The sequence below is a fragment of the Leucoraja erinacea genome, chromosome 8 (assembly GCF_028641065.1).
Source record: "Leucoraja erinacea ecotype New England chromosome 8, Leri_hhj_1, whole genome shotgun sequence".
Lineage (NCBI taxonomy): Eukaryota > Metazoa > Chordata > Chondrichthyes > Rajiformes > Rajidae > Leucoraja > Leucoraja erinaceus.
Window position 1 is genome coordinate 53,799,089 of NC_073384.1, and position 72,089 is coordinate 53,871,177.

The 72,089-nt window shown below is 42.8% G+C and overlaps 2 protein-coding genes across 2 annotated transcripts; one reads left to right on the forward strand and one right to left on the reverse strand.

The window, feature by feature from the left end:
• Window positions 1–1,008: 1,008 nt before the first annotated feature.
• rrp15 (ribosomal RNA processing 15 homolog) lies at window positions 1,009–40,337 on the reverse strand. Its single transcript, XM_055639727.1, has 5 exons — window positions 40,179–40,337; window positions 36,192–36,430; window positions 32,985–33,082; window positions 29,078–29,279; window positions 1,009–1,278 (listed from the first exon to the last, which is right to left on the reverse strand). Exons 1-5 carry the CDS (start codon window positions 40,231–40,233, stop codon window positions 1,132–1,134), a joined length of 741 nt encoding a protein of 246 aa, XP_055495702.1. The 5' UTR covers window positions 40,234–40,337; the 3' UTR covers window positions 1,009–1,131.
• Window positions 40,308–45,531, forward strand: LOC129699880 (uncharacterized; the record flags this gene model as incomplete). The annotated part of the gene is made up of 3 exons (XM_055640019.1): window positions 40,308–40,698; window positions 43,035–43,147; window positions 44,082–45,531. Coding segments are annotated over 3 exons (507 nt in total), but the record flags the coding sequence as incomplete, so codon positions are not given.
• Window positions 45,532–72,089: the final 26,558 nt, after the last annotated feature.

Below are 72,089 nucleotides of genomic sequence, written 5' to 3' on the forward strand. Positions count from 1 at the left end.
CTCGGCAGCGCAATTGGAATTCTCCCATCCAAAAGTGTTGTAAAATACAGACACAGGTCACACAGAGTAAATGTCAGTTGCTCCAGCAACTCCCCACCTCCCCCACCAACTTAGATCGGCATTATCCTGTTGGAATTTTCAGCGAGCACCCGGTTCACCATAACTCACACGATGTACGTTATCTGTCATGCCGTTGTGCACACATTTTAAACACATAACGTCCATTGAGGCGTTTTAGAGATTGTTACTGGAGGTGTATAGGAAAGCATATTCTTCCAACAACAGTCAGTGTTAAACGGGTGCCGTATCTAGGCTAACACTTCTCTCATTGGACGCTACGCGGTCAGGGATAAGGTCTGAAGAAGGGTCTCGACCCGAAACGTCACCCATTCTTTCTCTCCAGAGATGCTGTCTGTCCCGCTGAGTTGTTCCAGCTTTTTGTGTCCATCGTCGGTTTAAATCAGCATCTGCAGTTCCTTCCTACACAGAACATAAAACATTACAGCACAGGAACAGGCCCTTCGGCGCACAATGTGTGCGCCGAACATGATGTCCAAAGCGACTTATCTGCCTGTACATAATCCATATCCCTCTATTCTTTGCATATCCAGGTGCCTATCCAAAAGCCCCTTAAATGCCACCAAGGTGGGCGCCACAAAAGCAAGGATGTGAAAAGCTGCCCGCTCTTGCAGGTGTAATGGCTGCTTTTCCCCAGCGACAAGATTCATTGCCCACTTGCCTTATTGCCGAACGCAAAACCCCTCCCTCCCCCTTATGAACTTCCAGAATGGGCTAAACTGCCTGAGGTGTCCAAACACCCCATCTCCTTGGCGCAACTCTGACGAAGATCAAAAGCAAAAATCATGCTGCATAATAAAGTTGGCCTAATGCTGCCTTCATTGACTCCATCTTTAGCACGATCTCAACAATGATCAGCGTCACGTTCATCTCTAAAGGAAGCGAAACAAGGTTAAATGCCTGGACTTGAGAAAGCAATAACAAAAATGATTGAAGAGAAATAGTTCACTTTATTTTTTATCAACAACTCCAAATGATACAATTTCTTGCATTCACAGAATGAACATCGGTATCAGTTTCCGTTTAAACCGAGGAGTGATTATGATCAGAGGCTCATCGGTCTGAAGCACTCTCCTCGCCAGCAACATCAGCACATTTCTCCTCATCACTCTCCTTATCCCAGTCTTTCATGGTAGCTCCCATCATGAAGTCATCGCGTAATATGTTCCATTCTGCAACTTCTTCTGATTTAACCACAACCTGAAAATAAACCAGTTGATTACCAAATATAATCAAAAGCACAAATTAACACAGGATCCCGGCAATATTCTCATCTGATGTAACTTTAACCCCACCCCACCCCCTAGTGCTGGCTCATTAGAATCTTGCTGGCACACCAATCTGATACAAATGTGGTCTTAATAAAAGTTTTGAAATGAGAAGCAATGTTTCTTTTGATCTTTGAACCAAATCCGCTTTATGTACCACATTAACATATGGCACATCGCTGACTTGCAGGAAATCTGACGACTACAGAATAGATCTGTCTTTGGACGCCTTCAAACGTTGTTATCGTGGCACTAATTCATTTTCTTGGTTAAAACGGAAGCAATCCTGTTCAACATTTCCTGCATTTGAGCTTAAAACTAGAGGCATCCGGCTCGGTAGTCGGAATCAGCCGCGATCTCCCCCTCAATTCTCTCTTTCAGGAGTTACTATTTACACTGGGCGAGCATCACGTCCATGCAGAATTTCACAACTGGCTGCTCCTTCAGGATCTCCGCGCCCACGCCTGTCCAATGGAGCAGGAGCGCCACTCCGCGGTGCTCTACAGCATTGCTAATCAAACGACGATTCCACCCTTGTCCCACAACTGGGTAAAATACTCAAGATTAAAACAAAGTAGCTCCGCGAGTCAGGCCGCATCTCTGGAGGGCAAGCGACGTTACCGGTCGGGATCCATCTTCAGATTCAACTACTTCAGCATTTGGAGGCAAAAGGAACTGTAGATGCTGGAATCTTGCGAAGAACACAAAGTGCTGGAGTAACTAAGCAGGTCAGGCAGCATCTATGCGAAACGCCGCTTATCCTTGTCTTCAGAGATGCCGCCTGATCCACAGAGATAATCCAGCATTTTGTGATTTAATCTGATCACCTGACCCACTTGTGGGATATGGGTGGATACTTTGTGTTTTACTCCAGCACTGTGTTATACTCAAGATTCCAGCATCTGCTGGTCCTTGTATCTCAAGGATAATCAGATCATCTGAAGAGTCCGACCTGGAACAATGTTGTCCATTCCTTCCACCAGTGATGGAAATAGGGTTCAGGAACTAGGGGTACTACAAGGTCCGTGAGGCTGAGGTTGGGGGGGGGGAGGGGATTTTTTATGTGCAGTCATACCCATGTAAGAGCACAGAATGCATAACTTGTCTATTGTGTATTTATAATATAGTTTATTGTGTATTATATGTCATAGCTGCTTTCTTGCATCTCTCTCTCTCTCTCTCTCTCTCTCTCAGACGGACAAAAGCAATGATCAGAGAGTGGAATAGATGACATTTTGGGTCAAGACCCTTCTTCAGACTGACAGTCAAGGGAAAGGGAAACGGGAGATATAGACATATCTTCCATTCATTTGTCCTTAGTACCGTCTATATCTCTTGTTCCTCTTTCCCCTGACTCAGTCTGAAGAAGGATTTCGACCCGAAATGTCATCTATTCTACTCTATGATCATTGCTTTCGCCCGACTGTCCGCACGTTCGCTCGACCTTGGATTAAGTACGCAGGATAAGGTGCAAATTCACGCCATTCCCCTCCCATTCCCAATCTGACCTTTCTGCCCTGGGCCTCCTCCATTGTTAGTGAGGCCCAGCGCAAATTGGAGGAACAGCACCTCATATTTTGCTTGTGTAGCTTACACCCCAGCGGTATGAACTTTGATTTCTCTAACTTCAAATAGCCCTTGCTTACCCTCTCTCTCCATCTCATCCCCCTTCCCAGTTCTCCCACCAGTCTTACTGACTCCGACTGCATTCCATCTCTGTCCCACTCACCCCTGACATCAGTATGAAAAAGGGGCTCGACCTGAAACGTCACCCATTCCTTCTCTCTAGAGATGCTGCCTGTTAATGGAACAGTTATTCCAGCATTTTACATAGATACATAGAAAATAGGTACACGAGTAGGCCATTCGGCCCTTCTAGCCATTCAATGTGATCATGGCTGATCATCCACAATCAGTATCCCATTCCTGCCTTCTCCCAATATCCCTTGATTCCACTAGCCATAACAGCTCAATCTAACTCTCTTTTGAATGCATCCAGTGAGTCCGCCTCCACTGCCTTCTGAGGCAGATAATTCCACAAAGTCACAATACTCTAGGTGAAAAGGTTTTTCCTCATCTCAGCTCTAAATGGCCTACCCCATATTCTTAAACTGTGGCCCAAGGTTCTGGACTCCTCCAACATTGGGAACATGTTTCCTGCATCTAACGTGTCCAATCCCTTAATCATTTTATGTTTCTATAAGATATCCTCTCATATTTCTAAATTCCAGTGGATACAAGCCCATTCTTTCATCATATGACATTTCTGCCATCCCAGGAATTAACCTCGTGAACCTACGATGCACTCCCTCAATAGCAAGAACGTCCTACCTCAAATTAGGAGACCAAAACTGCATACAATACTCCAGGTGTGTTCTCATCAGGGCCCTGTACAACTGCAGAAGGACCTCTTTGCTCCTATACTCAACTCCTATCATTATGAAGGCCAACGTGCCATTAGCTTTCTTCACTGCCTGCTGTTTCTTGCATGCTTACTTTCAGTGACTGATGTACAAGTACACCCAGGTCTCGTTAAACTTCCCCTTTTCCTAATCTGACACCATACAGAAGAAGGGTCTCGACCCGAAACGTCACCCATTCCATTGCTGCAGAGATGCTGCCTGACCCGCTGAGTTACTCCAGCATTTTGTGTCTACCTGCCATTCAGATGATAATCTGCCTCTTGTTCTTGCCACCAAAGTGAATAACCTCACATTTATCCACATTATACTGCGTCTGCCATGGATCTTCCCACTCACCCAACCTATCCAAGTCAGCCTGCATCCTCATAGCATCCTCTTCACAGTTCACACTGCCATCCAGCTTTGTGTCATCTGCAAATTTGCCAATGTTACTTTTAATTCCTTCATCTGAATCATTAATATATATTGTGAATAGCTGCGGTCCCAGCACCGCGCCTTGAGGCACCCCACTAGTCACTACCTGCCATTCTGAAAGGGAACCGTTAATTCCTACTCTTTGTTTCCTGTCTGCCAACCAATTTTCTATCCATGTCCATACCCTACCCCCAATACCATGTGCTCTGATTTTGCCCACTAATGTGTGCGACCTTATCAAAGGCTTTCTGAATGTCCAGGTACACTACATCCACTGGCTCTCCCTTATCCATGCTACTGTCTACCTGAATATAGTCGTCAGGGATAACATTCATTTATTTTCATTCATTTTTGAATGACAAATAATTTTAATTCAATTCAAAATGTACAGGTCTATTACCAAGAAGATCTTGGAACATTTCACATTGTTTGTCAATGCTCTGCATAGTCTACTCTTCTGCCTCACTTTCCCAAAGTTTACTTAAATTTAGAGCCTTGTTTTCTGACTCATCCTTCTCCCTCTTAACTAGTATATTGAATACCATTCAACAGTGACTGCTAGCCAAGCGTTACTGCACCATTAACTGATTGACTAACTCAGACTAATTAATCGTTATTTTTGTTAGCTGAAGGACAGATCGTTCCAGAAAAATTGAACACAATATTCTAACTATGGCACAACCAATAATTTATACGTTTTCTATTAGCTTCTTAAGCATTATTTCCCATTTGAAAATGTAGCATATCATTTGTTTTTGAAGGTTTGTATATCTGAACCCTGATTTTTAAAATGTGCACATTTTATGCATCTCCTTTCTCCAAAATACATCATCGCATTTTCGAGAGCGGAGGAGAGCAGAAGAGAGCGGCGAGAGGCAGGGAGGCAAATAAAATAAAGTGGAATAATAAATTAATGTGACTTTACCGTTAGCCCTGACAGTGAGTTTAAGAAATTCTCCCTTGAAATTTATTCAAAGGAACGCAGTGTTAAAACACAATTACATTTAGAATTAGAATTAGATCCTTTATTTGTCATTCAGACCTTTTGGTCTGAACGAAATGTCGTTACCTGCAGCCACATACAATAATAAACAACAGAACAGACAGTAAACACAAATTAACATCCACCACAGTGAGTCCACCAAGAGTCCACTGTGATGGAGGCAAAAATCTTAGGGCTGCTGTCTCTTCCCTCCACTTCTCCATCTGCGCTGAGGCGATACCCCACCGGGCAATGGTAAGTCAGTCCCACGGCTCACCGAGCTCCGCGAACGGGCCGGTTCAAACTCCGCGGCCCGGGGGTGGTCGAAGTTGCCGATGTCGTCCGCTGTCCCGCAGCCGAACCCCGGACTCAGGCCGCCGCTGCCAGAACGCCGTCTCAGCCACCGGAGCACCGTTCCAGCCCCGAGCCGGGTCGCCCTCACGTGAGCGCTGTTCCACCCTCGAGCCAGGCCGCCCTCACGGGAGCGTCTCAGCCCCACGCCAGGCCGCCCTCACGGAAGCGCCGTTACCCTCGAGCCAGGCCGCCCTCATGGGAACGTCTCAGCCCCTCACGGGATCGCCGTTACCCTCGAGCTGGGCCGCCCTCACGGGAGCGGGATCGCCGTTACCCTCGAGCTGGGCCGCCCTCACGGGAGCGCCATTACCCTCGAGCCAGGCCGCCCTCACGGGAGCGCCGTTACCCTTGAGCCGGGCCGCCCTCACGGGAGCGTCTCAGCCCCTCACGGGAGCGCCGTTCCAGCCCCAAGCCGGGCCGCCCTCACGGGTGCGAGCCCAGGGCGAGTCCTGACAGGCTCTGCCTCCGGAGCCTCGAGGTCGCCAGCTCCGCCATTAGGCCTCAGCGCAGACGGAGGCAGAGAAGGGGGATACGACAAGAAAGTCGCATTCTCCCGAAGGGAGAGACAGAAAGCCCTGTTTCAACCCCCCCCACCACACAAAACACAAAACTAAAAACCAAAAACTTAACTAAGCAAGATGAAAAAACATTTACTGAGGAATGTGGATCGATGTATTGACGACACATTGTATAACTACTGTTAACTACTGGCTGTTAACTACTGCTAACAGTGGCAGTTAACAAATCGTTTTGTCAGGATTTTGCTTTTTGCCCCCCCCCCTCTCCCCGACTACAGTTTTTTCTCATTACTAATTGGAATCCAAAGTAGCAGGAGATTAAATCTAAAAGGGATAATCTTGTTAGATGTTTCATGCATCACTAAACTAAAAGAAAATGCAGGCCTTTTTCATGGTGGCCTTCTTCACCATTCAGCAAGTTTGCAGTTGATGATACACAAGTGTCATTATCCTGAGGAGAGTTGTGAAGAGAACAGAGAACTACAAAGGGATATAAATAGTTTAAATGAATGAGTAAAAGAGAGGGAATGCAGGGGTTACTTGAAATGAGATAACTCAACGGTCATACCATTGGGTTGTAAGCTGCCCAAGCCAAATTCAAGGTGCTGTTCCTCCAATTTGTGTGTGGCCTCACTCTGACAATGGAGGAGGCCCAAGACAAAGAAGTCAGTATGGGTGTAGACCCAAAATGCTGGAGTAACTCAGTGGGGCAGGCAGCATCTTTGGAGAGAAGGAATGGGTGATGTTTTGGGTCGAGACCCTTCTTCAACGTTTCCCGTCAATATGGGAATGGGAATTAAAATGTTAAAAGGCGGACTGGGAAGTTATGGTTCAGTTGTGTGGGACACCGGATACACCACATCTGGTCTCCTTATTCAAGAAAGGGTATTGATGCAATGACAGCTCTTCCAAGATTTACTAGACTGATACCCAAAATACAGTTGTATTGTGGATAAGATAAGACAGAATAAGTATGTAACTGCTGAAGTTTAGAAGAACGTTAGGGGATTTTATTGAAATACAAGATCCCGAGGGGTTTTGACATGGTCAATATGGAGTGGACATTTCCTCCTGTGAGAGAGTCTAAACCCAAGTGTCATTGGTCAAAAATAAATTGATCCATTTAACATAAACAAGGGGGGAAAAAAAGATTCTCTTTCAGTGGGTTATAAGTTTTTGGATGCCTTTTCAAGGGATTGACAAAGTAGAGTATTTTCATATTTTTAAGTTGGGGGGGGGTGGGGGGGAGTAAGAGATTTCAAAAAGAACACAGGAATGCATAGTTGAAACAATCAGATCGGCTATGAACTTAATCAATAGTGGAGCAGGTTTATCTATACAAAAAGCACCTCATTGTATGCTTCCATTAGTGCAAATTAATAAAAAGTACCAGGGTCAGCAAGATCTGGCATTAAGCATAACCTGTGATACAAATTACAAATTATCAATGAGACAAGGACAAGAACAGTAATTTCCAGAGCTTTGGGCCTCAAATAATCTCCTCATTGCCTTCTCCCTTCTTATGCTATCCTCTACCTTCACTCTACTCCAAGTGAAAACTCGTATTTAAATGTGTGAAACTATATGAAGAAATTTCCAATTTTTAAGGCATTTACCATATTTTCCCTCGAGCATTTATGACATTACAAATAGTAATTTTATACACTGAACAGACCATAGGAAAGTAATGTCTCTATACAAAGAAGAAGCAAGGAAGGGTCTGAAGAAGGGTCTCGAACTGAAACATCACCCATTCCTTCTCTCCAGAGATGCTGTTACTCCAACTTTTTGTGTCTATCGAAAGGGCTTTGAACTGTTGTGTTTGGCAATTCCAGATTTCTTGGTTTGAGGGAAAAGTAACAACATAATTGTGTGGCTCCAAAGTGCATGCCTATTGGTAATTGAAAAATTCTTAAATGTCAAGTTAATCAATTTAGCTTTTGATCATCTCAGACATCCTATTAAATAAATGCAAATAAATCAACAGAATTAACTTTGGTGGCTACTCAAGCCAATTATTATACTTGGACTCCATTAAATTTATTAAATTTTCATTGACAAGAATACCAGCTTAATTCCATTTCCTTTCTGGTCTTCTACAGCTATTTTTCCATTTGCTGAGTTTGGTACATGGGTCTATACGTTTTTTTTTCCTTTTCATCAGGATCTGTGCCAAAATTTCATGAACAGATCAAATGTAAAGCACAAGAGTTAGAGTTGTTCAGATCAGAAGCCAGTAACAAGACTTTACTTTTCTCTTGCTGCTGATCGAAGGGGCCGACCACTAATACTCACATTGAAACCATGTGTAAAGCCCACAAGTTGGAAGAATTACTGTATGGCAATAAGAACACTATAAATCACACATACAATGAGCCACAAAGTTGTGCTGAATTAAACGTTTAGCATTTGAAATTTTAAGACCCAATTGTTAGTAGAGTGGTTGCTAAACGCTTATTCTAATTACAAATGTATTGATAGCATAAGGACTTGGCAGCAATCCCAAGTTTTTACATTTAGGAGCATTGCGTTCTCCTCAGATGACGGATAAACAATTGATGCCATCCCGACAATCAGCTTTCCTGTCCTTGCGTCCAACGAATGGTTCAACAGCACATGCCATCACTATTAATCAAGTAGAACTAATTCACCTTTGTTACTAACTCCCAATCTTTTCTCCCTTTTTTTGGATCTGTCTCCATCTCAGAAATCAAACTGCTCACCACTATCTACCATAAACCCACTGTTGTACAGCTACCTCAACTACACCCTCATCCACCTGCAGAATTGGTTCTTACCATGAACAATTTCTTTTTTGATTCATTTCACTTTCTACAAATCAAATATGTGGCTATGAGCCATAGCTACACCTACCTTTTTGTTGGCAATGTTGAACCATACTTGTTCCAAACCTCCTCTGGCACCCTTCTACATATCTTGCTCAACTGCACCAATAACCACACTGCTGCTTCCTACACTCATGTGAAACTTGTGTATTTTATCATCTTTGCTTCTAATTTCCAATCTGCCCTCAAATTCACATTTTTGACACCTCCCCCTTTTTCCAGATCTGTTTCCATCTCAGGAGACAAACTATCCACTGATATCTACTGTAAAACCACCAACTCCACCTCCTCTAACCTTGTCCCCTGCTAGAATACCGATCACCTAGGTTTCTTCTCCTTGGTCTACCTTTCCGATCCCCTTCCACATATGGTTCCATCTGTCCATTATCCCTCCCTAAACTGGTTCCACTTATCACCTTCCAGACTGTCTCTAACTTCCTCCATCTTCTCATCAGGCTCATCTTCCCATTTTGTTCTCCTCCTGTGTGTCTACCTACCATCCACCAGCCCCTGCCTAAAACACCACCCATATCCCTCACCCCACCTGAACATTGTTCCTCACATCATCCAATTCCACCTACCACTCCATCTTATCCATCCCTCTCATCTTTTTATACTGGCTATCTTCTCTTAACACTTTCAATCCTGATGCAGGGTCAGCTTGAAATGTAGACCATTCCTCTGCCTCCATAGATTATCCCTGGCCAGCTGAGATTCTGCAGCAGTTTGCAAACACTCCAACACTCAAGCAAACTGTAAATGCATTTGTTTTGTAAGTCTGTAAATGCATTTGTTTTTGTAAGTAATTCCACTTTTGTAAGTCCAGTTAAGACAATCATTTAATCTAGATTAATAACAATATTTACTAATTATGGTTATCAAAAGCTTAAAGAACTTAGCCTGCTGAATGGAAATAAATTTGGAATACAGTTTGGCACTGAAAGTCTTGCTTCTCAATATGTTCAAGAATTTTTAACAAATTACTCTATGACCTTTATTAGGCCACCGTTCTCTTGCACATGAGAGCATGGATATGTTTTGGTTTTGAATCAGTACAAGACTCCAAATTGGGTACACTTGTGCATTGACAACTGAATTTGAGGTACTTTCCTAATAAGGTGGTACAAAAGCCATATCTTAAATCTCAGAGTAAATCACATCCTCACCAATTATCTTGGTCACCTCCTCAAAAAACTTGATCAAGTTATTAAGACATGACCTGCTGCATACAAAGCCACGTTGACTGTCCCTAATTAATCCATTCTCTCACAAATGGGAGCAAATCCTATACTAGAGAATTCTCGCCAATATCTTCCATACCAGTAACATGAGGCTCACTGGCCTATAATTCCCTGGATACTCTCTACTTCCCTTATACAAAGGAACAACATTAGCTCCTCTCCAGTCCTCAGGGATCTTGCCTGCAGCTAGAGAAGATGCAAAGATTTTCGTCAAGGCTCCCACAATCTCATTGCTCAACAACCTGGAGTAGATCCCATCAGGTAATGAGGAATTATCATCTTTAACGCTCTTAAAAAATACCAACCCCCACCCCCCCTCTTCTTAGTCTCAAACAGCCCTTACATATTAGTATTCGCCACACTGATCTCACTGTCCTCCATGCCCTTCTCCTTAGTGGAAGCAGATGCAAAATACTAATTTAGTACCTCACCCACAAGCCCCGAGTCCAAGCACAAATTTACTCCATTATCCTTGAGCAGTCCTATCTACGACTTTGGTTACTCATCAACCTTTTTGGTTACTTCTTCAAAAGAACTTAAGACTCGCAAGACACGTTCTCCCATATACAAACCATGATGACTATTCCTGATCAGCCAGTCTATCCAAATGCATATAAATATTATCCCTCAGATAACTCTCCGGTACCTGCCTACCACAGATGTTTGGCAGATTAAGTTCCCAGGCTTTCCCTTGCAGCCCTTCTTAAATAGAGACAAAACATTAGCCAGCTTCTAGTCTTCTGGCACCTCACTTATGTAGAAACATAGAAACATAGAAATTAGGTGCAGGAGTAGGCCATTCGGCCCTTTGAGCCTGCACCGCCATTCAATATGATCATGGCTGATCATCCAACTCAGTATCCCGTACCTGCCTTCTCTCCATACCCCCTGATTCCCTTAGCCACAAGGGCCACATCTAACTCCCTCTTAAATATAGCCAATGAACTGGCCTCAACTACCCTCTGTGGCAGAGAGTTCCAGAGATTCACCACTCTCTGTGTGAAAAAAGTTCTTCTCATCTCCGTTTTAAAGGATTTCCCCCTTATCCTTAAGCTGTGACCCCTTGTCCTGGACTTCCCTAACATCAGGAACAATCTTCCTGCATCTAGCCTGTCCAACCCCTCAAGAATTTTGTAAGTTTCTATAAGATCCCCTCTCAATCTCCTAAATTCTAGAGAGTATAAACCAAGTCTATCCAGTCTTTCTTCATAAGACAGTCCTGCCATCCCAGGAATCAGTCTGGTGAACCGTCTCTGCACTCCCTCTATGTCTAATGATGATTCATATATCTCAGTCAGGGCTCTGAAATTTCTACTCTAGCTTCCCATAATATCCTCAAATCTATCTGATCAAGCCCAGGAGATTTATCTACCTTCATATACCTAAGGTCATTCAGCATCTCCTTGACCATAATACAGAATATCCTCAAGGCATGTCCACTAACTGCCCGACATTCCCCAGTCTTCGTGTCTTTCTCCATACTAAAAATGGAGGAGAAATACTCATTGAGAACCATGTCCATCTCCTGCAGCTCCACACAGAGATGAACAATTTTGGTTTCTAAGAGGTTTCTATTCCCTCTCTGGTTATACTCTTTCCCTTAATGTACTTATACAATCTCTTTGTTTTAACGGCATGACCTTTGTTTTAATGGCATAACCGAACGGATATACAGAGGGATCTTGGGCACCATGACCATAACCCCAAAAGTTGCATCTTTCCTGAACACATTGGTCAAATTGCACCCCTCTAAGCCCTTAGCACTATGATAGTCCCAGTCTATACTTGGAAAGTTAAAATCCCCAACTATGACAACCTTATTAGTTTTGCAGCTGCCTGCAATCTCCTGGCATATTTAATCTTCTAATTCCCATTGAAATTTGAGGGCCTATAGTGCACTACAAACTTTTTTCACAGTTCCACCCATATAGCCTCACAGGACGAACCATCAGTAATGTTCACTCGGACTACTGTTGTGACATTTTCCTTAATAAAGCAACAACCTGTCCTCTACCACATAGCACATGGCATCAGGAGATATCCAGAGATCACTACCCTGGGGATCTTGCTTTTTAACCTTTTACCCAACTCCCTATAATCTTTTGGCAGGACCTCATCTCTTTTCCTACCCATGTCACCTGTGCCAACATGCACAATGACGTGTCTGATTACCTTCCTATTTGAAAATGTCATGTTGCTCAGAGACATCCTGGACGCTGGCATCAGGAAAGCAATAAACCATCCTGGAGTCTTGATTGCTGCCAGAGAATCTCATACATGTCCCTGTAAATATCAAGTCACCTACCACTATGGCTCTGCCTGGCATTACCCTTTCGTGCTGGGTCTCAGGGCCAGGCTTAGTGTCACAGTCCCGACTGCTTCTGCTTTTCATCCTTGTCAGGTCATCTCCCCCAACAGTTTCCAAAAGGGTATACCTGGTTTGAAGGGGAATGGTCACAGTAGACTCACTGTCTACTCAAACTTTCCTCATGGGTACCCACTTCCCTCTTCCAGTACCTTGGGCATGACCATCTCACTGTAACTCCCATCTATGAAACTCTCATTCTCCCGAATCCCAAGGTCATCTAGCTGCAACCTCAGTTCCCTAATGCAGCCTGTAAGGAACTGCATCTAGACACAATTTCCACAGGTGTAGTCATCAGGGACACCGGCAATTGCCCTCACTTCCACCATCCTGTAGGAGGAACATTGCACCATTCTATCAACAATCACTACTACACTAAACCCAAGAGGGGGAAAAAAGCACAACAATCACACACAAAAAAACAGCAGACTGGATCTTTCCTGCCTGTCCCCCTATGTTCAGCATCCTTTCCAAAGCCTATTGACCCAAAGGCACAAACTTACCCTCAACACAGCACCGCCCCCTTCACACAGCCTCCGCTACAACATGCCTTTTTATTGGCTGCTCAATTAGCTAAAAAGAGCAATTGTATTTTTAAAATGATGCTATACAACACTCATGTTACTTGCTGTCCTGCATCACCATGAAACCATACAGATGACATTGAAGGAAAAAATAAAAGTAGTTTTGATTAATACTATTGACATGCTAATCAAAACTAGCCAATAGAGAAGCCAATTATTGGGAAGAGAACCCACCAAGATCCACTTACGCTCACCATCCACATGATCATTAGAATTATTTGTTTTAAATCAATTGTTAAGCACGTTTAAAATTACTCAGACATTCGCAAAGGCTAGGTTGCGTTGGAATAGGAGAAACATGGAATGGAAAGAAAATGAAAAGCCAAATTTGTCAAATGTTGCATTCATTAGTTTTAAAATAGTGCTAATTTAACAAAATGATACTGCATTGAAATAACAATCTGTTTTTTTTTCCAATGTGTTGACAAAATCACACAAGGACTAGCCCAGTAAAAGTATTGCACGTGCATTTATTCAATTATGTAATTTTGGTTAGGTAGCTGGCTAACTGAATTAACTGAAAAAAAACCTTAAAGCCAGCTGGATTTTGTTACTAATGAATAATACTATACACAACTCTGATTACCCATCATACAAACAAGCCTTCCACAATTGACTACATCCAGACTTCACGTTGCCAAGAGAACTCCACCAGCATAATCAAGAACCATTTTTACCTCGGTTATTCCCTCTTCTGCCCACTGGGCAGAAGATACAATAGCAAATAGCACCTGGTCCGGGAACAACTCTCCTTGTAATTAAACTACTGAATGGTCCTCCCTTAAGATAGGGTGATGTCCCAATCTTCCAAACCACCTCCTTGCAGACCTTTATCGGCACTTCTACTGTAACTGTAATTCTATACCATAGTGTTCTGTACGCTGGTAATTTTCTCTTTGCATTACCTGCTGTACCCATGTCTGACTTATTTATATTCCTGTATAGTATTTGATTGGATAGCGTGCAAACAAAGCCATTCACCGCATTCAAGGGCATGTGACAATAAAAAAGCCATACCAGTACACACTGCTTAACCCAAAATAATTGTTTAATATATCATGATTGAATACTTGATATAGGTTCCTACCAAAATCTTTTTAAAAAATGCTTGTTCAGCTATCTGCCCCCTGCCATATTCCTGAATAATTCTATTAGGTCCACAGTAATTATACACCTTTGTTAGAAGACATTACGAAATCAGAGTTAGTAGAGAATTAAGCCCATAGAAGAGTCTTTCATACAAAACGTTCCATTTAATAGACTTCTTATTATCACCATTGCTCTTCTATTTGCAAATCGTGATATTTGGACAGACTTTCATAATTAGGCATCAGTTTATCAAACAAAAACCTGGTAACCAAAGGTCTGCTGGGAACCTTGGCTGCCCACCTGCATCGCATTTCAGTCAGAGCCATCAGATCTATCCAAATACCTTGCACAAAATAGGAGAGAAACTGTTTGATTAAGCAAAGTCTGTTTGTTGTGTGTTGTGGTTGCATACTACTTAACAGTTCCATTTCTATAAGTCTACTATGTTGTCTTGAAAATGAAATGAAAAGCAAGTCTTATTTTCCCCAATTAGCCCAGGAGGTCTTTTGGTTCTTTTGTTATTCGTCAAATCAGCATCAAACCTCCATGTCATTACCAAACGTCACCCTCCCACCTTCCTGGGATTAGCATTTTCTAATGCCAAAAAGCAACAGGGTCTGTGCAATGATCTGGCAATAAGACTGGCTAACAGACTGTGTCCCCTCCCCATACATCATACACCAACACATCTAACCTCGCCCATACTTTGACAGCTAGGCACCTGTCAAAGCAAAGCCACTGTTCGGTCTGAATGGCTGTTTTTATTTCAATTTTTAGGCCTATTTTAGATATGTTAATTTTAAGTTTAAAGCTATATGTATTTATTCTGTTTTTATTAACTGCACTGACGGGAACTGATTGAGAAATTTTTTTTTCATTTCTTCTGTGTATGTAAATATTCAGTTAAAATGACATTAAAGTAAATACTGAAGACAGCTCCCCAACAAAATGTTAAAAATAAATAAAGTGCATCTGACTGCCGTGTTAGCCTGACTCGTTACCATTCAAATTTATAGATCTACCCTGGGATATCTAATGGGTCTGTCCCACTTGGGTGATTTTTCAAGCAACTGCTGGTGACTGTCATCAGCTCGTTATGCAGGCGGGGGACAGGGTAAGTGGGGGGAACGCTGTCCGAGTGAAATTCACATGGTGCAAAGTCAATGTGATACAGACACACACCGCGATGAACAGGCGCTGTAATTAAGACGATGAAAGCACAATGTACGGGAAGGGTCACGCAAGTCCTTTAAAAGAGGTGGGGAAGTGGGGGGGGGGGGGAAGAAGGATTGGAGACAACTTTTAAGAAGCCAGAGATAAACAGCAGTGAAGCTCGGCGAACATTAATATTCTTTATCGTTTGACATTAACATCGGTTATCCTTGGTTCTGAAAACTACTGCTTACGTTTTTTCCCCCCAATGAGCCAATGAAATTCACCGGTCAGCACATGTTGAAAATTTGTGATGACCATAATGAGGCCGCGACTAGTTCCCTGAATGCGGGAACTCCTCACGACCATGAAAGCAACTACCTGGCAACCAATCGTGAAGATGTGGCAACCACATAGTCTCATGTAGTCGCCTAAGTGGGACAGGCCCAATACTGTTTTATGAAGCCTTGCAAATTGTGAAGTGATCCAGGACATTATTTAAAACTGCTGCCTTAAAGCATTTTTTTTTATCATCTTTTGTTGATGGTAGTAAAGTAATATATTTGAAGCACTTGTGGTTCTAAAAGTGCAGAAATGTTGCCAACTTAATCCATCAAAATTAACTTTCTCTCTTTAAAACAATGTTCAAATTATGAGTTGTTTCAATACATTGTACAAGTTAAATTCAATTTCTCATCCTTAAAAATGGGTTTCTTCAGTTCACTGCAAATATGTACAAAAAAGAAGTAATCCAGCTGGTTTGCTTATTGTTTTTATTGTTCACTGTTCAAAGTATCCTTCTGCATTGGCTTAGGGCTAACAACACCACTCAGAAATGAGCTCAATGAAAACTCAGTCCCCTCATGTTGCTAGGCAACACATCAAATCTTTACAAATATTTCAGTATTAGTACACGTTAAGCTTTATAAGTTTGAAGCATTTACTTTCAACACCCAATCTTTGTTTGGGGACAATCCATCCACAATTCAGTATTTGAGACTCAAGTCCGCAAAAACAAAGTTATTAAAACGGAGAATAAGAAAAGTGAATACTAATTGGTTACATATTCATTTACAACTAAGTATTACTTTGAAACTACAAAATTAATCGTAAAATAGGATATCGAAATGCCAAGTGTAAGTCATTTACAGAGAAAAAGACACCTTAGGTTAGTTTTTAAAAAAATATCTGGCTTGCATTCAGAGGTAATCATTTCCATCTGGGCATACAGATTCTGCAAAAAGACTACAGTTTCAAGCCATGAAAGCAAATATTTGACTTCAGCCCACAGCTCTTTCAATCACAACTGCTACAAAATAAGCAGACATACCTCCAAATATTGAGGAGCGCTTCGATCTATAAATTCTAGAAAAACAAATACACAACCAAGGCAAGTATTCCTCCACCTCTACTGACATTTTAGCTGCTCCATTTTACAACAAGAAAACAAATTACATATTGCAGAAAAGAAACAATTTAATCAAATGCCAAGGCCCTTCAGTAAAAGGAATTAAGGTCTGAAACATAATTGCCCACTTGAGCTGCCAAGTCAATTTTAAATATAATTTCCCATATATCCGATTTCCCATGCATTGTGGTGCATCATATCTAACCAGAATAACATTCAACATTTCTGGTCAATAGTAATTAATATTCCCATGAACAGCTACGAATCAATTGCAGCCCAGAACCTCATCAGTTCAAATGGACCTGAGTGCCCTTATACACAAATCAGAACTAGGGTCAGCCATTCAAGGCTGAGAAGAAACTTCTTCTGAGAGAATGGTGAATCTATACACCAATCTAATCAACAAGACTACCGAGAGTCATCACAGAGTATATTCAGGGTAGAGATGAACATTTTGAGACATTAAGGAAATGTGTTAAGAGTATAGGCACTATGATAAAAGATTTGCCAAGATCTTATTGAATGGTGCAGCAGGCACATCGCACTCGATGGTCAGCACTTGTTTTTATTTCTTCTACAAAATTACTAAAGAGAGTTTTATTTCAGTTTATTTTTTCCCCCTTTGTCCCCATTCATAAAGATAATACAAAACCACTCAATTATAAAATTTGCTGCTAAACTAATAAATTAATCCAAATGGACCTGCCCAACACTTACATTAGCTAATTTAAGACGATTAATTTACGAATGGAATCCGTAGTACATTGTATTCTTAGGAAACACACAGATTTGCATAATCAATCAAGACACCCACATACCTTTGAAGTTTGATTACCAATATAGTAGGCCTCTTTGTATCTATTAACTTTGGTGAACACCAGCAGTGCATTGCAGGCAATTTGCTTGAAATATGACAATTACTTGATTTCTAGCACTGATTGTTGCTGTCAGCAGTAACTGAACAGGGGGAGCATCAGGGATTTAGAATTTTAGTCGAATACATTCTCAGGTTAAATAGACACAGCAAAACAATGCCCAAAACCAGAGGAACAAAAGTGTAATTGCAGCAATTTTCTGCTCTTGCTATAAAGATTAATATCTACTGTAATCATCAGTAACCTAGGCAACTTGGTATAAAATTGTACAAAAATAACTGGTCTTTAAATGGGAAAACCTATATTGCAAAATTTCTGGTCTGAAAGTAATTGACTGCATCGTTTTGTTTATAAAGCACATTAGTTCATTAAGTATAATTTATGAAGGTGATTGAAGTTTCTGACAATGATAAATTGGAGCACTCTTGATTTACACTGCTGGTAAACTTCAGACCAAGACCCTTTGGCTTGAAATGTTAACTTTCTCTTACCAGAGATGTTGTTCAATCTGCTGAGCTTTTCCAGCTTTTTCCAATTTTTCGTTCGGAACTACAGCATCTGCAGATTCTCTTCTCTGCCCCCACACACATTATTTTTAGACTTCTTATATCTGTCTGGTTACATTCTACCAGAAGAGGAATGTACTTATCTCTCTTGGATAAGATATTGGTTTTGTCAATTCTACTTTTGACTAATGCTTGATTCCCATGCAAAAATTTAAAAATGGAACTCATACTAAAGTAAGGCTGCTTTAGATCATTTTAGGGTTTGGGAGAGAAGACACGTTAGGTTTCATGATTAATGTCAAGCACGATCAATTTGATTTGAAGTTGTCCTTAAAGTATTTTAGCACCATGTCACAACCTGCTCTGAGTGGAATGCACATTATCTTCAATGTTGGACTCGGGTGTGGGTGCAGCCATTCCAGTCTTAAAAGGGAATTGCCAAGGAGTACAGAATCAAGGGTGACGTCATGACTCCAACCTAACTGAATGTACAAGTTTGGAGCGGGATTTAACTACTCAACCTCTTAAGCCAGCTCCGCCATTCTGTGATCATAGCTTCAAATCCACATTTAAGAGTGAAGAGTATTTTATTGACACATGTCCCAGACAGAGCAATGAAATTCTTACTTGCAAGAATACATATTTCACAGTACTCTGTAAACAATATAATCAGTGATGGTAATGGGTTTTAGGAACTAGTGGTTCTCAGGTTCGTGAGGCTGAGGTTGGGGAGGAGGGGGGGGGGGGGGGGGGGTTATGTGCGGTCATACCCGTGTAAGAGCACAGAATACATAACTTGTTTATTGTGTATTTATAATATAATTTATTGTGTATTATATGTCATAGCTGCTTTCTTGCATCTCTCTCTCTCTCTCTCTCTCTCTCTCTGACAGACGAAAGCAATGATCATAGAGTGGAATAGATGACATTTCGGGTCGAGACCCTTCTTCAGACTGACAGTCAAGGGAAAGGGAAACGGGAGATATAGGCATATCTTCCATTCATTTGTCCTTAGGATCGTCTATATCTCTTGTTCCTCTTTCCCCTGACTCAGTCTGAAGAAGGATCTCGACCCGAAATGTCATCTATTTCCCTCTATGATCATTGCTTTCGTCTGTCTGTCCGTCGTTCGCTCGCCCTTGGATTAAGTAGTGCGCTCGTTCGCTCGCCCTTGGATTAAGTAGTGCAGCATAAAGCTGCAAATTCACACCATTGCTTTCCCTCTCACTCCATCTCCTTCCCCTTCCCAGTTCTCCCACCAGTCTTACTGACTCCAACTACATTCTATCTCTGTCCCACTCACCCGACATCAGTATGAAAAAGGGTCTCAACCTGAAACGTCACCCATGCTTTCTCTCCAGAGATGCTGCCTGTTCCGTCGAGTTATTCCAGCATTTTACATAGATACATAGAAAATAGGTACAGGAGTAGGCCATTTGGCCCTTCGAGCCATTCAATGTGATCATAGCTGATCATCCACAATCAGTGCCCCATTCCCGCCTTCTCCCCATATCCCTTGATTCCACTAGCCCTAAGAGCTCTATCTAACTCTCTTTTGAATGAATCCAGTGAGTCGGCCTCCAGTGCCTCCTGAGGCAGAGAATTCCACAAATTCACAACACCCTGGGTAAAAAGGTTTTTCCTCATCTCAGTTCTAAATGGCCTACCGCATACTCTTAAACTGTGGCCTCTGGTTCTGGACTACTCCTACATCGGGAACATGTTTTCTGCATCTAGCGTGTCAAATCCCTTAATAATTTTTTTTTTTTTATAAGGTGCCCTCTCATCCTTCTAAATGTCAGTGGATACAAGCCCAGTTGTTCCATTCTTTCATCATATTACATTTCTGCCATCCCGGGAATTAACCTTGTGAACCTACATTGTACTCCCTCAATAGCAAGAATGTCCTTCCTCAAATTAGTAGACCACAACTGCATACAATACTCCAGGTGTGGTCTCACCAGGCCCCTGTACAACTGCAGAAGGACCTCTTTGCTCCTATACTCAAATCATATCATTATGAAGGCCAACATGCCATTAGCTTTCTTCACTGCCTGCTGTTTCTTGCATGCTTACTTTCAGTGACTGATCTACAAGTACACCCAGGTCTCGTTGCACTTCCCCTTTTCCTAATCTGACACCGTATAGAAGAAGGGTCTCGACCCGAAACGTTACCCATTCCATTGCTCCAGAGATGCTGCCTGATCCGCTGAGTTACTCCAGCATTTTGTGTCTACCTGCCATTCAGAGGATAATCTGCCTCTTGTTCTTGCCACTAAAGTGGATAGCCTCACATTTATCCACATTATACTGCATCTGCCATGCATCTTCCCACTCAACCAACCTATCCAAGTCACCCTGCATTCTCATAGCATCATCTTCACACTTCATACAGCCATCCAGCTTTGTCATCTGCAAATTTGCTAGGGGCAGGGGGCAGAGAGAGGCAGGGGGGCAGAGAGAGGCAGGGGGGCAGAGAGAGGCAGGGGGGCAGAGAGAGAGAGGGGGGGCAGAGAGAGGCAGGGGGGCAGAGAGAGGCAGGGGGGCAGAGAGAGGCAGGGGGGCAGAGAGAGGCAGGGGGGCAGAGAGAGGCAGGGGGGCAGAGAGAGGCAGGGGGGCAGAGAGAGGCAGGGGGGCAGAGAGAGGCAGGGGGGCAGAGAGAGGCAGGGGGGCAGAGAGAGGCAGGGGGGCAGAGAGAGGCAGGGGGGCAGAGAGAGGCAGGGGGCAGAGAGAGGCAGGGGGGCAGAGAGAGGCAGGGGGGCAGAGAGAGGCAGGGGGGGCAGAGAGAGGCAGGAGAGGCAGGGGGGCAGAGAGAGGCAGGGGGGCAGAGAGAGGCAGGGGGGCAGAGAGAGGCAGGGGGGCAGAGAGAGGCAGGGGGGCAGAGAGAGACAGGGGGGCAGAGAGAGGCAGGGGGGCAGAGAGATCTAGCACAGAGTAGGCTTGGGATAGGATTAGTTATGATCATATTGAATAGTTAGGCAGGATTGTGACAATAAATGAACCTTATGAACCTTAGCATTGAAGGGTAGGCCTACTCCTGCTCCAACTTTCTTGTGCAAATGGTATTTCATCAAAAGCTGTATCAGAGGTTATGCTGTGGAAAATATATGGGTTGGGGAAAAAAGGGGACAAGGGGAGAAAATATTCTATCCAGCATTGAAGAAAGGGGATTGAATTTTCTCGAGTACAAAGAGAATGTTCAGTGCATTTCATATATACCAATTAAATAAACATATTCCCTTTGTCTTCCTGGAGCTGTGGGAGAAAGATAAAAAATCTAAAGTAATTGAAATGTTATATACACAAAAGAATGTAGTTACAGTTTTCAAGTTCTCAATGCCATCATTTCTCAAGTCTTCTCTGACAAGAGCTAAAATGGCAAGAATTGCTGTCTAGCATGTCACTGAGAGTATTACCAGAATCCAAATGTTGCTGCAGGTTTAATGGATGTGAATGCGCAACTGCAGCAGCTTCTTAACAAGGAATGTAACAGTGAAATGTTTGCTTGAAGCAAACGAGAAAGAGTGGCCCATCTTAACAAATTAATTCTGCAAATCTGTAACTCAATGCATCACTCACTTCCCCTCAGTCAATTATGATCATTGAAAACCTTGGCTGGACACCAGTTTTTGCCTAAATGTGGTGCCACTTATGAGCAACAATGCACAAATTACAGAGAGCAACGTTAGCACATGCTGAAATATTTAGGCGCTTTAGTCTATTAAAAAAGGCACAAAAAGTGAATACCGGTAACAAAGTGCTAATTGTTACCGCAATGTTAACAGACCTCTGAGCCACTATGAGAACACATTGAAGTATTCTATCCATTCATTGAGATCTGGAATGTAACTGAGAGTTATAATAATGAATAGAAAGTCGGACCTGCCACCTCGATTTTCCTTCACTAACCAGCCATGCAGTAACTTTGGAATGCATCAAATGACAAAGACAAACAGAAACATCTAAAAAATAGTCAAGTGTGCTGATCTTTACACATTTTCTTCTAAACTCACTATTTACAATGTTTTGTTAGAAACGTAGCCACACACAGATGTTCAAATAATCACACTCTCAACAGAACACATACATTACCTTTAATTAAACAAAAATAGCCAGCAATCTTGGGGAATTAGGTAATATGGCTCAGAATGCCAATCGCCAGATATTGCTGGTTGACATGTGCCAAACTAGCATCATATCACCCATCACTTCCATTATTTGAGAACCAGGTCCTTTCACAATATTTGTCCATTATACACACCACTAAAGGTGTAGGCTTCTAATGAAGAACACAGCCACCATCTTAACAATGTGCTAATTGTTACTGCAATGTCAATAAACCTCCGATCTGGGAAAGATAAAAAATACTGGAGGAACTCAGTGGATCAGGCAGCATTCCTGGAGAAAAGCTTTTCACTGTACCTCGGTACGCGTGACAATAAACTAAACTGATCTAAGGTGGCGTTTCAGGTCAGGAAATTTCCGATCCATGTTCTCCATTGGTAATGCCTAGACACCGAGTTACTCCAGAATTTTGTCTCTTTCCTGGGTAAACCTGCATCTGCAATTCCTTGTTTCTAACCTCTGATCTACTATGGTAGCACACTGTCCCATTTATTACACTCTGGAATGTAGTGCCTGTGTGCTGGGAGCAGACTCCGTAATAAGTATTAGTGCTGATAATGGCAGAAATAATTGCATAGCTACAGGGAAGACAAAGAGAAAGGGGACTGATTTTTCAGATATTTCAAGGATCAGGCACATGCACAATTATCCAACTGGTTTTCCCCGATACACAACGTTTCTACAATTTTAAAATATAGTCAATTATTAGAGATTTAAAAAATAAAAATCTAAACATTTGCACTTTTTTAAATCCCATCTCTTCACACCTTTCATCCTGGACACTCTCTTCTCCCCTCTCCCAGCAGGCAAGAGGTACAGAAGTGTGAAAATGCATACTTCCAGAGTCAGGGATAGTTTCTACCCTGCTGTTATCAGGCAACTGAACAATACTTTCACCAACGAGAGGCAGTCCTTCCCTACCATCATTGGAGGCCTTCAGACTATCTTTAATCAAACTTTTCTGGACATGATCTTGCACTAAACGATATTCTCTTTATCCTGCACCTGTACACTATGGGTGGCTTGATTGCAATCATGTATGATAGACACAAAAAGCTTGAGTAACTCAGCGGGACAGGCAGCATCTCTGGAGAGGAGTGGGTAGCATTTTGGGTCTCGACACTTATTCAGTCTATCTTCGGTTTAAACCTGCATCGGCAATTCCTTCCTACACTTGTAAACACATATAGTCTTTCCGCTGACTGGATAGCATGCAACATAAAAGCTTTTCACTGTACCTTGGGACATGTGACAATAAACTAAACTTACTCACTGGCTTCACCATCCCCAGTTTAAAGTGCTTCCCATCCCACTTTCACATGCTTCATCACACTTTACTTTTTCACCACAATCTCAGTAGTTCTGGGTTCATTCTCAGTGATCACTGTTCACCGAGTTCCCGGATTTCACCTCCGCATAGTTACACTGCCACTAGCTCTAGAAGTTAAGGTAAAGATTAAAAGTTAACAAACCACTTCTGTCAGATCTGGCAACTATTTCTCATTTAATAAGCAAAAGGGCAGCCACAATGATTAACTTTTGCTTTTCCATTTCATTCTTGCCCCTTGTACGTTGGTGAATATATAGCAATAAGGGGAGAATAAAGTTGGATTAGTATAAAACTCTCACTTAACTTGTTTTCCCTGTTGCCAGCCGGGCAACCTTGACAGGTTTTTAGGTTGCCAAATGAGTTTAGATGGTCATTTAAGACGGTTTGCATGACGCGTGCGATAATGTGCTCGGACAAAGTGTGTAGTTACCAGTCAGAATTATGCTCAATGAAGCATTCACATATTATGTTCAAGAAGGAACTGCAGATGCTGGAAAATCGAAGGTAGACAAAAGTGCTGGAGAAATTCAGCGGGTGCGGCAGCATCTATGGAGCAAAGGAAATAGGCAATGTTTCAGGCCGAAACCCCATCAGTCTGAAGAAAGGTTTTGGCCCGAAACGTTGCCTATTTCCTTCGCTCAATAAATGCTGCCGCATCCGCTGTGTTTCTCCAGCACTTTTGTCTACGTTCACATATTATTTCTGCTTCAAATAACTCACAAACTAAACATCAATCAAGACATGATATATACCACAATGACATGCAGCTAAATTATAATACAATATCTCAACTCTTTTTACACATTGCAATTAATGCAATTTCTATTAGTTCGTTCCACTTCCAAACAAAAATGTGGTTGGATTATTCAGCGTATAACCATGTACAGCACAGAAACAGGCCATCTCGGCCCTACAAGTCCGTGCCGAACAATTATTTTCCCTTAGTCCCACCTGCCTGCACTCATACAGTAACCCTCCATTCCCTTCTCATCCATATGCCTATCCAATTTATTTTTAAATGATACCAACGAACCTGCCTCCACCACTTCCACTGGAAGCTCATTCCACACCGCTACCACTCTCTGAGTAAAGACGTTCCCCCTCATGTTACCCCTAAACTTCTGTCCCTTAATTCTGAAGTAATGTCCTCTTGTTTGAAACTTCCCTATTCTCAAAGGAAAAAGCTTGTCCACATCAACTCTGTCTAGCCCTCTCATCATTTTAAAGACCCCTATCAAGTCCCCTCTTAACCTTCTGCGCTCCAGAGAATAAAGACCTAACTTATTCAACCTTTCTCTGTAACTTAGTTGTTGAAACCTAGGCAACATTCTAGTAAATCTCCTCTGTACTCTCTCTATTTTGTTGACATCCTTCCTATAATTGGGCGACCAAAATTGTACACCATACTCCAGATTTGGTCTCACCAATGCCTTGTACAATTTTAACATTACATCCCAGCTTCTATACTCAATGCTCTGATTTATAAAGGCTAGCATACCAAAAGCTTTCTTTACCACCCTATCTATATGAGATTCCACCTTCAAGGAACTATGCACGGCTATTCCCAGATCATTCTTCAATTCCCTACCATTTACCATGTACGTCCTATTTTGATTTGTCCTGCCAAGGTGTAGGACCTCACATTTATCAGCATTAAACTCCATCTGCCATCTTTCAGCCCATTCTTCCAAATGGCCTAAATCACTCTGCAGACTTTGGAAATCCTCTTCATTATCCACAACACCCCCTATCTTGGTGTCATATGCTTACTTACTAATCCAATTTACCACACCTTCATCCAGATCATTGATGTACATGACAAACAACAAAGGACCCAACACAGATCCCCGAGGCACCCCACTAGTCACCAGCCTCCAACCCGACAAACAGCCATCCACCATTACCCTCTGGCGTCTCCCATTCAGCCACTGTTGAATCCACCTTGCTACTCCTGCATTTATACCCAACAGTTGAACCTTCTTAACCAACCTTCCATGAGGAACCTTGTCAAAGGCCTTACTAAAGTCCATATAGACAACATCCACTGCTTTACCCTCGTCAATTTCCCTAGTAACCTCTTCAAAAAATTCAAGAAGATTAATCAAACATGACCTTCAAGGCACAAATCCATGTGACTGTTCCTAATCAGACCCTGTTTATCCAGATGCTTATATATATTATCTCTAAGTATCTTATCCATTAATTTGCCCACCACTGAAGTCAAACTAACAGGTCTATAATTGCTAGGTTTACTCTTAGAACCTTTTTTAAACAATGGAACAACATGTGCAGTATGCCAATCCTCAGGGACTATTCCCGTTTCTAATGACATTTGAAATATTTCTGTCATAGCCCCGGCTATTTCTACACTAACTTCCCTCAATGTCCTAGGGAATATCCTGTCAGGACCTGGAGACTTATCCACTTTTATATTTTTCGAAAGTGTCAGTACTTCTGTTACTTTGAAACTCATAGTATCCATAGCTACTCTACTAGTTTCCCATAGCTGCCTTATGCTTACTACTAAAGGGGGGGGTCAGTACAGTGTGGATCGGAGGATCTGTGCCGGATGAATGGGGGATCATTACAGGATGAACGAGGGGATCAGTAAAAAGATGAATGGGAAAATCACTACAGAATGGATGGGGGGGGGGGGGGGGAAATTGGTGCAAGGTAAATGGAGGGTGGGTCAGTACGGGATGAATGGGGGGGGGGATCAGTGCAGTATTAATGGGGGGAGAAGAGCAGGATGGATGGGAAGGGGGATCAGTACAGGGGGAGGGGGAGGGGGAGGGGCAGAGGAAGTAGGGAGGAAGGAATGTCAGCGCTCCTCGGACAACATCGCCCCGCTGCCTTGGCTGTCCCCCGCAAGTGCCGCCGCCAAATGGGGAGGCGGTTGGGATCTGCTCGCCACCGCCTCCCCTCCTCCACCAGCCAACAGCAAGGTGCGGAGCCGAGCTATGGGATCTTTGGTGCAGCTGCTTCAGATGGCGGAAGTAGGCCTCCCCCTCCCTCCCTCCTCCCGGCCTCGACGTGCGAGAGGGTTTGTTTTGAAAGCGCCGTCGGCAGGCAGCGGCCGCTATCAGGGCACGCGGGGTGCGGGAGGAGGAGGAGATGGAGCCGCTATCACGGCCGCTGCTGCCGCTGTTCGGGGCCGGTCATTCGCTTCGACCCTTCGTCACCCTGCACCTTATACGTTTCCCCCCCACTACGCCGTCGACCCCTTTCCCCCCCCCCCCCCCCCCCCCCCCCCCCCCCCCCCCCCCCCCCCCCCCCCCCCCCCCATCCCCCCACCCGTAACCCCCCCCCCCCCCAACCGTTAATTTCGAGCCCCTGTTGATTGTCAGACTCAAACCCACAGCCTTCTAATATCTAAACAAAATAAGTGCTTGTCAAGATACTCATTAAATGGTGTCAGCAAACTTGTCTCACGTCGCCGACACGAAACGTCACTTTCCTTTTCTCCAGATATGCTGCCTCACCCGCTGAGTTACTCCTGTTTTTGTGTCCATCTTCGGTATAAACCAGTAACTGTAGTGCCAAGCCAGGCAAAATGAGTCGGCCTTTAGGTTGCCCAGCGGCACTTTGGGTGGTCAACCCGGGCAACCGTTAATTTCGAGCCCAGATAAAAGAGCTGTTGATTGTCAGACTCAAACTTGGTCCACAGCCTTCTATATCTAAACAAATTAAGTGCTTGTCAAGATACTCATTAAATGGTGTCAGCAACACTGTTTCCACTTGTCTCTATGTACTCCGGATACTTGCACTCTCTGGGTGAAAAAGATTCCCCTTTAGATTCACATTGATGACCAGCCGACAATTATTGACAAGGAATATTTGGACCCAAGTAGAAACACAGGATATCACAGTTTATCAATGAGATACCACAGACCATTTGACTACCACTTGTTTCATGTCCCAAATGACATATTCCCCCTCCTCCACAATGTATTTTTGTTTAAGGATTCTACTGCCACCTCAGGCAATTGAGGAAATTCAGAGTGTCTCCGAGGATCCTCCAGTGCTTCTACGCAGCGGCGGTGGAAAGCATTTTGTCCGGGAACATTACCATCTGGTTTGGGAATTGCTCTGCCAAGGACAAGAAGGCTCTGCAGAGAGTAGCGCATTCGGCCGAACGTACTATGGGAACTTCACTTGCCCCCCTGCAGGAACTATACATCAGGAGGTGCAACCCCAGAGCCAACAATATCATGAGAGACCCCTTCCACCCCTGCAACGGACTGTTCCAGCTGCTACGGTCAGGCAAACGCCTCCGTTGCCATGCGGTGAGAACGGAGAGGTTGAGAAGGAGTTTCTTCCCAGAGGCCATTCGGACGGTAAACGCCTATCTCACCAGGGACTAACTCTACTGAACGTCTTTCCTTCCATTATTTATTATATAAAAGAATGTGTGTGTTATGATTGTGTTTATAGTTTGTTTGGTTGTTTGGTTGTTTGTCTTTTGCACAAAAGTCCGCGAGCATTGCCACTTTCATTTCACTGCACATCTCGTATGTGTATGTGACAAATAAATTTGACTTGACTTGTTCACCACTATAAAGAGCTCAGAGGTCATGGAACGACTTGCCAGATGTTGCAAAACATCAGATGCTATTGTTATATATTACAATTTTAAAAAATCATTATTCATAGTCATAGACTGGGGTGGGAGATTGCAAACTTCACGTGGTCTGCCCTTTTTCAACAAATGCAATCAACCTGGCATGCACAATCAAATAAGATCAAATAGAACAAGTTGTCCTACAACTTTAGGCTGTGCATGCCATACGCAAGAAGTCATAGACTGAAACAGTGTGGAAACAGGCCCTTCGGCCCAACTTGCATACAACGGCCAACATGTCCCAGCTACACGAGTCCCACCTGCCTGTGCTTGGTCTAATTATTCTATAAATCAATTATGATACTTCACCAGCACTATCATAACAGCAGGTATGATCAAGCTCAATGGCAAGTATGATGTAGCTCAAGGACTTACACAAGAGAGACACCATAATTCGGAAGCCGGACCTGCCCAATGCAATGCAGCCAAGAGGTGGTCTCACAACTATTGGGCTTTATGCAGGTGCAATGTAGCCTCAGCCAGCTATAAAACTACACTGCATGGGTTGTCTATTGCTACATTCACATATTTTATAAAACATAACCTATAACTTGATCCATGTTAGAAGAGGAACAGTGGTCATGTAGCTTATTTGCACAATATTCCTTCATTGCTACCTGAATACAATTGTGTGTGATTAGATCTATTCCTACTTTAAACTGCAGTAAAACAGTAAGATTAATTATGCTCATACTCCATCTACCTTGTCAATAAACCAACACTACATATACAAATGTTTCCCCAATAATCACAAGAAACTGTTTTACTTACCAATTAAAGATAAAAGGCATTTGAAGTATAATAATCAGCTGATCCCCAACCGTTACCATAATTGCCTCAATCTCCACAAGAGTAAGTTAATGGCGAATACTCATTAATCATAAGAATTTTCACACACCTGTTTTACACTCTTTGGTGTTCTTCCTGCTGAGTCCCGCTGCACATTTTGTGACGATCCACGAAGCACATCGATAAAGTCTTTCTTCGAGACCGATGACAGCAACTTGGCACGCTTTCGCTCAGACCCACCCACTTCTTTAACTTTATCATCCACAGATGTTTGATGTTTTCGCACAGCATTAAATAGCTGTACAACACCTCTGTAGATTAAACAAATAGATCAGTCATCTTCATCCCTAGACAAGGCAAATAGAGGTATAGGAGCATTAGCTGCAAAATCAGCAGGATGCTCCTCAGCTTCTTCCCGCAGGCTATAAGACTGATAAATGGACTTTGCCCCCTGCCAAAGTATCGCGCACCAACCACCAACCTGGACACACTGCAGCAGAGCCACTGTCGTGCCGTTGCCGATCGGAACGCCTGTTGATGTTTAGTAGAGAGTAGAGTGTTTAATTTGTTCATGATGATATATGTATTTTTATTTCTATTTATTTTTTACTGCACACTGAATGGACATTGGTTGAGCAACGTTTTTTTGTTTTCTTTGGGTATGTGAGTACTCAGGAAAATGACAATAAAGATATACTTGATACTTGTCTAGTTGCTGACATTCGTTCAATATATCCTCGTTTCGTTTATATATCCTCATTCGTTTAATATGTTTTATTATTTATTTATTATTATTTTTATTATTTTTATTTTTTTTATGATACTGCCTGTAAGGGAAATTCATTTTGTTGTCTCAAATTGAGACAATGACAATAAATTTGAATACAATACAATACAATACTCAGCTATACCGAAAGACTGAAGTGATCAGTTCTGAGTTTAAATTTAGTTTACTATCACATGTGCCGAGGTACAGTGAAAATGTTTTGTGCCGAGGTACAGTGAAAATGTATGCTAACCAGTCAGCTGAACGACAACACATGATTACACACGAGCCACCACAGTGTAGATACATGATAAGGGGAATAACGTGATAATGTTTCGTGCAAGAAATTTCAAAAGATTTATTCAATTATTAAAAATAATATTTACACTACAATAAAACAAGCCAGAACCCACCACTATAATACAATACAAACATGTATCCATAATTAACTACTATACAACTATGTTACAATCCTTATTGAGGATACATTCAACACCCTGCGGAGCCCAGCGGTCCCGGAACTCCCTCAGGGTGCCCATAGACAGGGCATATTCCCTTTCTAACCCCACCCGGGCACGGAGGTAACCCCGGAAAAGGGGCAGGCAGCTGGCTCGGGTAGAGCCATCCACCGTCTGGCGCCGTGACTAGCGGATGGCCAGCTTGGCCAGGCCCAGGGGCAACCCAACCAGGACATCTTCAGCCCTACCCTCTCCCCTACGCACAGGGTGTCCAAAGATGAGGATGGTGGGTGAAAAATGCAGCCAGAAGGCAAGGAGCAGCCCCTTTAGATATTCAAACAGTGGCTGCAGCCTCACTCACTCCATGTACACGTGGTACATAGACTCTTCCAGCCCGCAAAAGTGGCAGGCCGCTGGTGAGTCTGCGAACCGCGATCTCTCTAGTTCTTGGTAGGATCGTTCAGTTGCCCGATAATAGCTGGAAGAAACTGTCCCTGAATCTGGAGGTCTGTTTTCACATTTCTATATATATTTTGCCCGATGGGATAGGGGAGAAGAGGGAGTAGCTTGATTAGCGAGTAGCGACGCATCCTTGATTATAGTGGTGGCCTTGCCAAGGCAGTGTGAGGTGTAAATGGAATTAATGGAAGGAATGTGTAGGAAGGAACTGCAGATGCTGGTTTAAACAGAAGACACAAAATGCTGGAGTAACTCAGCAGGACAAGCAGCATCTCTGGAGAGAAAGAATGGGTGGTTTTGTGTCTGAAGGGTCTTGACCTGAAACGTCGCCTGTTCCTTCTCTCCAGAGATGCGGCCTGTCCCGCTGTTACTCCAGCATTTTGTGTCTATTAATGGAAGGAAGGTTGGTTTATAGAAATAGAAAATAGGTCATTTGGCCTTTCGAGCCAGCACTGCCATTCATTATGATCATGTCCGATCATCTAAAATCAGTACCCCGTTCCTGCTTTTTCTCCGTATCCCTTGATTCCTTTAGCCCTAAGAGCTAAATCTAACTCTCTCTTGAAAACATCCAGAGAATTGGCCCCCACTGCCTTCTGTGGCAGAGAATTCCAGATTCACAACTGGGTGGAGTAGTTTTACCTCATCACAGTCCTAAATGGCATACCCCTTATTCTTAAACTGTGACCCCTGGATCTGGACTCCCCCAACATCGAGAACATTTTTCTTGCATCTAGCTTGTCCAATCCTTTAAGAATTGTATGTGTTTCTATAAGATGCCCTCTCATCCTAAATCCCAGTGAATATAAACCCAGTCGATCCATTCTTTTATCATAGGTCAATCCTGCCAGCCCGGGAATTAACCTGGTGAACCTTCGCTGCACTCCCTCAATAGCAAGAATGGTCTTCCTCAAATTCGGAAACCAAAACCGCACATAATACTCCAGGTGTGGTCTCACAGGGCCCTGTACAACTGCAGTAGGACATCCTTGCTCCTGTACTCAAATCCTCTCGCTATGAAGGCCAACATGCCATTTGCTATCCTCACTGCCTGCCGTACCTGGCTGCTTACTTTCAATGACTGATGTACATCCAGGTTGTGTCCTCTTTGCCTAATCTAGCACCATTCAGATAAGAATCTGCCTTCTTGTTCTTGCCACCAAAGTGGATAACATCATATTTATCTATATTATACTGCATCTGCCATGCATCTGCCCACCCACCCAACCTATCCAAGTTACCCTGCAGCCTCATAGCATCCTCCTCGCAGCTCACATTGCCACCCAGCTTTGTGTCATCTGTAAACCTGGAGATGTTACATTTAATATTACGTGATGGTCTGGGATGCATCCACAACATTCTCTGCCTGTTCCAAGCTGTATTGCCATAACCTCATTGATTTATCAACCTGACCAATTTTTTAAATAGCTACAAGTTTGACTGTGTTTTCCATTTCTTTTGCTGTCTTGGATAACAAAATGGGATGTTTTTTTATAAAGTGTAAAGTGTAAAATCAGCATAATAGCATAAATGACAAGGTGTAAAGGGCCTGCCCCACTTTCACGACCTAATTCACGACCTCTGCCGAATTTGCCCTTGACTCATAATCGCAGCATGGTCATCACGAAGTCGTAGGTAGGGCGTAGCATGCCGTGATGCTAGTCGTAGGTGCTCGTGGCATCAAGTAGGTCGGGGTGTTTTTCTAGCATGATGAAAAATGTCCACGAGTAAAAAAGGTCGTGAATTAGGTCGTGAAAGTGGGACAGGCCGTTAAGTCTTTCCAAATTGGCTTGGATAATACAATTACAATCAGACTCAATAAAAGGAAGAAACAGAGATATACATTATGCAGAGCAGGCTACCCTCCTGAACTGACTGCTTACTAGGAATGTCCAGCAAGGGCTGAAATCCAAGAACATCAAAAACTGGAGTTTCAGACTGAGCATAGCAGTAGCAGTAGGAGACATTTGCTGGCCATGGACAGAGCCTCTTGCATATCTTTTGGGGTCATTAACACAATGGAGATAGACTCTTTCCCATGTGATATAAAGTTGCTTAGGGAGGCAATGTCAACTGAAGGGTTTCTTTTGCATACAATGTCACAACTTAATGTGCAGACTTTAAGCCTTCTCCGCGCATGCGCGCGTGTGCATATTCTGTTTGGCTGCTGCAAATAAGAATTTCATTGACATATGGCAATAAAATGCTCATGACTAATTTGCATTCTATTTATCCTATCACCACACAGCAATTTATGTTTTTTCAAGTAGTTAGATGTTGAAGGCTCATAAAATGTATCCATCAAGCAGATGAGCAGCAGAATGAATACCTACTTGGTGGCTATCCTCTGTAGGTTTTTCTCAGTCTCCCGATCTCGAACTACATCGGGTTTCACTCTGCACATCTGCTCCCATTCTTTCTTTTCATCCAGCTGCCAAAGAAAGCACATTTAGCAACATGTTGCATAATCCCTTAACTTCACACAAACCAATAGGATTTTAATAAATGAATTGTTGTTTTAATTACTCCAGATGTTTGTTGGAAACTGATGAAAATAATTAGCAAAGACAAAGCTTATGCCGAACTGTTGTTAACATTTGTAAAATTGTAAAGTTTAAAACACCTGGCTGTTATTAATATCAGTAAAGTGACATTTTCTAAAGATGAAATCCATTATTAATGAAGGATGTTGTTCTGAAATGGTGTTTTTCCTTGTCATTCAACGTCTGTCTCATCTACCTGGGTATCAGTAGAGCACAGGATGAATGTAGAGTTTATGCTAACAATGTGCTTTTGCACAAGTGTAAGGTTTCCATCCCAACACCCGTCTATGCACGATCCATTTAAAGCAATTGGAAGTGTGTGTGGTAAGCCTCCCTCCATCAGGAAATGTAGCAGTCAGGCAAATGCATTTCAGATGGAACCTGTGTGATCAGGGGAACAAAAACTTGCCTCCTGTCAGATTCTATTCCAGAAGTTAGGAACAACATGCCAACTCACCGCACCATCATACCCGTCAGAACTAGGTATTTCAAAACATCTTACAAATTCAAATTTCAGAGTTAATTGAAATGTGTATGAATTTACTACTAAACATCATCCGCACTGGATTGGCTAAGGATTACTGTCAGCAATCCGATTTTGGGAGCTTGCTAACAAACTCTTTAAAATTAATTTCCGGAGTTCAACGGCATTGCTGTCTCCATATCTATTCCCAGCACCACTGATGCAAGCGTTATCATTGAGACAATTGCCAAGACAAACATTTGCAATTCCACATTAGTCTACAGAAAACATTGTTTTGCGATAGCTAGTTTAGCATGGCTCATTCACATACCCCATATAACAGTACAACACAGGAAAAGGCCTTTCGGACCATGTCTGTGCCGAACATGTTGCCAAGACCAAATCTAATCTGTGCACTTAATCTATATCCCTCCATATCCATTAGTCTATCTGAAAGTCTTTTCAATTGCACTATTGTATCTGCTGCAACCACCCAACAGCATGTTGCAGGCTTTCACCACATTCTGTGTAAATATACCTACCCTGCACATTTCCTTTAAACTGTGCCACTCTCACCTTAAAAGCCCTGTCCCACAGTAAGAGTTCTCCCGAGTTTGCCCTGATTCGAACTCGGAGATTTACGGTAATGGCCACTCGTCGGTACTCGGGGCTTTCGTGGACATTTTTCATCATGTTGAAAAATCTTCACGAGTCTTCCCGTGCTTACCTGCCATTAGCGAGTCTTCCCGAGTACCTGCCATTGGCGCTAAGAGACGTCCCCGAGCTCCGACGTACCCCCTACGTTCATTCTCCGTGCCTACCACGAGTTTGATTTTTTTTATACTCGGGAGAGCTCTTGGAATGAACTCGTACCATGGGACAGGGCTTTTAAAACTATACCCTGTAGTATTTGATTTTTTTTTCACTCTGGTGAAAAGGTTCTGACTGCCTACCCCATCTGTGCTTCTCAATTGTATATACTTCTGTCAGGTCTTGCCGCAATCTCCGGCATTGTAGAGAAAACAATCAAAGTTTGTCAAAACTCTCCATGTAGCTAAAAACCCCCAATCCACGTTCATTCTGGTAAACCTCCTTTGCACCCTCTCCAAATCTTCAACGTCCTTCCTGCGATGATGCGACCAAAACTGTGATGATACTCCAAATATGGCTGAACCAAAGTCTCATAAAGCTGCATCATGAAGTCCTGCCTTTTATATTCAATGCCAAGACCAATGAAGGCAGGCTTACCATATGCCTTATTTACCACTCTAACTATACGTTGCCACTTTTTCAGAGAGTTATGGTTTTGGACCCCAAGATCCCTCTGTACATCTGATAAGATGCCATGCCATTAGTTGTATATTTTACAATTATCAAATATCTTACTAAAATCCATGTAGACATCATCCACCTCATTAAAAAAAAAACTTGATTAAGTTAGTAGGACACCAGATAATTCCAGCATTATCCTTTTAGATTAGATCACTCAACTAACAAGGCACTTGGCAAGGAGGTGAAATGATGAATCCAGTGTAGAATCAACAGGTCAAATGGTCTCCTTCAGTATTATTACTTTTCTGTAATTACGAGTTCAACGCTGCTTTATTTCACTTGAAATTAAGTTGGCAGTTTGACAAAATTCACATCTTGTTCGTCATTTTTTACTGCACACACACCCTTGCTTTGTTTATCTGTGATCAAGAACTAAAAGCAAGCAGAATGTTGTCAATGTACAACAGTGGATTCATCCATGTAAACCTGATCATTCAGGAATCAATTAATCCCTTATTTATTTGGAAACTTTCTTAAAACAAATCTGTATGTTAAAAATGTGATATACAGTGCCCTCGATAAAGCCGTGTGTCCCAAACATTATGGTGCCCTGAAATGGTGGGACTGTGTATAAACACTGCTGTAATTTCTACATGGTGAATTTTGGCCTTTATTAAAATTTGACAATGTGCACTTTAACTACATGTGATTTTTTTTCTATTACAAATCTCGAATTGTGGAGTACAGAGGCAAATAAATAAATTATGGTTCTTTGTCCCAAACATTATGGCGGGCACTGTATTTGTAACCAATGTTGCCAGTATTATTAGCGCAGAAAAATTAACCACATTTTCTGAAGGTATGAAAAAAATTATTTTGTCAACTCACTTGAACCTGCAGAAAAGATTAATCCCTATAAAACCCTTTGCTTTGAAATACTGGTCAATATTTTATCAACCTTCCCTTAACCTCCCCCCATCCTGCTCCAGAAGCATATTGATTTTTAAACTCGTGACAGCTTCAATGGGATTCCTAAGCAATATATTTTACAATTCCTACTACATCTCAATTATATTTGCTCCTATAAACAAGAACCCTGTTATTTTAACCCTTCAGATGTCACCCTATTTTACCTTCTCATTTCAACATTGTCTGCTTCTTACACAGTACATTATTCTTCTGAAGAAGAGTTGTATATTTAGTTTCCTTGGGCCCATTCAAAAACTGTTAATTGCCTCAATTTCAAGAGCTCAATGCAATACCTTTTTCATCTTTTCTAACATCTCTTGTTTCAGTTTTTCTTTTTCTTTCTCTTTCTTTTTAACAAGTATCGTTGGTTTGTCGCCAGGCGTACTCTTGTTGAGAATTCTGCTCATTGCATCTGCCCAGCCAGCATTAGGATTTTCAACCGGGGATTCCCCTCCAGGTTCAGCCGCTGCCTCACGATTTTCCCCATTTTCCATTGAAGAGGAGTGCTCACTTGCAAGGTCTCCATCGGAATCTAAAAATGAGGAATAGGCAGGTTTCTCGGATTAGAAAGGGTGCGCTCCAGTTCAAATTTTTCATTTGATGCAATGCTGACATCTAGTGTCAAAATGAGTTTCAGCAATCTCCTCTCAATAGTCCAACAAGCACAATTGTAAAATAAAACCTTTGCTTACAGAATTATAGAAGATAACAGTGGATCGCTATGGATGCTTATATTTTCAAAAGTGAATTTCTATGACACAAATACAAAATTGATTTCTTGCCTGACATAGGATTTCAGTGATCCATTTATATAATGCTACCTAACTTTATGTATTCCTATCTTTGTTCTGTATCGCTTGAACCTTTGATTGTTCTTGATAACCAATTTCAAAGTTTAAATTAACAACTGATGTACAGTGGCAATAATTAAAAAAGTTAGAAGTGTACCAAGAAGGTCTCATTGCACCACCCCTTTTCCTAATCTGACACCTTTGACATAATAATCTGTCTTCCTGTTCTTGCCACCAAAATGGATAACCTCACATTTATCCACATTATACTGCATTTGCCATGCATCTGCCCACTCACCCATCCAATCCCAGTCACTCTGCAGCCTCATAGCATCCTCATCGCAGCTCACACTGCCACCCAGCTTCGTGTCATCCGCGAACTTGGAGATGTCACATTTAATTCCCTCATTTAAATCGTGAATATATATTGTAAATATCTGGAGTCCCAACACGGAGCCTCGTGGCACCTCACTAGTCACTGCCTGCCATTCTGAAAAGGGCCTGTTAATTCATACTCTTTGCTTCCTGTCTGCCAACCAGTTCTCCATCCATGTCAATACCCAACCACCAATACTATGTGCTCTAATTTTGCACACTAATCTCTTGTGGGACCTTGTCAAAAGGCTTTTTGAAAGTCCTGATACACCACATCCTCTGGCTCGCCCTTATCCATTCTACATGTTACATCCTAAAAAAAAATGAAAATTATCACATTATCATGACTACTTTCTTTTATAAAATATCAGCGGCATTTCTTCCCAACCAGTTGAATTAAAAGTGAAATGGAACAAGTAACTGACAAGAATTTAATAGCTGCAGCGACTGAAGGATTTAGTTTATATACAATGTCAGCAGTTGAAAGAGTATGTCTAAGGTAACTGATCAAGGGAGAAGCAGATCGAGTGAGGCCCAGAAGGAACAGAGTATCCCGCAGAACAGAAACAGCAGTAAAGATACAATGATATGTGTGGAATGGCATGGGAGAGTTTAAGCATAAAGGGAAAGATGTTTCAGGAGCAAGCAGAGAACATAATTTATGGATGAGCAGGACAATGCAGGAGAAGACGTGTAGGAAGGAACTGCAGATACTGGTTTAACCCAAAGATAGACATAAAAAGCTGGAGTAACTCAGGAGGACTGGCAGCATCTCTGGAGAGAAGGGATGGGTCTCTGGAGAGAAGGAGAAAACATGATCGGCAGTTCTGAAGCAACATAAAATCATTATGAAGGCTTTAGCAATGGTAACTACAATGGTTCAAGCTCTTATTTAAAAATAAGGTAGGACCCGAAAACCAATATCACCATTATACAGAGACTATAATTGAAATCATATGCATAATTTGGTGTCCCTTCTAAAGAGGGGAATACTTTTTGTACATGGTGCAGAAAAGGTTTAACAGACTGATTTCGGGCAAACAAGGGGAGATTAAGGAGAGGATTTAGGAACGGTGAGCTCATTAAAACGTACTAAATTTTTAGAATTCAATAGTACCGAATTGAAGAGCATATTTCCCCATGTTTGAGGAGACTAAAACTAGGAGTCACAATCTTAAACTAAGGGATAGGCAATTTTGGACTTAAATAGAGATATTTTTGTTCAGAGTGGTGCATCTTCGGCCTTCTTATCCTCAGAGACTGTGGTGGCTTAATTACTGATTGCATCGCTATCAAAGAGAAATAGATTTCTGGATACTTAGTGGAAATCAAGGGATTATAGAGATACGAGAACAAAATGATGCTGGGTAAAGAAGACAACTCTGGATCATGTTGATTGGGAAAGTGATCCCAAGAAAACAAAAGGCGTAATTTTCTTCTGAGATGTTATATCCAGTAAGGAATGACAATCCGTGAATGCAATTAAGATTTCACAACTGCAAGTACACAATTGAGAATAGGTACGTGTGTGGATCAATTAGATTAAATTACTATCACAAACACAGAATTGAGAGACAATCAACTTGTTTTAAATAAGTATCACAAAGATGGCTGAAATGAATGCAAGGAACAAAGTTCACAATCATAGTTACCAACATTACACTTGTTACATTACAACATTCACTGATCCAGCTTCAGAATGTAGGCAGGTCGACTACAAAAGTCATGGGAAAATAATCTCATTAATTGTTAAAGGGATTATTTTCAATTTGACCATTATTAAATTTGTTCATTGGAATTTTTTAAATGATTTGACCATAATGAGGATAATGAGGAACATGGATCAAGAGTAGCATATAAAATGCACAGGGCAGGCCAAGAATGAATTATGTGCTTGTACCACCAGCAATACAGGAATGGGGCCAGAAGCCTGCTTCTTTGGTTCCGTGAAATTCAGGAGAATGTTCGAGTCCACAGTAGACATGGACTGTAGACAGAGGAGGAAAATAATGCCAACATTACAAAAAGCAAGAGATTAAAGTCTGAAAGAGGCTTAAAAAAGCAAAAAAAGCTGGAGTAACTCAGCAGGTCAAACAGCATCTCCGGAGAAAAAGAATAGGTGACGTTTCGGGCCAAGACCCTACCTCAGACACTTGGATATGCAGGGAATGGAAGGATATAGATCACATGCAGGCAGAGTAATTTAACTTGGCATAGACTGGGGAATGCTTCATGGACCTAGAACTTCACCCATCCAGGTTCTCCACGGATGCTGCCTGGCCCACTGAATGACTCCAGCACTTTGTGTTCTAGGAAGATCGCAGCATCTGTAGTTCCTTGTGTCTAACCTGTTCAGCAAATACTTTGTGGGCCAAAGGTCCTGCACCAGTGCTGCAATATTACACGCTCTAAAGACCAGAGTTCCTGCAGCTGGTGGTTGCTATCAAGAGGGAAACATGGAGAAGGGTTTAACATGAACGGTGGAATGAATTAGAATTATTGAACTGAATTACTTGATTAGTACGGGTGTCAGGGGTTATGAGACAAAGGCAGGGGAGTGGGGTTGAGAGGGAAAGAGAGATCAGCCATGACTGAAGGGTCTTGACCTGTAACGTCACCCATTCCTTCTCTCCAGAGATGCTGCCCATTCTGCTGAGTTACTCCAGCTTTTTGTGTATATCTTAGAAACATAGAAAATAGGTGCAGGAGTAGGCCATTCGGCCCTTCGAGCCTGCACCGCCATTCAATATGATCATGGCTGATCATCCAACTCAGTATCCTGTACCTGTCTTCTCTCCATACCCTCTGATCCCTTTAGTCACATCTAACTCCCTCTTAAATATAGCTTCAGCTATGACTGAATGGCGGAGCAGACGGGGTGGGACGAATGGCCTAATTCTGCTCCTATAATTTATGAATTATTGAACTGAGAGCAAATGAGACAGGCGGTCCCGACCCTGGCGTTGCGTTGCTCTCCTCTCCTCATCACGTTGGACCTAAACTTCATGCAGACCCTTTGTCACTTTCTCTTCCCACTTTCTCTTCCCACTCTCTCTCCTGATCTATCTCTCTCCCCCCTCTCTCTCTCTCCAAGGTCCAGTCCCGTCCATTTACCGCTGGATTCCTGTCCGCCGGGTCCACGCGAACCAACTGCCAGTAGCGCCGCCATCTTTGAGGAGGGCGGCCCGGCCCTGATCGTCCCCCGGGTGAAGCGCGGGGCCGGATGGTTCCGGGTGAAGCGCGGGGACGGATGGTTCCGGGTGCAGCGCGGGGACGGATGGTTCCGGGTGGAGCGCGGGGCCGGATGGTTCCGGGTGGAGCGCGGGGACGGATGGTTCCGGGTGGAGCGCGGGGACGGATGGTTCCGGGTGCAGCGCGGGGACGGATGGCGGGTGGAGCGCGGGGACGGATGGTTCCGGGTGCAGCGCGGGGACGGATGGTTCCGGGTGCAGCGCGGGGACGGATGGTTCCGGGTGCAGCGCGGGGCCGGATGGTTCCGGGTGCAGCGCGGGGACGGATGGTTCCGGGTGGAGCGCGGGGACGAGCACCACAGATCCTATAGATCCTGCAGGATCTTCGCCCAGCACTGCAGCAACTTTTACATCAGCCTGTCCCACAGAGTTACTCCAGCTCTGTGTGTCTATCTTTAGTATTAATTCTCGCCTGTTCTTCTCCAGACGTTTCTCAGTTTGCTTCAGACCCAAGTGCTTTCGGTTTATATGTAGTGTACGATGTTCTTGATATACTTGATAATAGACTTGATGGGCCGAATGGCCTAATTCTACTACTATCATTGGAGGAGGTGGGACGAGGGTAATCTGGGATCCAGCTTCTGCAAAGTAGCCTATCTGTTATTTTGTATTTATAAAGGTTTAGAAAGTGGCAATTCGACCCACCGTGTTTTCCATTGAGAGGGAGATTCCTTCTCTCCCCCTACTTGTACTCTTTGCAACATTATCTCACACACATGGTCATCAACTCCCTTTGATTTTTGTTTTTGTTTTCAACACTAAAGGGTAATTTTCAGTTGCCAGTAACCTAAGGCAGATATTTTTTTAAAATCTTAAGGTGTTTTTAACCTGTTAAGAAATTAACCAGATTTTTTAAGACGCATTGGATTGTGTTACATTTTCTGTTATTGTACACATAATATATGGCATTGGAAATGTCTCTTTATGAATTATCCACCTTGGGCCACACGACAGTTGAAATTAGTAATTCTGTTTGAAAGGTTGCGGCTGGTAGTTCCCGGTGTTGGGGAAACGAACAGATATCGTACAATGTGGGTTATTCCCGGAATCCATAGCGTGGGTGAAAGCCGTCTATCTTCATGCAGAGCCTGTGGTTTCAATAGAGGACTTTCACCATCACAATGTATGCTGGGATAGAGTGCACTCCATTGCGTCTCTGCTTTCTCTCAGTTTACAATTGGCTCTGAAGAGAAAACCTGAATTACGGCAGGGAAAAAAAAGAGTATATTGGAAGGAACTGCAGATGCTGGTTTATAGAGAAGGTAGATACAGAATGCTGGTGTAATTCAGCGGGTCTTGCAGCATCGCTGGAGAAAAAAAACCGAATAGGTGACATTTCCAGCTCGGAACCCTTCTTCAGAAAAGTATGCCAAATTTAAGTAAAAGTTGATATGCATATTTCTCTTGGTGAGACCACATGACATATGCTACTTTTAACGACATCTATATTTTTGGCTCAGATTAAACTGGAGACGTAATTGCCGATTGAAATTGTTATAATGTTGTGTATTACTGAACAACTAAATTAAGTTTAGCAGGCATTAGGAAATTGGGGAGGCGGGGGGGCTGTAGATAATAGAGATTTTGAAGAGAAATAGAAAATGGTTTAGATCAGAATATAATCTGGTATGTTTCGCCTGAAAACATTTTTATATTCCTCAGAATTCCTGGCAACAACCATGGGAAGGGGAATATAAATACTTTTTTCTGCCAAACCCCCTTTAGATGTGGGGAATCATGCATAGGACTGCGCTGGGTGCAGAGGGAAAAAGCAAAACAAACTAAAAACTGAAAGGTGCTCAATGCTTAAATCTAAAAATACTTAATCTAATTATGCTATGTGTCCCTGAAAGTGGTGAAGCAGATAGACTGGGGTCTTCTTCCTCTTGCGTATGACGTGCACAGTCTAAAGTTGTAGGTCAACTTGTTCTATTTGATCTATTTGTTTGTGCACGTCGGGTTGATTGCGTTAGTGAGTCGAAACAGGGTGGACCACGTGTAGGTTGCAATCTTCCACCCCAACAGTGGGGTGAAGAAGGTGTTTGGCATGTTTGCATTCATTGTTAAACCATTGGGTACAGGAGTTGGGACCACATTACAACTTACATTTCATTGGTGAGACCACATTTGGAGTATTTTGTGCATTTTTTGTCACCTGCTTTTGGAAAGATGCAGAAAAGATCCACTAGGACTGGAAGCTTGAGTTATTTATAAGGAGAGCCTGAATAGGTTGGTACATTTTTCCCTAAAGGTCTAGATTGAGGGGTGACCTTGTAAATGTATCATGAGGAGCATAGATCAGGTGGATGGTCAGAGTCTTTTTCCCAGGGTTGGGAAGTTGTAAATTAGAGGCCATAGAATTAAGGTGAGAGAGGACACATTTAAAAAGGACCTGAAGGGCAACATTTTCACACCAAATGTGGTGGGCATGCTGCTAGTGACCAGCTAGTGGAAGTTATAGACGTGGATACAATTCAATGTTTAAAATACATTGAGACAAATACATGGAGAGTAAAGGTTCAGATAAATAATCAATGGTGCTTTTATTGTCACATGTGCAAATGCACAGTGAAATTATTATCTTACTAACAGTCCAGTAGATTATTGCCTAACTTAAGCACATCCCCGATTAGCAAATTGTACAGAAAAAGTCTACAGATCCCGCATGCAAGAGGCACCATGTTTGGACGCCATTTTGAATGACCTGTCCATGCTGTAGGTATTATGAGCGGTGCCCTATCCAAGCAAGCCCGAGACTGCTGCAGTCCTCCGACCATCGCTTTCCATGGACATGTGGATCAACAAGCAAACCACGTCCTCTCCACTGTACAGGTACTTTGTTCAAACATTCAAAATAATGTTGATCAGATTTTAAAATACACTCTAAAATAATCAGGGAGAATAAGGCTGAATAAAAAGAAATCTGTCTTTTTGCAAAAATCTACAATAGATAGCAATGGTATAACTAAAATAAATCATTTCACACTTGTGAAGTATGCAAAAGTGTAGAGCTGTAGAATGAATATTGAATTATGCTTCATCAATCATTTATAATGTTAAAAGACAGCTCAAATACATTTCTCAAATGTTCTTAATATTAGTTAGATTTCAAGTTGAGCATTAACTGGCTGGATAACATATTATGCCTCCAAAGCCAGTCATAAATTAAGTGGTATATCAAAAGAGGCCCATTATGCCTGTTGAATGATTTGTCCTATCTCTTGCCTTTCTCCATTTCACGCTTGGTCCACTGCAATTTGCTTACTGAGGACTTGTCCTCATCAGTTGCTAACTTTCTGGATCTATATACATCTCTGGAACATCTGGAAAACACAGGTAGAACTGATGCCTCACAGCACCAGAGATCTGGGTTAGATCCTGACCTTGGGTGCCCTCTGTGCAAATGGTCATCTGCACTGACCATCGATTACCGTTTCACACTAGTTCTATGATATTCCACTTTTGCGTCCATGCCTTACACACGAAGGGGCAATTTACAGAGGCCAATTAACCGACAAACCCATATGCATTTGGGACATGGGAGGAAACCGGAACACCTGAAGGAACCCCACGCGGTCACGGGAAAATGTGCAAGCTGCACTCAGACAGCACCCGAGGTCAGGATCGAACCCAGGTCTCTGGTTCTGTGAGGCAGCGGTTCTGCTAGCTGCACCACTGTACCGACAACATCTAGTTCATGACTTGAATGGGATGATCTTCCTTGGACAACTACTGCATTTTGAATAATATGTTTTTTTTCTCGCAGTAGGGAGACAATGAAACTGGAAAATGAATAAACACCCAAAACATCTCTGCTAACAGACAGCAGCAATGAAAACAAAACTGACTGAAGAATATTGCGAAGAACAATTTAATTTTTTTCTGAAGTATAGTCTTCCAACATCAGGAGCAATGGAAGCAATATGGAAACCATTGTTTCATTCTTTTGTAAAAGGATGCAAAATACATTGTTATTTGTATTATTTTGAAGTTATTAACTTCAGTAAGAGCTACTGGAGCTCATTTTGACTGGCGTGATAGACCGTATTGGGATGATATGTATGAAGGGAAATTGTAAAATAGAACCATCATGATCTGACCCAACGACCGAGCATAGTTCAGATCAATCATAACTAAGAAATGTGTTCCTCACTCTGCAGGAACTGGGGCTGAGTATTTGAGGGTGGTAATGAATGTTCTAAATGTGCATTAGAAATAAAAATGAAAACCATTTTGAAATGTAACTATGATATACTGCAATTTTAACCCCTTAAGCTATAAATGAAAGCAATATATTTGCAGATGTACAATTTTGTACTTGGATGATATGCAACATAAATGTTTGATCAAACTTTATCTTTCCATTTTCCATAATCAGTACTTTATGGGGTCTATTTCAGCTGTTAAGAAAAGATCAGAATATTAGCATGTAAATTCTCTTGGGAACATTAAAATATAAATTTAAATTTCTATTTTATAGGCACTTGCCTGTGAGCTAAGAATGTGTAACTTAATAAGCACCATCTAGTTTCATTTTTTTTCTGAAACTGGTATTCTGATCTAAACCATTAATCTGATATAAAATGAAATGGTTTGCTGTTCGAGGTTCTGAGTGCTTTGTTCAGGGTTGACCAAGGAAATGATCCACACAGCAATACCGCGAGCCTCGTGGGGGCCCATGTAGAGTGAGATGCTGCTATGATCATCTTGGGTTCTTGTTCATGGAAAAATGTGGCATAGGAGGAAGGAGATGGGAGATTCACAAATGTCAATGAATAGAAATGCAATTGACGTCCTGCTGCTCAGAGCTGATGCTATTATCCATCTCCCAAGGCCCGCAACCTTGGCGTGATCTTTGATTCCACCCTCTCCCTTGAGCCTCACATCCGCCATGCCATTAAAACCTCCTTCTTCCATCTCCGCAACCGCCAAACTCAGACCCTCTCTCACACCTCCCGCTCCTGAAAGACTCATCCCATGCCTTCATCTCCTCCCGACTGGACTACTGCAACTCACTTCTCCTTGTCATCAGCTCCACCTACATCAACCGATTCCAACTGGTCCAGAACGCAGCCGCCCGACTCATCACCCACACCAAATCCTGGCATCACATCACTCCAGTCCTCAAACAACTTCACTGGCTTCCCATCTCCCAACGGATCAACTACAAAATCCTGATCCTCACCTAGAAAGCCCTCCACCATCTGCCCCCCCCCCCCCCCCCCCATATCTCCCTGACCTCCTCTCCCCCTACCAACCCTCACGGTCCCTCAGATCCACATCAGCCGGTCTCCTCTCCATCCACAAGTCCAACCTCCGCAGTTTTGGGGACAGAGCCTTCTCCAGGGCAGCTCCCAGGCTCTGGAACTCCTTCCCCCAACTGATCCGCAATTCCGTGTCCCTCACCATCTTCCAGACCCGCCTCAAGACCCATCTCTTCACCTCTGCCTATCCTTAGCCCCACGTTCCCCCTCCCTTTTAATCTGTGCATTAATTGCCTCGTATTGTGTTTTGAATTGAATTCTGTATTTACTTTGTGTACTAGTCATGCCTCAACTATTTATTTCATTCCCCTTACATGTTTTTCCTCTACCTGCTAAATTTTTGGTAAGGTGTCCTTGAGACTCTTGAAAGGCGCCCATAAATAAAATTTATTATTATTATTATTATTATCCAAATGGCATAAGCCAAATCAAGTGTTTATTTTAATCAATCTTCAAAATAACCGTTGAGCAACCACTAAGGTACTTTAAGTTTCCTTTAGCAGCAGAAGCACTTCTTTTACTGAGTAACTGAGTATTTTTGTCAGGAAAGAGGCTGTTTAATGCAGACATCTTCACGAGATCATGTGTAACAAGTTATGAAGCTTTGAACATGTCTCGTTCCCTTTCAGTGTCGACAGCTCCTTGCACAGATTGAACTTGCTGCTGAACCTGCCGTGTTGTGTGACACGACTAATATGCTGAATTAAATCGACTCATAATCAACTGCATAAAAATGGGCATCAGCAGAAGCAGAAAAGCACATTCTCACAAACATCAACCTCATTATATTCATTTTCTTCTTTGTACCATTACTATCAAGGCTGGATCAACACTGGTTCATTGATAAACGTGGGGGGATTTGCCAGGACTAACAACTAGTATGGGTAAACTTGAGGTGCTGGCAAAGTGAAACTGCAGTATAAGACTTCAAGCATGCTCATGAACAAAAACAGTATGCAATAGGCAGGGTTTAGCAAGCTCACATCAGATTAAAGCTCCTACAATCTATCATATTAGATTCATAGAGTCATACAACACAGAAACAAGCCCTTCAGCCCAGCTAGTCCATTGTGGCCAAGATGTCCCATCTACTCTAGTCCCACCTGCCCACGTTTGGCCCATATCCCTCTAAACCTTTCTTATCCATGTATCTGTCCAAATGTCTTTTTAATGTTGTTAGCTATAAATAGTAATGGACAATTAAACATCGTACTCTAGCCAAGCAGTTCTAGTAATGTTACAACACTAGCATATATTTAACAAGTGAAAAAATAGGAGAAATCAATTCTGCTAATTACAGGGTAATTAATCTGCTCTCAATCATTAGCAAACGGATGGATACTGTCATTAACAGTGAAATCAAATGGCACTTACCACAAACTATTTTCTAATGAAAAAAAACTGCAGGTATAAACAAAAACAGAAAATGCTGGGATAATAAGCAGATCAGGCCAAATCTGTGGGAAGGGAAACATAGTTACTGTTTCGTATTGAAATTGTTTTGTAAGTATATTTAACTCTGCCCATTGCATGGGAAGGAGATATTCCAACTTACTTGATGAACCCAAGTTAAAATGTGAAAGCACTAATCATCTACATGGGTCATTAGGGAAAGAAATCCGTGTCCATTGTTCCTGTTTGCTGTGTGGCATGTGGATCTTTCTCTTGTACATGGGAGAGGGTAAAAAAGGAAAGTAAATTAATTTTCAATGGACAAAGGGGAGGCTAGAAGGTTTACCAAGATAAGTGAGGAATCCTGATTAGAGATAGATGAGATGAGGGGAGTAGTTGAAATGCGAGGTTCAATTCCTTCACTAGATGTTTCCTGGTTGGATTAACCTGTTGATTGAGAAAGCAAAAGTAAAGGCAATTGATTGGTTTTCACATATAATGCACATGGAACCAAACACGCCAATAGTGCTGAAACAGGAAGCTGCAGATGCTGGTTTACACAAAAAGACACAAAGTGCTGGAGTAACAGCAAGTCACCCATTTGAAGAAGGGTCCCAAAACGTAACCTATCCATGTTCTCCAGAGGTGCTGTCTGACCCACTGAGTTCCTTCAGCACTGTCTCCCACTCCAATAGTGCCGACATTTCACGCATCAGGGAAAGTACAAAGCCTTACCTTTGCCTGGGGAACCAGGAATTTTAATTCAGTTACACAGTAATAAATACATCAGGTACACTTGCCTTTTAAATTCAGGTTGTGGTATCCAAGGATTGTAATTTTGCCTGTAAACTCACCTTATATCCCATTTAAAGAGACTGAAGGTTTCTACTTTCCTCAGAGCTTCAGGTCTTAATGCCCTTCTTGTATCTTGTACAATTTCAATGTTCTGCGAGTTAATTTGTGATCTCTAAAAAAAAAGCCAAGAATTAGTAATTAATCCCCATTACTTGTTCTGAAAAGGTCACTAAGTAGAAAGTAATCACATAAAACGAAATGCTGGAAATTTGAAATGAATACAAAAAAAAAATGTTGGAAACACTCAACAGGTCGACAGCAACTGTGAAAGGAGTAAAGTTAAGTGCGTTTCAAAACAAATTATTTAATTAAAACTGGCAATCATATTCAGATGAATGAGGCTACCCTAGCTGTAGCTGGTATGAAGCTGAGGGGCCGCTGACTTACTCCAGCATTTTGAGTCTATCCAGGAAGCACTGTTGCATACACTGTTGTTAGCTGGCTATTGTCTATGTTGCTGTCAGCTAGTTGGCAGCACATTGCATCCTAATGTCTTAATGTTCTTACATAGTTAGTGTACATTTCCTTCAAATATTTAAAAGCTATTTGAAGAACATTACTGAAATCAGTTAACTGCTACATGAATTAAAACATTGGAAAACAGCTTGAAAGTTATTCTTTTATAGGGTGGTACTGTGGCACAGCGATAGAAATAGAAAATAGGTGCAGGAGGAGGCCATTCGGCCCTTCGAGCTGTCACCGCCATTCATTGTGATCATGGCTGATCGCCCCCTATCAATAACCCGTGCCAGCCTTCTCCCCATATCCCTTGATTCCACTATCCCCTAACTCTCTCTTAAATCCATCCAGTGACTTGGCCGCCACTGCCCTCTGTGGCAGGGAATTCGATAAATTCACAACTCTCTGGGTGAAAAAGTTTTTTCTCACCTCAGTCTTAAATGACCCCCCCCTTTATTCTAAGACTGTGGCCCCTGGTTCTGGACTCCCAACATTGGGAACATTTTTCCTGCATCTAGCTTGTCCAGTACTTTTATAATTGTATATGTTTCTATAAGATACCCCCTCATCCTTCTAAACTCCAGTGAATACAAGCCTAGTCTTTTCAATCTTTCCCCAGTCCCGCCATCCCAGGGATCAATCTCGTGAACCTACGCTGCTCTGCCTCAATCACAAGGATGTCCTTCCTCAAATTAGGAGACCAAAACTGTACACAATACTCCAGATGTGGTTTCACCAGAGCCCTATACAACTGCAGAAGAACCTCTTTACTCCTATATTGAAATCCTCTTGTTATGAAGGCCAACATTCCATTAGCTTTCTTCACTGCCTGCTGTACCTGTAAGCCAACTTTCAGTGACCGGTGTACAAGGATGCCCAGGTCTCGCTGCACCTCCCCCTTACCTAACCTAACCCCATTGAGATAATAACCTGCCCCCTTGTTTTTGCCGCCAAAGTGGGTAACCTCACATTTATCTATATTATACTGCATCTGCCACAAATCTGCCCACTAACTCAACCTGTCCAGGTCACCCTGTAACCTCCTAACATCCTCTTTCACAGTTCACACTGCCACCCAGCTTTGTGTCATCCGCAAACTTGCTTGTGGTGCTCCTAATTCTCTCTTCCAAATCATTAATATATATGGTAAACAGTTGTGGCCCCAACACCGAGCCTTGCGGCACTCCACTCGCCACTGCCTTCTGAAAAGGACCCGTTCACTCCTACTCTTTGCTTCCGGTCTGCCAACCAATTTTCTATCCATGTCAACACCCTACCCCCAATACCATGTGCTCTAATTTTAGTCACCAGTCTCCCGTGCGGGCTTATCAAAGGCTTTCTGAAAGTCTTGATACACTACTTCCACTGGCTCCCTTTCATCCATTTTACTTGTCACATCCTCAAAGAATTCCAGAAGATTAGTCAAGCATGATTTCCCATTCATAAATCCATGTTGACTTGGACTAATCCTTTTACTGCTATCCAAATGTCCCATTATTACCTCTTTAATAATTGACTCCAGCATCCTTCCCACCACCGAAGTCAGGCAAACTGGTCTGTAATTCCCTGTTTTTCTCTCTCTCGCTCCTTTCTTGAAAAGTGGGATAACATTAGCTATCCTCCAATCCACAGGAACTCATCCTGAATTTATTGAACAGTGGAAAATGATCACCAATGCGTCCACTATTTCTAGAGCCACCTCCCTGAGGACCCTGGGATGCAGACCATCAAGCCCAGGGGATTTATCATCCTTCAGTCCCATTAGCCCACCCAATACTATTTCTCGCCTAATGAAAATTCCTTTCAGTTCCTCTACCCCCTTAGATCCTCTGTCCTCCAGTACATCTGGGAGATTGTTTGTGTCTTCCTTAGTGAAGACAGATCTGAAGTACCTATTCAACTCTTCTGCCATTTCCTTGTTGCCCATAATAATTTCACCCGTGTCTGCCTTCAAGGGACCCACATTTGACATATGCTTTTCCCCTTAACATATCTAAAGAAGCTTTTACTGTCCTTCTTTATATTCCTGGCCAGCTTCCATTCGTACTTCATCTTTTCAGCCCGTATTGCCCGTTTTGTTTCCTTCTGTTGTCCTATGAAAGTTTCCCAATCCTCTGGCTTCCGGCTACTCTTTGCTGTGTTATACATCTTTTCTTTTCGTTTTATTCTATCCCTAACTTCCCTTGTCAGCCACGGTTGCCTCCTACTCCCTTAGAATCTTTCGTCCTTTTTGGATTGAAATGATCCTGCGTCTTCCGGATTATGCCCAGAAATTCCTGCCATTGCTGTTCCACTGTAATTCCTGCTAGGATCCCTTTCCAGTCTACCTTGGCCAGCTTCCCTCTTATGCCTTCATGACCCCCTTTGTTCAGCTGCATCACTGACACTTCCGATTTAACCTTCTCCTTCTCAAATTACAGATTAAAACTAATCATATTATGATCACTACCTCCAAGCGGTTCCTTTACCTCGAGTTCTCTTATCATATCTGGTTCATTGGACAACACTAAATCCAGAATTGCCTTTTCTCTGGTCGGTTCCATTGTAAGCTGCTCTAAGAATCCATCTCGGAGGCATTCTACAAACTCCCTTTCTTGGGATCCTGAACCAACCTGATTTTCCCAGTCCACCTGCATATTGAAATCCCCCATCACCACAGTGGCATTACCTTTGTTACATGCCAGTTTTAACTCCTGCTGCAACTTACACCCTACATCCAGGCTACTATTTGGAGGTATAACACCAATTTGAGGTATTTGAGGTACATAACACCAATTAGTGTCTTCTTGCCTTTACAATTCATCAACTCAATCCACAGTGACTCTACCTCGTCAGTCCCTATATCTTCCCTCGCAAGGGACTGAATTCCATCCCTCACCAGCAGAGCAACCCCCCCCCTCCTCTGCCCACCTGCCTGTCCTTTCTATAGGTACACAAAAAAGCTGGAGAAACTCAGTGGGTGCAGCAGCATCTATGGAGCAAAGGAAATAGGCAACGTTTCGGGCCGAACCCTTCTTGTCCTTAGGATGTATAACCCTGAATATTAAGTTCCCAGACCCGATCCTCCTGCAGCCACGTCTCAGTAATCCCCACAATGTCATATCTACCAACCTCTAACTGAGCCTCAAGCTCATCTACTTACGTTTTATACTTCGAGCATTCATATACAATACTTTTAATTTCTTACGCATCTCACCTTTCACATCGATCCCTATTACACTTGGCCATACTCTCCTATCCCTTTGTGAGCTTTCTTTCCCGTTAATTCTGGGGTCATTAACCATCCCTTTACTCTCTTTCCCTTTACTCTCTTTCCTCGACTATCCCATTTGACACCCCACCCCCCTTATTCAGTTTAAAACCACCCGTGTAGCAGTGGCAAACCTGCCTGCCAGTATGCTGGTCCCCCACCTGTTAAGATGCAATCCGTCCATTTTTCACAGTTCCCTCTTACTCCAAAACAGATCCCAGTGATCTAAGAATCTAAATCCCTGCCCCGTGCACCAATTCCTCAGCCACACGTTCAGGTCCCATATTTCCCTGTTCCTGCTCTTGCCAACACGAGGAACTGGCAGCAAACCGGAGATAACAACCCTGGAGGTCCTGCTTTTCAACATTTTTCCGAGCTCTCTAAAGTTCACAAGAGGTACAACACCCGGGGACCTTTGCATTCCATGTTTCCCTCCCTTTCTCACCGTCACCCACCTTCTCTCTTCCAATACCTTAGGTGTAACAACCTTACTGTAGGACTTGTCGAGGAACGACTCAGTTTCTCGGACGAACCTGAGGTCATCCACTTGCTTCTCCAGTTCCCCAACACGGTTCTTCAGGAGCTGTACCTGGATGCACTTCTCACATTTGTAGCAGCCAGAGGCACCAGCAGTGTCCTTGACCTCCCACATACTGCAAGCATCACACTGAATCAGCTTGCTTGACATCTCCTTATTTCGTCTCTCCCTCTCCAGCATTTTGCGTAGCCTCCTCTCCTCAGCCTCCTCGCCGAAGACTCTCGAGTCAAAGACTCGCACTTTTCTCACAAGGCCGCTCCCTCAGAGCCGTCCTGCTTATGTTGACTGATAAATTGCCTAATTTACCAATTTACAAACCAAATTCCTCAGTTTTAAACTGTTTCCCCCCTCTGACTCACCTAACTCTCCTCCCACTCGGGCTAGAGCCAATCAGTGCTTTCTCCTGCTTCTCTTTGGTGCTGTGGCTTCAAAATCCACGGGAGCTCTGAGTTGCCGCCGTACAGGGCCTAAGACCCAGCTTCAATCTTGACTATGGGAGCTATCTGTATGGAGTTTGTATGTTCTCCCTGTGACCATGTGGGTTTTCTCCAGGTGCCCCGCTATCCTCCCACACTCCAAAGACATACAGGTTTGTAGGTTAATTGGTTCTGCCTCTAATGTGTAGGATAGTGATAGTGTACAGGGTTTAATTTAGTTTAGTTTAGAGATCTAGCTTGGAAACAGGCCCTTCGGCCCACCGAGTCCACGCCGACCAGCGATCCCCGCACTCTAACACTATCCTGCAAACACCTGGAACAATTTACATGTATAGCAAGCCAATTAATCTACAAACCTGTACATCTTTGGAATGTAGGAGGAAACTGAAGATCTCGGAGAAAACCCATGTGGTCACGGGGAGAACATACAAACTCCTTGCAGACAACACCCATTGTCGGGATCGAACCTGGATCGATGTGGATTTAATATGCCGAAGGGCCTGTTTCTGCACTGCATCTCTAGAGTCTAGAGTCTAAAGTCTGTAACCTATTTTATTGTACTGTCTCAATATTATGTAGAAGTTTTACTTATATCTAACTAAACTCTTTCTGACAAACCAGAAGATACAGGCATGAACCAAAACTAAATTCAATATGAAAGATGATTAAGAATTATAATGTCATTGCTCTATGTTTGAGAGAAAATCTATGATTAGATTTCCTATGAATCAAACTTCGGCCCACCGAGTCCACGCCGACCCAGCGATCCCCGCACTCTAACACTATCCTGCAAACACCTGGAACAATTTACATGTATAGCAAGCCAATTAATCTAAACCTGTACTCTTTGGACTGTAACTAAAGAAACTGAAGATCTCGGAGAAAACCATGTGGTCACAGGGAGAACATACAAAATCATCATCATGTGGATTTGAAAGTTTCTGCATTCTCTAGAGTCTAGAAGAATTGTACTGTCTCTATTGAAGTTTTACTTATATCCAGACAAAACAGAAGATACAGCATGAACCAAAACTAATATGAAAGATGATTAAGAATTATAATGCACTTATCTATGATTATTTCCTAAATCAAACTTTGATCAGAAGTACTGCAAGAAAGTCATTACTAAAAGAAGAAAAAGGGAGTGCACTTAAAAATGATTAGATTTGTTATATTAAAGTTTGTTATATGCTTTGAAGTATTAATTTGTAGCCAATAAAAAGTTCAGGTTGTAAAGTGCCGCTGGTTTGAGCACTGGATTGTTATAACTGTAATGACTGTAGAATTCAGAAGTGTTTTATGGGAGCAGTCTTCATTTTGGTTCCATTTCTCAATGTGCTTGCTGCTCACCATATTTTATGATAGGAAATGTGAAAGTTAATTGATTCATTAAGCTTCACACTAAATGGCACTTTCAGTAATTAATTAATCTTTCAGAAGAAGCTGTCTTGCTGTTTGTGAGCATTGATGTTGCCTACCGATGAAGAAAACAGGGTAAGTTGCAGGGAAGTGGAATTGGGAAAAAACTTTTTTTTAATGGATTGCACAGACAATTCAGTGATTTAGAAACATTGTCACTGCTGTGCAGTCAATATTTGTATGGTATCAACCAGTGAAATAATAACAGCCGTGTAATCTGTTTTTAAGCCATTGATTTGTTAACTACATATTAAGCAGTGCACGGGATGAATCACCTACTCTACATGATGTGGTATTGCTACTTCACAGTTCAAGTGACCTAGTTTCAATCTTAACATTTGGTATGGTCTGTGCAGAGTTTACACAATCTGCTTGTGAGTGCTTGATTTTCCCCTGGTGCTCAGGATTCCTTCTCTCTGGAGATGACGCCTGTCCCATTGAGTTACTCCAGCTTTTTGTGTCTATCTCTCGAACACTTCTTCCCACCCTGCTTCCTGCAAAGACTCTATCCCCTACTCCAAATTCCTCGGTCGATGCCATATCTGTGCCCAAGATCAGGTGTTCCATGCTACAACATCTGAGATGTTAATAAGATCCCCTCTCATCCTTTTAAACTCCAGAGTGTACAAGCCCAGCCGCTCCATTCTCTCAGCATATGACAGTCCCGCCATTCCGGGAATTAACCTTCTAAACCTACGTTGCAATCCCTCAATAGCAAAAATGTCCTTCCTCAAATTAGGGGACCAAAACTGTACACAATACTCCAGGTGCGGTCTCACTAGGGCCCTATACAACTGCAGAAGGACCTCTTTGCTCCTATACTCAACTCCTCTTGTTATAAAGGCCAACATGCCATTCGCTTTCTTCACTGCCTGCTGTACCTGCATGTTTACTTTCATTGACTGATGAACAAGGACCCCCAAATCCTGTTATACTTTTCCTTTTCCCAACTTGACAGCATTTAGATAGTAATCTGCCTTCCTGTTTTTGCTACCAAAGTGGATAACCTCACATTATCCACATTAAACTTCATCTGCCATGCATCTGCCCACTCACCCAACCTGTCCAAGTCACCCTGCATTCTCATAGCATCCTCCTCACAGTTCACACTGCCACTCAGCCTTGTGTCATCTGTAAATTTGCTAATGTTACTTTGAATCCCTTCATCTAAATCATTGATGTATATTGTAAATAGCTGCGGTCTCAGCACCGAGCCTTGCAGTACCCCACTAGTCACTGCCTGCCATTCTGAAAGGGACCCGTTAATCCCTACTCTTTGTTTCCCGTCTGCCAACCAATTTCCTATCCATGTCAGCACTCTACCCCCAATACCATGTGCCCTAATTTTGCCCACTAATCTCCTATGAGGGACCTTATCAAATGTTTTCTGAAAGTCCAGGTACAGTACATCCACTGGCTCTCCCTTGTTCATTTTCCTAGTTACATCCTCAAAAAATTCCAGAAGACTAGTCAAGCATGATTTCCCCTTCGTAAATCCATGCTGACACGGACCGATCCTGGTACTGCTATCCAAATATGCCGCTATTTCAACTTCTATAATGGACTCCAGCATCTTCCCCACCACCGATGTCAGGCTAGCTGTTCTATAAATCCCTGTTTTCTCTCTCCTGCCTTTCTTAAAAAGTGGGATAACATTAGCTACCCTCCAATCCACAGGAACTGATCCTGAATCTGTCGAACACTGGAAAATTATCACCAATGCGTCAACAATTTCTAGAGCTACTTCCTTAAGTACCCTGGGATGCAGACCATCAGGCCCCTGGGGATTTATCAGCCTTCAGTCCCATCAGTCTACCCAACACCATTTCCTGCCTAATGTGGATTTCCTTCAGTTCCTCCGTCACCCCAGATCCTCTGGCCACTAGTATATCAGGAAGATTGTTTGCGTCCTCTTTTGTGAAGACAGATCCAAAGTACCTGTTCAACTCATCTGCCATTTCCTTGTTCCCCATAATAAATTCACCTTTTTCAGTCTTCAATGGTCCAACTTTGGTCTTGAACAATTTTTTCCTCTTCACACACCTAAAGAAGCTTTTACTATCATCCTTTATATTCTTGGCTAGCTTACCTTCCTACCTCATCTTTTCTCCCTGGACTGCCTTTTTAGTTATCTTCTGTTGCTCTTTAAACATTACCCAATCCTCTTGCTTCCCACTCATCTTTGCTATGTTGTACTTCTTCTCTTTTAGTTTTATACTGTCCCTGATATCCCTTGTCAGCCACGGTCGCCCTTTACTCCCCTTGGAATCTTTCTTCCTCTTTGAAATGAACTGATCCTGCACCTTCTGTGTTATTCCAAGAATGACCTGCCATTGTTGTTCCACTGTCATCCCTGCTAGGAAACACTTTTTTTACACAGAGAGTTGTGAGTGTGGAATTCTCTACCTCAGAGGGTGGTGCAGGCCTGTTCTCTGGATACTTTCAAGGGAGAGCTTGATAGGGCCCTTAAAGATAGCGGAGTCTGGGGATATGAGGATATGGGGAGAAGGCAGGATCGGGGTACTGATTGTGGATGATCAGCTATGATCACATTGAATGGCGGTGCTGGCTCGAAGGGCCTACTCCTGCACCTATTGTCTGTCTGTCTGCCCATCTGTCCATCTGTCCATCTGTCTGTCTGTCTATCTATCTATCTATCTATCTATCTATCTATCTATCTATCTATCTATCTATCTATCTATCTATCTATCTATCTATCTATCTATCTATCTGTCTAATATCCTTGATGGCATTCATTTTCATCTTGTGGCTGAATTGCTCATTTACCTCTGAGTTTTGGAAGGAGACTCTCTTGATAATATGAAATATTGTCTGCATCTATCCACAACTATACAAATTACCGATGAACTATCTCCTTATTTAAATCTTTATTTTAATTGATGCTTATACAATGATGGCAAGCAATTAGTAAAATATTTATTTAAAAAATGATCATACAACAGCACATCAGTTTCCATACCACAATTATTGTTGCGGTGGACAGAACTCTTCAAGATGTATGCGCCAACACTAAGCCTTTTCGTGGTATTCTTACCATTTATTGTGGTGATTTTTGACAACTCCTTCCTGTTGTGAAAAGGGGAAATTATGCTGATGTTGAAAATTCCTGCATCAAGAAATCCTACTTGTGGGCACTTTTCACCAAGTTTCAATTGCAGACGAATATGTTAATGAGAAACTTGGAACCCCCAAAGCTATGCAATGGAACGAGGATGATTGTGGAAGAGCTACACAATAATCTGATTGTTGCAAGTATCAACATGGGAGCCTTCAAAGATGACATTGTTCTCATTCCTAGGATAATGTGCAATTTGACAGAAGGCAAACACATTCCCCTTCAGCAGAGCCAATTCCCCATTCAGTCAAGTTTTGCTATGACGATCCATAAAGTGCAAGGGGAAACCATGGAGAAAGTGTTGATAAACCTCGAGAAAGTGGTATTTCAGCATGGATAACTATATGTGGCTCTTAGCTGAGGAAAGGTGAAGGAAAATGTCAGTTTTCCTGAAAGATGGAACATCAACCAAGAATGTTGTCATTAAACGCATGCTTGGTTGAACGATGACTTCTGAGGTAAATTCTCAGATTTTCTTCAAGTTAAAGTTTGACCACTCAATGTCTCTATATTAAATTTGTGTGTCTTTTTTTTCATCAACAGCAAAGAGACATCGAGACGCAGTGAGCAGCAGAATGCAACAAGAGCCACAACAAGAAAGAACTGAACTCAATAAATCTCATCTTTAACGTTCAAATTGTTGTTGTATTTTAAGAGTTATTCACATTTTAAGCATTAATATATCCCTTTTCCACTCGCTATGCCTGTCAGCTGTTCTGTGCAGTAATGCCTGCATATTCTACGTCACTATGGGAACTCAATGGGTGGGAATGGCTGCGCTGCCGGAGAGCCGCTAAGAATGGATGGGGGATGGAGTGACTGCGTGGGGGGTGGAAGGGCAAGGGGCGGAGGGGGTGAGGGGGTATCAGGAGCACCACAACTGGAACCCATCAGCTGCGCCTGCGCAGTTGGGGGCTATGGGTGAGTGGTGGAATATTGTGTCAGTGGACCATGTCAGAATGGGACCCAATGACTTGAGAGGCATTCAACAGAAATTGTAGTTTATTACACTATTAAAAGTTGCACCTCATTCAACAAACCTTAATAATTTTGAAGAATTTTTACAGTGAGGATATTATGTCAGAAGTTGATGTCCTTAATAATTAAACGATTTCAAAATGGTTGCCAAAGACAAGGAGTTTAATACTCTGCAGGGGCAGAATGTCAGTGATAGCAATTTTTTGGGGTTGAACTGTGCATGTGCATCTCCAGATGTTTTTGCCAGTTTTTCAGTACAATGGCAGTAAACAGTAACAGTGCTCCTATTATTACAGTTGCTGAGACCGTTCCAGTTCCGCACAGACCCGAGGACTCACAAAAATAATTGGCTTTTTGCGTATATGGCACGGGAAACGATATCTACTGCAAACTTTGATTCATAACACCTGGATTATTCACTGGGGAGTTTTTAAATTCTGTAGCAAGGATGCCTGGAGTGTCCTTCAGAGACTCTTGGAGCATTACGTTAAGAAGGTCTAGAAATCTAGTCACTGAAAATGATGGAGCATATATCACATGGTGTCAACTGTGAACGTCTGCAGTATTTTTTAAGGGAAAGCTTCAATGACACTTGTGGGGTTAAATTGCATTGTGTCATTTTATTGGACACACGTATTTGTACATTGATGTGTATTTCACTTGCCTTCTATTTCAATTGAGATTTTGAACTATTTATTTTAAGTAAGTCAGCCTTTTACAAAATAACTGATAGGTGACTGCTACGTGCAGTATCATTGAGCATGATTTGCCTGCAATTCTCTCCTGATTGATATCTGAAACCTGTCGGTGAGATGCAGCACACAAATTAATTATCACAGTGTTAAAATGGAAAATGACAGAACTACTCAGGAAGTCAGGCAACATCTGAAGGATGAGACTGAACAGAGATGCCCCAGCTGAATATTCACCCCGTCAGCATTTGGATTCCCTGGAAGGGAGGGGACTGCAATGGTAGCAGCAAACACAGTATAATAAATTGAAAGGAATGTCAGTAAATCACTGCTTCACTGGACTGAGTTAATGAAACTCCAGATGGTGCAGAGAGAGCAAAAGGTAAATAACAGATCTGGTGTCTTTGGAATTTGATGGAGGGTGGAAATGTTAAAGATCAGAGGACACAGGTTTAAGGTAAGAGGACAATATTTAAAGTAGACTAGACCAAGTGCGGACCCGTTGGGTCACGTTCCACCAACGTAATGTTCCACCATTCACCCATACCCCCCATCTGCGCAGGCTTGGCTCACATTTTTTAAGTTTATAATGGCAATAACTTATAAGAAATATAAGATCAATATGAATGCCTCTCCCTCTCCATCTACCTCCCCCCTCCTCCCCCACTCTCCCTCCTCACTACCCCCCACTTTCCCTTCCCTCCCCTTCCATGGCCCCTCTTATCCCTCAATCCCCCAGTCTCCTTCCTCACCTCACCAGTATTTCGATATAAACCACTGCCGACCCCGTTTGCCCCACCATGTCAGCGATTAAGTTGTAGTTGAGGCGGGGCTGTCTGGGGGGAGGGGGAGGGTGTGGGGGGGCGATGGGCCGAGTGGTCTGGAGCCGCGGGAGGTGGAGGGAGAGGCCTAGGCTGCGGCCTAGTCCTTGCCCGGGTCCCGCTCCTCTCCCTCCCCGCGGGCCCGGAGCAGTAGCCCCCGGACCCCGCACCGGCTCAAACCCCAGCCCAGGGACTGGAGCCACGCTAAGGGCCCAGTCCGTGTCTATGTCCACTCCTCAACACCCAAAGCCCTGATCCAGCTACACTCCAGGTGCTCAGCCCATGCCAAGCCTCTTCACCTTCCCTCTTCTTTTCCCTCTCCTCCTCCCCTCCACCACTCCTTCCCTCTCCTCTCCTTTCCTCTACCCTCCCTCCCTTCCTCCCTCCATAACACCTCTTCCTCACAGCTATAAACCAGTAAGTCTTTGGAGTGTGGGAGGAGACCGGAGCACCTGTTGAAAACCTACACGGTCACAGGGAAAATGTACAAACTCTGTACAGACAGCACCCATAGTCAGGATCAAACCCAGGTCTCTGGTGCTGTACAGCAGCAACTCTACCACTGTGCCACCATGACGCCCATGCCTTTACTTCTTTCTAATTCATTTGTAGTATTTTCTGCACAAGGTGCAGTCTTTTGTTTTATATTGTGAAGGCCAGATGAAGGTTGGATGACCACCTTGCAGTCTCCTTCCATTCAGTCTACATTGACATATAATCAAACAGTCACAGTCATACAGCATGGAAACAGCCCCTTCAGCCTAACCTGCCCATGCCAACCAACATGCCCCATCTACACTAGTCCCATCTTCCTAGCTTTGGCTCATATTTCTCTAAACCTATGTATGTACCTGTCCAATTGTCTTTTAAATATTGTTATAGTATCTGCCTCAACTACCTCCTCTGGGAGCCCACCACCCTTTGAGTGAAAAGGTTGCCCCTCAGGTAGCAATTTAAAGCTTGCCCTCTCATCTTAAACCTGTGTCCTCTGGTTCTTGATTCCCATGCTCTGGATAAAATACTGTGCATTTACGCTATCTATTCGTCTCATGAACTTTTACATCTCTAGCTCATCATCCCACCGCACTTTAATTAATATAGTTCAAGCCTCTCGCTTTTGCTCAGGCCCTCAAGTCCTGGTAATATCCACATAAATCTACTCTGCACCTTTTCTACCTTAAAAACATCTTTCCTATAACAGAGAGACCAAAACTGAACACAATACTCCAAATGTGACCTCGTCAATGTCTTGTACAACATGTTAAAATAAATTTGGATTGGAAATGTAATCACATTGCAAATGTTTTTTTTAAGGTGCGACATGTTTAAAATGTAGGCAGCCTTGTGTATTGAAGCTTTAGTTTATGTATTGCTATGCATGTGATGTGCACATACACATCACATGCACGGGTGTAGAGCAATGAGTGAGCGTGCAAGAGATAGACACAGAATGCTGGAGCAATCCAGCATGTCAGGCAGCATCTCTGGAGAGAATGACGAGCATGCAATGCAGAAATGAGCGAGCCCGCAGTGCTTTGTCACAATTTCTGCGGAAACATTTTATCAAAGATATGTCAGGGCTGCCAAATCTCACGCTTTGAACGTGAGAATAACGCATTTGGACAAATTCTCACGTTCTCACGCTGATCACATATTTCTCACGCTCTGTCGTGGGAAATTCTGTGATCAACGAAAATGTCAAAACTGATATAAGCTGCATGGGCCGCGGGTGTTGGAGATCCGGGGCTGAGGGAGGGATGGAAGCAGGGGGCAGGGGCAACCAGGGCTGGCGAGTGTTTGCCGGGCTGGCCAGTGTTTGCCGGGCTGGCCAGTGTTTGCCGGGCTGGCCAGTGTTTGCCGGGCTGGCGAGTCGCTCGCTGCAGCTCCGGCCAAGAGTCTCGGGCCGTCGGAGGCGTCGGAAATGTTGCACAGCTGCCGTGAGAGTCCCTGTTCCGAATGGACAGAGACTCTCAAAGGGAGAGGGAGAGAGAGAGGGAAAGGAGACAGAGAGACGGGGGGAGAGAGGGAAGGGGTGAGACAGAGGGGGAGTGAATGGGGAGCGAGAGAGGAGGGAGAGGGTGAAGAGTGAGAGGAGAGGGGGGAGAGTGAGGTGGGAGAGAGGGGGAAGGGAGAGAGAGGGGGAAAGAGGAGGGAGAGAGGGTGAAAAAAGAGAGGGGGAGAGGGGGTGGAGAGGGAGGAGAGAGGGAAGGAGAGAAGGGGAGAGGGAGGGGGGAGAGAGGAGGAGAGAGAGTTAGGGGAAAGAGGGGATAGAGAGTTAGGGGTAAGAGAGGGGGAGAGAGAGAGGAGAAGGGGGGAGAGGGGAGGGTGGAGAGAGAGAGGAGAGAGGAGGCGAGAGAGAGGTGAGAGAGTGAGGTGGGAGGGAGAGAGGGAGAAGAGAGAGGAGACATTGAACATTGAAAAAACATTGAAATCATACTCCTACAATGCATTAAAACATGATTTTAATACATCAAATTTCAAAAAGCCCCTAACCTGGGAGGGGGGACACTCCACTTCCACACCCTCTCCCCACTCGGTTGCTCCACTCCCTCACCGGGTACCCCCAAAGCCAGTGATCAGTGATTCAATCCAATTTAAAGCATATATATTGCATTCAAGTGTAAGTTAAGACTCACTACAGTGTGCACCATATTGCACAAACTCAAGCTGAAAAATAGAAAAGCCCCGTACCAATGGGAGGGGGGACACCTCTACACCTCCCATCACTACGCTCCCTCGGGCTTGGTCTCTCGCAATTTCTCACTCCCAACTCTCACCCAATGTTGGCAGCCCTGGATATGTAATGAAGAAAAAGTACGGATCACAAATAGACCACTGGCTCCAACAGAAGGAAGCCAACTTTAAAGGAAGGGATGTGTAGAAAAGAACCGTAGATGCTGGTTTAAAATGCTGGAGTAACTGAGTGGGACAGGCAGCATCTCTGGAGAGAAGGAATGGGTGACGTTTCAAGTTGAGATCCATCTTAAAGGAATGTATATCATTAACAACATTGATGGACTGTCCCCGACAAACTTGAACAAATTCTGCTTAGATTTATTATGGAAGGAAGATTATTTACATCTTTTATAGACTGTCCACTACAAACGTGAGCAGATTATGTTTAGATTTAATAACACACCGGATTTGTGATTAGCAAACAGATCAGGTCTTTTACATTTGTTTTGGACTGGTCCCCTGATCCTCTCACCCAATGTCTACCTCTGTGCCCAACCTCCAAGCTAGTGTCAAAGAAATTGAGGACTTCATTGAGGGCTTCATTTGTCCTGAGATTTCTCAGAATAATGTGCGGGTTTGTAGGTTCATTCTGTAAAAATGCGAGTATAGGCTCAGAGCCACCAAACCCCAGTCACACCAATAAACCAGTAAATTTCAGAGCCAGGCTGGAAATATTTTGCATGACTAAAAATGTGCAGTCTCCGAAATTCTAATGTACTTTGTTAGGTTTTGAAGAAATGATACACCTCATAAGGTGTTAGTTGATGTTGACATTTGTCCTGAGGTGATTTCGATTTGTCATCCACTTTACGTACATATAGTTTACTTTAGTTTAGTCTACTTTAGAGAAACAGCGTGGGAAACAGGTCCTTCAGCCCACCAAGTCTACACTGAACAATAATCGTCTGTAGACTAGATCTATGTTATTCCAGGCCATTTTACAGACGCCAAATAACCTGCAAGCTTTCACGTCTTTAGTGAGTGAGAAACCGGAGAAAACCCATGTGGTCACAGGGAGAATGTACAAACCCTACACAGACACCACCCGTAGTCAGGATTGAACCTGAGACTCTGGCATTCTAAGGCAGCAACTCTGTCACTTCACTATTGTGCCGCCCATGTAGAAATATTGGTAAGCAAATAGCTTTTTGCAAGAAAATTGCATCATCTGATTTTGAGATGACTCTTGCAATGCGCATCCAAAACTCAAGCAACTCACTGACATGTTTAAATTGGTGTCCTGAATTCACCGCAGAATTCACCCCTGAAGCTGTTTAATGTGCCAAACGTAACCCCACTTTTTAAGAAGGGAGGGAGAGAGAAAACAGGGAATTACAGACCAGTTAGTCTAACATCGGTAGTGGGGAAACTGCTAGAGTCAGTTATTAAAGATGGGATAGCAGCACATTTGGAAAGTGGTGAAATCATTGGACAAAGTCAGCATGGATTTACAAAAGGTAAATCATGTCTGACGAATCTTATAGAATTTTTCGAGGATGTAACTAGTAGCGTGGATAGGGGAGAACCAGTGGTTGTGGTGTATCTGGACTTCCAGAAGGCTTTCGACAAGGTCCCACATAAGAGATTAGTATACAAACTTAAAGCACACGGCATTGGGGGTTCAGTATTAATGTGGATAGAGAACTGGCTGGCAAACAAGAAGCAAAGAGTAGGAGTAAACGGGTCCTTTTCACAATGGCAGGCAGTGACTAGTGGGGTACCGCAAGGCTCAGTGCTGGGACCCCAGCTATTTACAATATATATTAATGATCTGGCTGATGGAATTGAAGGCAATATCTCCAAGTTTGCGGATGACACTAAGCGAGGGGGCAGTGTTAGCTGTGAGGAGGATGCTAGGAAACTGCAAGGTGACTTGGATAGGTTGGGTGAGTGGGCAAATGTTTGGCCGATGCAGTATAATTTGGATAAATGTGAGGTTATCCATTTTGGTGGCAAAAAAAGGAAAGCAGACTATTATCTAAATGGGGGCCGACTAGGAAAAGGGGAGATGCAGCGAGACCTGGGTGTCATGGTACACCAGTCATTGAAAGTAGGCATGCAGGTGCAGCAGGCAGTGAAGAAAGCGAATGGTATGTTAGCTTTCATAGCAAAAGGATTTGAGTATAGGAGCAGGGAGGTTCTACTGCAGTTGTACAGGGTCTTGGTGAGACCACACCTGGAGTATTGCGTACAGTTTCATCTCCAAATCTGAGGAAGGACATTATTGCCATAGAGGGAGTACAGAGAAGGTTCACCAGACTGATTCCTGGGATGTCAGGACTGTCTTATGAAGAAAGACTGGATAGACTTGGTTTATACTCTCTAGAATTTAGGAGATTGAGAGGGGATCTTATAGAAACTTACAAAATTCTTAAGGGGTTGGACAGGCTCGATGCAGGAAGATTGCTCCCGATGTTGGGGAAGTCCAGGACAAGGGGTCACAGCTTAAGGATAAGGGGGGAATCCTTTAAAACTGAGATGAGAAGAACTTTTTTCACACAGAGAGTGGTGAATCTCTGGAACTCTCTGCCACAGAGGGTAGTCGAGGCCAGTTCATTGGCTATATTTAAGAGGGAGTTAGATGTGGCCCTTGTGGCTAAGGGGATCAGGGGGTATGGAGAGAAGGCAGGTACGGGATACTGAGTTGGATGATCAGCCATGATCATATTGAATGGCGGTGCAGGCTCGAAGGGCCGAATGGCCTACTCCTGCACCTAATTTCTGTGTTTCTATGTTTCTATCTCTTTCTATCTCTTTCTTCACTAACTTACCCTGTCGAGGACATAGTTCATTTGGTTAGGAGAAATATAGTACACTTTAAGATTTACCTTAATTTAAATCGTTGACAAATAGTTTTCAGGGTGAATATACTGGACAGCACTAGAAGCTGCAAAGGAAACAATTTTCAGGAGATTGATACGGTAAAATATTGACACACAAATTATGGGAAAGGCTCTGGTGATTTTGCAAACATAGAAATGAATAATTTCCCAATGTAATTTTCTAATGATGCTCAGTGACACTGCTTCCATACTGAGTGGCTCTTAATATCTCCTCTCTCTGCTCTATACAAGTATGAAAGGCTAGAGTACATAGTTTAGATGCAAATTAAAGTGTCTCTAAATATTTTTATAGAATTTTAAATGTTAAGAAACAGCTATAATTGAGTTTTTGCAAATATCATTCATCAAAGAAAAAATCTCAGATGCAGAACAAGTGTGGAACCTGCAGCATGTTGAAAGGGAAAATTGGATTATTTGCATTTCTAATTCAGCTTCAAAACCTTGGGAGCAAATAATGGTATGGTTTAGTGTCATATTATTGTCTTCTGTTCATGAGATACAGTGAATAACTTTAGTTTGCGTGCTATCCAGGCAAATCATCCCGTACATTAGTATATCAGGTAGTGCAAATGAGAAAGTAAACAGAGCACCTATAGTGTGACAGCTAGAAAGAAATTGAAGTGCCGACCAGTGGCATTAACGTCGGTGGTGATGAAGTGCTTCGAGAGGTTGATCATGGCACAAATCAACTCCTACCTCGACAAAAACCTGGACCCACTGCAGTTCGCTTACTGCCACAATTGATCAACGGTGGATGCGATCTCGTTGGTTCTCCACTCCGCTCTGGACCACTTGGACAACAAAAACGCATGTCAGGCTGTTATTCATCGATTACAGCTCGGCATTTAATACATTCATCCCCTCCAAGCTGGTTATCAAACTCTTAGAACTCGGTCTTTGTGCATCCCTCTGCAATTGGATCATCGACTTCCTCATTCACAGAACACAGACTATTCGAATTGGTGGAAAAGTGTCAGCCTCGATAACAATCAGCACGGAAGCACCTCAAGGCTGCGTGCTCAGCCCCCTGCTGTACTAACTCTATACTCATGACTGCGTAGCCGGTCATGTTGCGAACTCCATCATCAAGTTCGCTGACGACACCACTGTTGTGGGACGTATCACTGATGGGGCCGAGTCAGAGTACAGAAGTGAGATCAGCACAATAACCTGGCCCTCAACACCAGCAAAACCAAGGAACTGATTGTGGCCTTTGGAAGGGGTAGGATGGGGACCCAGAGTCACGTTTATATCAAAGGGTCGATGGTGGAAACGGTTAAGAGCTTCAAATTCCTGGGCATGAACATCTCTGAAGATCTCTCCTGGTCTGAGAACACTGATGCCATTATAAAGAAAGCACATCAGCGCCTCTACTTCCTGAGAAGATTACGGAGAGTCGGTTTGTCAAGGAGGACTCTCTCTAACTTCTACTGGTGCACAGTAGAGAGCATGCTGACCGGTTGCACCGTGGCTTGGTCCAGCAGCTTGAATGCCCAGGAGTGGAAAAGACTACAAAAAGTAGAAACACTGCCCAGTCCATCATCGGCTCTGCCCTCCCTACCATCGAGGGGATCTATCACAGTTGCTGCCTCAACAAGGCTGGCAGCATCATCAAGGACCCACATCATTCTGGTCACACACTCATCTCCCCGCTACCTTCAGCCTGAAGACTACAGCGTCCAGGTTCAGAAACAACTTCTTCCCCACAGCCATCATTCAAACAAAACTCTGAACAATAGCCCATTATCTGTTTATTTGTACTTTATCATTTTTATTTATTGTTGTGTGTATATATTTATACAATGGCTTATGGACACACTGATCTGTTCTGTATTTATGCCTTCTATATTCTGTTGTGCTGAAGCAAAGCAAGAATTTCATTGTCCTATCTGGGACCCATGACAAAAAACTCTCTTGAATCTTGAAGGTTTAAAAAAGCACAATGGCTGCAACAAGGTAGATTGGAAGATCAGGAATTCATCAGCATTTGAGTGGTCTGTGCAAAAGTCTGATAATAGTGGAGAAGAAGCTGTTCTTGAATCTGGTGTTATGTGCTTTCAAGCTTTTCATTCTTTTGTCCGACAGGAGAGGGGAGAAGAGAGAATGACCGGATCCTAGATTATGTTGGCTGCTTTTCCAAGGTATTATGGAATATAGTTGGAATTGATCGGGAGAGGTTGATTTGCATGATGGACTGGGCTGTGTTTATATCAAGCTGTGATGCATCCAGAAACGATACTTTCAATGGTGCATCTGATAAGAGACATAGGAAACAGAAGGCTATTTCCTTAGCCTTCTGAGGAAGCAGAGGCTTTCTTGGCCGTAACATCGTTGTGGTCAATGTTTGATATTGTAATGTGACATTATGTTTGACAACACATATTCTGAGTATTTTTCTGGTGGCTGAGATAATGGTTTGCGGTCGATAATCTAAAGGTATCTCCTGGTTAGTCATGTCATTCACATTCATGTTTCACGTAGGACATTGCTTAATTGGTACTGCTCTGAATACAAACAGCTTCTGTATTGACATTGCAGGAGACAAATCCTATTAGAGAAATGTTTTCCTTTATTAGAGAACTCAGATAAAGTAGCATCTCGTAATTGCATTCCACATTAGATGAATCATCATGCGAGTCTTCCAAACATCAAGATATGGAAAAGAACAAATGTCCTTCCAAAGAATTCAAGGTGTTTCTGCAAAATATTTTGAATACCTGAGTAGCATAACATTTCAAAACTTAAATTGATTCCAGCAGTCATTTGATCAGCATTGTGAATAGGAACTGGAGAGATTAATAATGAAATGTTTGATAGCTTTTTAATAATGATGGACATTTTTCAGTTTTCCAATCAACATTTTAACGTGAGAAAATATCTTGGTTAACCATTACATTGATTGTTTATCCAGTAATCTGCCAAATTAATTCATTTTTGGTTTCATTCATTTCTGTCCCTTCCAAGAATCAAGACAAATTAACAAATTATCTTGGAAAATGGTGTGATTCTTCCTTTAGAAAACTGCATAAAGGGCTGATAAAGTGATCCAGCATCCAGTTCATCATCAAAAACAGTTCCAGTGTGTTTTTATTGTTTGTTATTGAAAAGAGAATTTATGGTTGCAAATTGCAGTGGAATTGCTCTGGTGGTTTGCATCGACTTTGCACTGTATACCGTATTTCCATTGGTTATTTAGTGCAGACACATTCATTTCTGGTGCCAGTTGCTGGCCAGGGCAGCACAAGGGCGCAGTGGCAGATTTGCTGCCTTACAGTGCCATAGACCCACGTTTGATCCTGACTACTGATGATGTCTGTAGAACATTCTCCCCATGACTGTGTGGGTTTCCCCTGGGTGCTCCAGTTTCTCCGCATACTCCAAAGATGTGCAGGTTTGTAAGTTAATTGACATTGGTAAAAATTGTAAATTGTCCCTAGTGTGTTGGATAGTGATAGTATATGGGGTTTGCTGGTCAGCATGGACTCGATGGACCAAAGGGCCTGTTTCCACGCTGTATCTCTAAACTGAAACTAAACTAAACTAAACTATGATCATCACATTGAGAAGACACCATCTCCTACTGAAATATACAGGCTGGGTCGACTCGAGATCAGTTCTCATTTGATTTCAGTGCTGCCAAATTGCAGCTCAATGGTACAGTATTTTTGAGGACCAGTCATTCTACTGGAGGTGCAATCTTTTTTAGTTCACTACGGTGCAAAGATCCACTGAAATAGATATTGTTAGTTTCAGTGCAGCATGTTCTTGGCTTGTTATACTGCATGCACAATGTGCGGAGACACCTCTTAAAGGTTTATGCTGTAAAGAAACGATGATTTCACCATCAGTGGTATGTTGCCACTGAGAGAATGGATTCTGCAATAAAGGGAGATGGGTGGGAAAGTCGCTAAAAGTCCCCCTGTGAGCTGAAGGCAGATATCAACACTGGCAGAAGCTCGGAATGTTGCTGAGGTTGGGAGGCTATAAATGACTGTGGCATTGTAAGGCAGCAACTCTACTGCTGCACCAATGTGTTGCCTAGAAATGACTGTGGCCGTGACCTCCATGGCCAAAGTAGTCAAGGCACATGAATGAGATCATATTTGAGGTCTAGGCAACACAGTGTTGCAGCAGTAGAGTTGCTGATATACAACGGCAGAGATCTGGGTTTGATCCTGACTACAGGCACTGTCTTTACGGAGTTTGTACATTCTCCCTGTGACCACGAGGGTTTTCTCTGGGTTCTTCAGTTTCCCCCCATATACCAAAGATATACAGGTTTGTAGGTTATTTGGCCTTCAGTGTCCTTAGTGTGTAGGATAGTGCAGTGTACCGGATGATTGCTGGTCAGTGGGGACTCAGTGAGCCGGAGGGCCTGTTTCAATGCTGCATCTCTAAAGGTCTCAGCAAGGCCAAAAATTACAAAAGGAATATTGACCCATGAAATAACATGGTTCCAAGAAATACAGGGATGATAAAACCTGGTTGTACAGTGAGCAAATCAGAAGTAGAAACAAGCAACTGCAGCTGGTTTACACAACAGGATATAAAGTGTTAGAGTAACTCAGTGAGTCAGGCAGCATCGGGTCCTTTTCACAATGGCAGGCAGTGACTAGTGGGATACCACAAGGCTCAGTGCTGGGACCCCAGCTATTTACAATATATATTAATGATTTTGATGAGGGAATTAAATGCAACATCTCCAAGTTTGCGGATGACACGAAAGCTGGGGGGCAGTGTTAGCTGTGAGGAGGATGCTAGGAGGCTGCAAGATGACTTGGATAGGCTGGGTGAGTGGGCAAATTCATGGCAGATGCAGTATAATGTGGATAAATGTAAGGTTATCCACTTTGGTGGCAAAAACAGGAAAGTAGTCTATTACTAAATGGTGGCCGATTAGGAAAAGGGGAGATGCAACGAGACCTGGATCGTCATGGTACACCAGTCATTGAAAGTGGTCATGCAGGTGCAGCAGGCAGTAAAGAAAGCGAATGATATGTTAGCATTCATAGCAAAAGGATTTGATTATAGGAGCAGGGAGGTTCTACTGCAGTTGTACAGGGTCTTGGTGAGACCACACCTGGAGTATTGCGTACAGTTTTGGTCTCCAAATCTGAGGAAAGACATTCTTGCCATAGAGGAAGTACAGAGAAGGTTCACCAGACTGATTCCTGGGATGGCAGGACTTTCATATGAAGAAAGACTGGATAGACTCGACTTGTACTCGCTAGAATTTAGGAGATTGAGGGGGGGGCGGGGGTCTTATAGAAACTTACAAAATTCTTAAGGGGTTGGACAGGCTAGATGCAGGAAGATTGTTCCCGATGTTGGGGAAGTCCAGGACAAGGGGTCACAGTTTAAGGATAAAGGGGAAATCCTTTGGGACCGAGATGAGAAGAACTTTTTTCACACAGAGAGTGGTGAATCTCTGGAACTTTTTGCCACAGAAGGAAGTTGAGGCCAGTTCATTGGCTATATTTAAGAGGGAGTTAGATGTGGCCCTTGTGGCTAAAGGGATCAGGGGGTATGGAGAGAAGGCAGATACAGGATACCGAGTTGGATGATCAGCCATGATCATATTGAATGGCGGTGCAGGCTCGAAGGGCCGAATGGCCTACTCCTGCACCTATTTTCTATGATTCTATGATCTCTGCAGCAAACGGAGAGGTGACGTTTTGGGTCAGGACCCTTCTTCAGGAGTAAAATCAGAAGTGTCGTTTTTTATTACTATGAGGTTAAAAGCCTCACTGTAGACAAATACCGAGTGTTGCACTGATGTTGATTTTATTTCGGAAAGAATGAAAATCTCACTGATAAGACAGGAGTTGAATTTCCTGAAAAATGCACAAAATGACTCGGCCTCGAGTTAAGCCCATTTTCAATGGTAACTTTTAATTAGGAGTTATGTGAATGACCGGATAATACATGAGAACTGTTTGCTTTGAACATATATTTTTTCAATATAAAATATATATACTTGATTTGAAGTGTTACCCTTAGATTGGGTACTGTAAAAAAAACAATATTATGCTGCAATGGTTGGATTAATTATCCATGCAGGAAATATTAGTCTACATTTCCACATTGTTGGTTATGATTGTTATTCCCTGCACAGAATTATACCACGGACAGCAACGTCCACTCTAACATTATCCGGTTCCATTCTGAACTAAGACATTCCAAATCATTCCCACCATGTAGTTTAATCTTAGATCAGACTTTAATTCAGCTTGTATGCAAATTGAAAGGCTCTTTTCATATTGGCCTTTTTTTTACCATGATGTAAAATGACCCTTACAAGGGTCTGTAATTGGATTACAGCATCAAAGACACTCCTTAACTCTGCAGAACATGCACTACTTGCCCATTCACAGACCCCAGCAAATGTGGTCTTTAGGAGAATCATGACCCATAGATTGAGCAATTACTTTTGTAAACTCTATCTGTGAGGTATGAGTAATTGCAGAATGTTTAGCATGATTCAGACTTGTGATAAGAAGAGAGTTAAATAATTGCCCTGTGTGACTTGTGATTGTTAACCTCTGAGGTCAACTAGTTTGAACATAGGTTTAATGAAATCCTGGAGCTAGGATTTATGATACTGCCAGTGAATGTTAAATTGGACAATTTACATAAGGAGAACATTAACCTTCTGAGATCTAAATAGCATTTCAGAACCTAGCCGCTAGGGACAAAATAACACATACCATTATTTCTGATTAGCCTAGCTACCCTGCCTAAAGCCCTCATGATGACCAATTGGTGCAGTAAGTTTAGTGGCATAATTAAATAAATGTACTTGTAGGAAGTAAATTACTATCAGTGTATGTACTATATCATTAAATTCCTGAGGACTGAAGGATATGAATAATTTAAAAACACATTACTAATTTACCAAGATTAAGCAACTCTGTGATGCTTCTATGCAGATCTGACCTATAAAATACTGTTTTA

Coding starts and splice junctions, on each gene's coding strand:
- rrp15 (XM_055639727.1), bottom strand. CDS start 40,233: ATGGCGGCGCTACTGGCAGTTGGTTCGCGTGGACCCGGCGGACAGGAA. Junction 33,083..36,191: donor TGTTAGAAAAGATGAAAAAG/GTATTGCATTGA, acceptor TTTCTTTGGCAG/CTGGATGAAAAGAAAGAATG. Junction 29,280..32,984: donor CTACAGAGGATAGCCACCAA/GTAGGTATTCAT, acceptor TTTAATCTACAG/AGGTGTTGTACAGCTATTTA.